The sequence below is a fragment of the Ruditapes philippinarum genome, unplaced genomic scaffold (assembly GCF_026571515.1).
Source record: "Ruditapes philippinarum isolate M1 unplaced genomic scaffold, ASM2657151v2 ctg1607_1_1_1_1, whole genome shotgun sequence".
In the NCBI taxonomy this organism is placed as follows: domain Eukaryota; kingdom Metazoa; phylum Mollusca; class Bivalvia; order Venerida; family Veneridae; genus Ruditapes; species Ruditapes philippinarum.
The window spans coordinates 72616-144704 of NW_026854908.1; the positions used below are offsets into that span (position 1 = coordinate 72616).

At 33.4% G+C, this 72089-nt stretch overlaps 1 protein-coding gene across 1 annotated transcript; it reads right to left on the bottom strand.

The window, feature by feature from the left end:
* Positions 1-43652: 43652 nt before the first annotated feature.
* LOC132741498 (serine/threonine/tyrosine-interacting protein B-like) lies at positions 43653-56415 on the bottom strand. The gene is made up of 9 exons (XM_060729685.1): positions 56242-56415; positions 55545-55598; positions 54838-54937; positions 53827-53873; positions 53272-53348; positions 48010-48060; positions 47389-47461; positions 46555-46615; positions 43653-46147 (listed from the first exon to the last, which is right to left on the bottom strand). Exons 1-9 carry the CDS (start codon positions 56257-56259, stop codon positions 46074-46076), a joined length of 555 nt encoding a protein of 184 aa, XP_060585668.1. The 5' UTR covers positions 56260-56415; the 3' UTR covers positions 43653-46073.
* Between the last annotated feature and the right edge of the window lie 15674 nt (positions 56416-72089).

Below are 72089 nucleotides of genomic sequence, written 5' to 3' on the forward strand. Positions count from 1 at the left end.
TTTAAACTCGTGTGACAATCTTGTGACAATATCATTAGATATCAGCTATCACATTACTCTCAACAGGAAGATATAATATATAATTATCATGATCACGGCAAATAACGTTCTATCATAATAAGATACAACTACAACAAATAGATTTTTTTATGTCATCATTATCATCATTATTTAATCGAATATCGTGTTGTTGTTGGTCTTCCTGGCTGTATTTTTCCTTGTGTTGTTTTTCTTTATCTACATCTTCTTCTACTTCTTGCTCTTTTTGTTGTTCTATTTTTTGTTCAAAGTTATCTAAATCTAAGATATCACCATCCCCGTATTCTACAAGCTTTTTTGGTGGTTGTAGTTCTAGTTCTTCAAATACATCCAAATCTTTCAATGCATCATGGTTATAATCAAATAAGACAAAGATATCACCATCCTCGTATTTTACATGCTTTTTTGGTGGTTGTAGTTCTAGTTCTTCAAATACATCAAAATCTTTCAATGCATCATGGTTATAATCAAATAAGTCAAAGATATCACCATCCTCGTATTCTACATGCTCTTTTAGTCGTTGTTCTTCTTGTTCTTCAAATACATCCAAATCATTCAATGTATCATTGTTATAATCAAATAAGTCAAAGATAGCACCATCCTCGTATTCTACATGCTCTTTTAGTCGTTGTTCTTCTTGTTCTTTAAATACATCCAAATCATTCAATGTATCATTGTTATAATCAACTAAGTTATGTCCATGAAGTGATCCTATACTTGATGCTCGACTTTCTCTATTAGATTGAATGAAACCGGAAAGTGCAACTGAGTATGCATCTGAGAAGTCGGTATAAGGAATTTTGTTTATGTCGTAGTAAAATGTATTAGAATCACTGTCCCTCGGTGCCTTTAAAAGCAAATGCGCTGTATCGTCTGAGAACCTGTTTTTGTATTTTTGAATTTTATTTTGTAACCAGGTACAAATTGTTAAACAATCTTCCTGGGCGATATCGAATGGAGATCCATTAAGTTTGCATAATATATTGTCATCAAAGTTTCTGGAGACATATAGTAAAAGATAATCTAAAATCTGTAATAAACATTCTGATTCTTTGCAGTATCCAGAACAAGAAAAATGATGTTTTATTGTAGCAACTTTAACCATATACGTTGAAATTCCAGCTGATGGAATATTTTTTCTTAGTTCTTCGCCGTCGCCATCTCCATTTATCATATATTTAAGTACTCTGTATACGCACCGATGTCCATCTGACAGAATATATTTCATACAATGCAATTCGGTCTCAGTAAAAGAGATCTCATTCGTAATTAAATAGGCATTGACACGCAGAACTTCATCTGCAAACTCATCAATATTACATACACATTTTATTTTAGATTCAAGATGTTCGTCAAATATTTTAAAAGCAGGTACGATATCAACTGAAATCGATGTACTGTCTGTATCATCATACTTGTTTACATAGGTAAAAAGCAGCTTGGATGCAGGCCCTTGTTTTTTCATGTAATAATTAAATTTGACACAGTGTTGATTTGATCTATGTTCTAACTTTCGGTTACTGAACTGTTCATAAAGTACTCTTTGAATGTCATCGTGGAGCTTATTGAGTGTGAAATAATGTTTTTTCCACTTTGAGTCTTCCACTGGTCCCTAAACATTGAATGCAGACAAAACATATATAAAATCAAATTCATCTGGAAAAATGATTTTCGTATCTTCATAAAAACTTCCAACCTTTAATATCTTCTCTCCGTGTACATCAGAACGTTGGTAGTTTGGATTTTGTGATGAAAATTCATTACACAGACTTTCTATTGAGTTTTTTAGTACACTGTCAAGTGTGTCAACTATATGTTTAACTAGCGTCTCTATTGCAAGTTGTATGTATACAGTCGATTCACTATTCAAATCCAACTTTTTATCTAATTTTGTATTATTGCTTATGTCTGAGAACGAGTCAAGATTCATTTTGTAACTGGCCCCAAACCATATCGGCCCCTGTGCAAAAATACGCCCCTAGACGTTTCGGCCCTTTTCCGCGAGACGTTTCGGCACATTTTTTATTACAGTTTTATTTAAGTATAAAAGGCACACAAACAATAATGACACTTTAATCCTTAATTGATAATCCATTATAGATCTATCGATCGCTTTAACTATTTAGATAAATGCTTTTTTTCTAGGTATTACAATAAATACACTTAAATAAAGACACTTAATCTTTAATTTATAAGACAGTTGACAAATTGCAAAACCTTTTTGATTTACAAAGTTGATTACAAATATATTTCAAAAATCATAATCTTTTGATCTTATGGCATGTTAAACGTTGCAATATTCAATAAATTAAATTTGATCTATATCCAATATTTATATTGTATAACTCTAATTTTATATGCTATACCATAATATTTATTCTGTCCTACTAAAAATATTTGTTCATCAAAAAAAATTTGTGTGCGTTAATTTTCTATATACATAGTATATGTTCTATATTTGAAAATATATATTGCATAATATATAAAATATTTATTAGATTCTGTACTGAAAAATATTTATTCAATAATTTGAATCATGGGATAGAACACTTGGCATACTAAGCCCGCTTATAAAGTAAGCATGGATTTCTGAAAAAAGCGTTATCATCCTGATAAACTATAGTGTAGCCGAAATGATCAGCATATAATAACAATAACATTGTGTCTATTGGTCTATAAAAAAGGAATTGCACGGTGTGCGTGTAATAAGTTGGAAAAGTACATATGTGAGCTCCAGTCTCACTAGGTGTTTCCGGTAAAACATTAAAACATAAAGTAAAATTCAGTCATAAACTAACTGACAGCAGCAAACCGCCATATTTTATCCACCGCTTCTGTGACAAACTGCTATGAACCAACCGCTTCTGCAAAAGCTATGGCCAGTGTGATAATAATTGCATTAATAGTTATCATTTTAAATTCCTTACTTAGAGTTGATTGCATAGTCCCGAAGCTACTGTCGAACATAGTTTATTATGCTCCCCGAAAAATTTCGGGGGAGCATATAGTCGGCGCCTTGTCCGTCTGTCCGTCCGTCCGTCTGTCCGTCTGTTTTTCTTGTCCGGAGCATAACTTGAAAACCCTTGGAGATAATTTGTTTAAACTTCATACAGTGGTAGAGGGCATTGAGGGGGAGTGCAGTGTCAAAGAACCATAACTCTTTTTTGCCCGGTTTTTGAATTATCTTCCCTTAAAGAAAAATCTTGTCCGGGGCATATTTCTAAAACTATAAGAGATATCAACATGAAACTTTGTAGGTGAATAGATCTCGATGGGTACATGTGCAGTGCATAAGAACAATAACTATTTTTGTCCTAATTTTGGAGTTATTGCCCTTTGTTAATTTCAACACTTTGAACTTTGTCCGGAACATAACTCTAAAACTATAAGAGATATCAAAATGAAACATTGTAGGTAGATAGATCTCATTGAGTAGAAGTGCAGTGCAAAAGAACCATAACTCTGTTAAGCCTCATTTTTGAATTATCTCCCCTTATAGAAAAATCTTGTCCGGGGCATAACTCTTAAACTATAAGAGATATCAACATGAAACTTTGTAGGTGAATAGATCTTAATGGGTAGATGTCAGTGCATAAGAACAATAACTCTTTTTGTCCTAATTTTGGAGTTATTGCCCTTTGTTAATTTTAACACTGAACTTTGTCCGGAACATAACTCTTAAATTATAAGAGATATCAAGATGAAACATTGTAGGTAGATAGATCTCATTGAGTAGAAGTGCAGTGCAAAAAAAAAACATAACTCTGTTAAGCCTCATTTTTGAATTATCTCCCCTTTTAGAAAAATCTTGTACTGGACATAGCTGTAAAACTATAAGAGATATCAACATGAAACTTTGTAGGTAGATGTATCTCAATGGGTAGATGTGCAGTGCATAAAAATCATAACTCTGCCTTGCCTAATTCTGGAGTTATTGCCATTTGTTTATTTTTACTTTTTGAAGTTGTCAGGAACATAACTCGGAAACCATAACAGATATCAACAAGAAACTTTGTAAGTTGATAGATAACAGTGATTAGAAGTGCAGTGGAAAGAACAGTAACTCTGCCTTTCCTAATTTTGGAATTATTGCACTTTGAACTTTTTCCAGGGACATAACTCTGAAACTACAAGAGGTGTACTTTCCTGTGTCCAAAACCTATTCGGGGAGCATCACCCGGCTCAAACCGGGCTCTTGTTATGTCCGCAGTCAATCGCCTGTCACTTTTCAACGTCTCTCTCGGCGATTGACGTTACCAACGTCCTTGAAAATTTCTTCTTTCTGCCTCTCCCTTATTTTTCTCTTTTCAATTTCTCAATCACCTTTTCTTTACTATTTATTTCAGTCAAAAACTGTGCTGTAGCTACCTTAACCATTTCTCTTTTTCCGTAATCCCTTTCTATGTTTTAGACAGTTTCTCAACTTACTTTTGACACAATTTCTTATTGATCGAATTTCGTGACGTTCCGACGGCATAATTGTAACGCAAGTTTTTCTTTTGCAAGTGACATAATTATGAATAGTGATTGCAAAGATAATTGTGGTTTAAATTAAGTCATTTTTTTCTGACAACGCCAATGGCTAATGACGTTTCGGCGTATATTGAACTCTAATTGTGTCATATTGCAAAATATACGCTTCATAAAGCGCCTACTCTCAACTCAAATTTATGCACTGCGCCGGGTGTGCGTTGCCATGTTTTTTTAATTTGCTGTTACGTACAAGCTATTTGTGTTATCAAATCAGATATGGTATAGCTTTCCGATTAATTGTGATAAATATAACAATAAGTGATAGCTTGAAAAGTCTTCAATTGACAGCCCCAGACCGGTTTATTTTTGATCATTCCTCGTATGTCCTGAAGACTTTAAAATCTATTTTCCATTTTTAGACATACCTATATATTTATAAGGAGAATTAAGCCTATGCACTATATACAAGTGGCATTTACAGTGACGCTGATCATTTTCACAGTCTGTGAAATTAGGGTTTTTGTTGTCATGCGGGCAACGAATTCAAGAAAATCTGGTTGTCCGAAGTAAAACTGGTTGTGAGAACATCTCAAAGCAATTATTAATCAAATCTGCGAACTTATCTTCAGTGAGAAAAAGTCATAAATGTAAGCAAACTAATTGTATTTCATATCTTGCATTTTATCACTATTCGTTGGCGTTTTCATGAATACTTTCTTCAAATTTTTACTTGTCCATCGGGCAAGTAAACTTTTAAAAATTGGTTGTCCGGACCAAAAAATGGTTGTTTCGGGCAATAGGACAACTGCTTATTTCGCACAATAAAGTCTATCAGTATGATAAGGCTTTATCAGAAATTCGTGCTTACTTTATATGCGGGGTTTAATATGCTAAGTGTTCTATCCCATGATTCAAATTATCGAATAAATATTTTTCAGTACTGTATCCAATAAATATTTTAAATTATACAATGTATATTTTCAATTATAGAACGTATATATAGAAAATTATCACAAACAAATATTTTTTGATGAACAAATATTTTTAGTAGGATAGAATAAATATTATGGTATAGCATATAAAATTAGAGTTATACAATATTAATATTGGATATAGAACAAAAGTTTAATTTATTGAATATTGCAACGTTTAACATGACATATGATCCCTATTAATCATTTAGCTTACATTTTAGATATATATGTTTTTGTGTGTTTTATTTTTCAAGGTGTAACAAATGAATTATTTATAGCGTATTGCTAATAAGCGGTTAGTAATATCAAAGATTTTCTTTAAAACCTATGATTTGATATTTGAACAATCTGTGAGGGAGTAAAAGGCAACCAACAAAAATCTTCAGTCGCAAATCGATGAATTCGAACACAAAACAATTATTTACAAAGTAAACATATAGACATGTATAATAAATGCCTCGACACACAATGCGATGTCCTGAAAAATAACCTTATTGTATTCGGTGTAAATGAGGCCTGTCGTGGATTTGACCAAGATCTAAATGCACCTAGAATTCAACCAGAAATCCCAGAAGTTACCATTAGAAAAATCCTGAAAGATAGTATACAAAATAATATTGATATGAACAAGGAGGCCCCAATTGACGTAAACTCCATCAAGTTCTCAACTGAAAAGGACAGTGGGTTTAGGCTTTGTAACTTGTAATTTAATGGTTCGACAAGTGATATTGATCAAAGTTGTCCTGGGTCCCTTCTACCCCGTCAACGAAGACTAAATTCTAGCGTATGGAGCATAACATAAATTTATTATGACAATTTAAAGCGGAGCCGAACTTCAACAGAGGCGAAGCAAATAAGGTAAGTGACACTGCATCAGTTGTCACCTCTCTCAACGGTTAAGTTTTAGAACGATCGACTATAGACTGGCTCATTGGCAGGTTATTCATTATGTAGATAAAATTAGAGAATGATAAAAAGAATATGATATTTAAACATGGTACTATCACTTCAGTTATACGTTTATTCTAATCCCTGAAAGCTCTGTGACATGTTGTACATCATAAAAGCTATTTTTATTAGAAAATTTAAAAACAGTGTGATTTTGTTAAAACAAAAAAAATACACAAAATCAAGTCTAAAATTTTCCCCATTCCTGTATAGACAAATGCATATCTTCTAGACGCCGCTTGCAAGCGGCGTCTAATAAACGCCAGTTTGATTTTGTGCTGCACTTTTTATTGTATGATTTTCAATATACATAATCAGTTTTTAAAAATGGCATATTATCACCCATTAGAATATAAATCAAAGGGTAACCCGTCTAAATATGAATGCCCCAACAATGTAAATATATAAGAAATGATAACTTGTTTCAAATTCTTATTCTTGTTTATTAATGCTATTCTAAATTCTATCATGGATTGTCGATTTCTCTTCTGTAACATTGTTTAAAAGCTCAGTATCAATTATTGACTGTCATTAAGTACATGTTTTATGTTATAAGCTATCTAAAAAAAAGTGTTGCGCATTTTACCGGACATATGCGTTGTAACTTTTCATTTACACTACGTTATCAGATTCTGTCATGTATTTTTGGAACTATCACATGGATTAAAATTAGATTGGTTGTAATTCCATCTTTATATCACCACCATATACTGTTTAGAATTGTTGAATCCAATTTTTTACAACATTTTGTATATTATATGGGTGTGACTTTCTGATCAAAGATAGAATTATATTCTTGCTTTGAATTCCTGACACACTTTCTTAAAATAATGTAAGAACAGTGCCATTTGGGAAAGAAGAATTAGATTTTTTGCTAATAATGGCTCTAACTGCCACACAACATGTGTTTGTAAATATGCAAATGTAAACTTGAATCATAATCTATTGTGTATACCATATTTTCTGTAAGGGTGTATTTGAATGTATGTTTGCTAATTTATTCATCTGCATCAACATTTATATTATACTTTGTTAGAATTATTTGATTTTTACAATGTACTAGTATTCTTTTCTTCAAATATGTATCACTGTAGTATCAGTAATGTTTTTAAAGAAGCCCAACTAGGAGATTTCATAGATACCAATAAAAACAACGTAAACAACGTAAACAATAATAATAATAATAAAAATAATAATAATAATAACAAGAGCCATGTCAACATGGCTATCCCTCGCCGAATGTGTTTGCTCATTGGAAGAATAGATATGTTGTAGAGCAGAATAATTCAATTTTAAGGTCTTTTGGTAATGAAAACTGATGGCTGAAGTGATTGCAGATTTAAAACCTATGTGAAACTGATGGCTGAAAATAACAAAGGGCAATAACTGAAAAATTATGCAGGGTAGAGTTATCATTCTTGTGCACTACACTCCTCCTTAATATGATCTATCCACCTATGAAATTCTGGAAACAAAGTGATCCCTCGGAAGCATTAATCACAACAAAATAACATAAGAATTGCAGACTCGGTTTGATTGAGTCTGTTCATGAGGGATAATGAATATGTGCAACATCCCTCACGCCCCCTAGCACCGGCTTGAGCGGTACTCAACTCTCAACACTCTATAGTGTTGGCATCCCGAAGGACCAGAAAATATAACAACACTGAAGTGAAGTACGGGGCAACTGAAGTTTCAAGTTAATACCTCAAATACTTTTTGAGATATGCTCCGGACAAAAATATCGGACGAAGGACGGACGGAAACCATTTCTATATCCCCCGCCCCATGTTGACATCTCAAAGACTTTTTAGTTATGATCCACTCACATGAAAAATTAAGTATGAAAAATAACAAAGGGCAATAACTCAAAAATTATGAAGGTTAGAGTTATCATTCTTGAGCACTGCACATCTCCTGAGTGAGATATATCCACCTGTGAAGTTTCATGTTGATATCTCATAAGCTTTTTGAGTTATGCTCTGGACAAAAATTAAATTTGAAAAATAACAAAGGGCAATAACTGAAAAATTATGCAGGGTAGAGTTATCATTCTTGTGCACTGCAATCCTCCTCAATATGATCTATCCACATATGAAGTTTCAAGCTGATACCTCAAATACTTGTTGACATATCCTCCGGATGAAAAGTATGAAAAATAACAAAGGGCAATGACTCAAAAACTTTAATGGGAAGACTTATCATTCTTAAGCACAGCATACTTTCTAATAAGATCCATCCACCTATTAGGTTTCATGTTGACATCTCAAAGACTTTTTGAGTTATGCTCCACTCACATGAAAAATAAAGTATGAAAAATAACAAAGTGCAATAACTCAAAAAATATGAAGGGTAGAGTTATCATTCTTGTGCACTGTACACCTTCTGAGTGAGATCTATCCACCTGAAGTTTCATGTTGATATCTCAAAAGCTTTTTGAGTAATGCTCTGGAAAAAAATTTAGTTTCAAAAATAACAAAGGGCAATAACTGAAAAATTATGCAGGGTATGGTTATCATTCTTGTGCACTGCACTCCTCCTTTATATGATCTATCCACCTATGAGGTTTCAAGTTGATACCTCAAATACTTTTTGACATATGCTTCCGGACAAACAGTATGAAAATAACAAAGGGCATTCACTCAAAAATTATAATGGAAAGAGTTATCATTCTATACACAGCATACTTCCTCAATAAGATCTATAGATATGCTCCGGACAAAAATATGGGACGGAATGACGGATGGTCGGAAGGACGGACGGACAGACGGGGACTATTTCTATATCCCCCGCCGCCTTTCGGCGAGGGATAATAATTGTAGTAATAATAATGAAAATAATAATTGTAATAATAATAATAATAATTAAAGAAATATCTACAATGATAATCATAACAGCAATGAAGTTTGTGGAATAATCATAATAATAATAATAATGTTTTTAAAGAAGATACTACTTTAAAATACTATAGGTTGATCATTTCTTTATAAAACATAGATAATTATTTATGGAAAAGTTTATGAAATAACATTGACATTTTCTACAAAAGAAAACATTAATAACAAAGTTTAACAAAGTAGTATAAGTATTATTCATAATAAGAGCTTATAACGGAGACTAAGAAAAAAGTCGATACGTTGCTATATTTTGTTGATGATGCAGTTTGCCACTTTCCTGCCATTTAAACAAATATTCCACAGTTGCGAAATGACTTCTAGCATACTCCTTTTGAAAGAAGCAAACTTGTTTGGTATCAACGCGTTTTAAGAGAGACACAAAATATTCAAATGAGTCCTTCATAAGGCCTTAAGCCATCGGAATCATTCGTGCCGGCGTCTTTGTTAATTTAGCTTCGTTGTTTTAATTGCATGTACGAGTATGTTATATTAAAGGGAAAGACAAGGTTAGAATAAAAACATGATTTCAGAAAAAGAATATTATAAATAATAAGTCTGCAAATTTTCTGCCGCTAAATAATAATATTAAACGAATGATAACAAAATTTAAATCGCTAAATCACCGATTTCTACAAATCGGTAAGCGCGGCCATGTTTGTGTATTGGCCGTATAAAAACAGGTGCGCGTGATGTCATTTCCCCACATCTTTAGATTCATGATAAATCTAGTTGAATCGTAAGGAAATATTAATATAATAAAGTATTGATCAGACAATTTAATTTTCACAGGAGGTGTAGAGGAGATTTTTTATGGTTCAAAATACGTAACGATATCAAAAAAAAAAAAAAATAATTAAAGATAAAGAAACGTACGGCTAGCCAAAAGTTCTAGCCGTACGTGAGTCACGAACGACTAGCCGTACGGCAATTTTCAAAATTATATGGAAGTCGAACGTTATAAAATTGTTGATTTTCATGCTTATCATTTGTTGTTTTATTTGTATGAATTATTAAATCATTTTTGTTAATTTTAAGCACATGGATCGAATAAAAAATGTTCGGAGTGGAATAAATAAATAAAAAGAACTGAATGACCTTGGGGGGAATTCGGTTCCACACCTATCAAATTATACTGTAGTAAATTACAGCACGTCATAAAATAGCAACACATTTTTTTTCAGTTACCAATAATCATTTTAAATATTAAGTAGATTTATGATTTTTTGTTTTATTGGATTAAATTTACGGTTAGTAAGTAGAAATGCGTATCTGTCGGGGAAAGGAATTTGGTAAGTAGATAACGTGGAAAAAGACTTTAGGGAACTGGATAAACCCGAGAATATGCGTAATTATAGGGGAATGGATAACCTGTTGCTGTTGGTACCAGTTTTGACTGGGTGCCTTACTTTACGGACAGTTTTGTTTTCATACGATATAAGTCTGGCTGCCGATTTTCCTGCGCCTTTCTCATTTTTGGCGTCAATGGCGGAAAATCCCGTAAAAGTAAATTGATGGTTTATCTTTGAAAATTAAGCAGTCATTGCTTAAATCATATGGTAGGATCATCAGCAAGCTTGAATATCGAACAAATGATAATTCGCAATAAAATTAATAAGTTCTTCATCAAGATATATTTCAGTTGTACCAGCGTGTACACCTATACCGGAAGTGGGTATAACACGTCACAATCTCGGTCTCGTCTGTCTCGCGAGAATGACAGAACGCCAAAATGGCGGCGCCCATGAACTTATATCTCAAGTAAAAAATAGTGTCTTTAAACACGAATTTCTCTCTTATAGGGTTGATGTCAATAGGAAAACTGTCATGGTTCCTCTTTTTGAATGATGAATATTTATATTAGATAGACATCAATCCATCCATTCTTATTCCTTTAAGTGATATAGACATATGTAGTAGATTTTATCATGTTTTTATCAACCTAAACAAATTATTAAAGGTAATTCATGCGAAACATTACTGTAAAAATGGATTTAAATCAATACAGGATTGGAGAAATACCTGTAGACGCTTGCAGAAATCATGATCATAATTCAGACAAATATCGTTTTTTCGCCGAATTTTACATTTTTCATTCATTATCTGACATAAATCGGTGTGAAAAGATGAATTAGACGTTTTAAAGTTCATTCCGTTGGGTGAAAAAGCAAGATTTTAGCATTTTATAGTTCAAGCGCCTTTTCCGGTATATACCGGAATACGGTATTTAGTGTGGTGCTCCAATCCTTTTTTCAGTCACACTCGTAGAAAATAACACGAGCGGTTAGCCAAACTATTGCATTTAGACTAAAAACGTGAAGGCCGTCCTCAGCCGCTCCTATAAAGTTTAACTGACATCAGGCGTGTTATTCATCTTATTTATCTGTCGTTCGTTCCATCGTAGTATCTTCAGAGGTACATAATAAGATTACAAAGATGGAAAAGGTATCTAAGAAGAATAACCTGTCTTCAATAGTAAACAGTTTTTAGCTACCTATGCCCTTAAGAACTGCATTCAAATGGCATGACTGGCCAGAAATGCATGAATACGTGAAGACAACGATCAAAAAGGGACAGCGCCGTAGACCAGCCCTCAAAAGACTTTCAGCAAGCCAAGCCAATCGAACAGAAACCGGAAAAACACGGGAATGCACAAGGACGGAATTGGGAACAACAAAACAATAATAGAATGACACGCAGCGGAGTTAATGTTGGAGACGGATTAAAGGGGACAGGGAAAGCAGAGAAGGAAAGGGGAAATTGGAAGTCGATCCAATGATTAAAGAGATGATGAATTTTCTGAATCGGCGAATCAAGTCAATACTTACAAATTTTGACAAACCTTGTCTAAGTTAGACAAAATTTAGACGCTAAAATTGCACGCTACCGCATGTTTTTTTATCTCAAATAGATGAGTCTGTTTAAACTTTAAATATATTAATATTGTCTTTATCACAGAGCTCCAAGGTTTGTCAGAAACGGTATCATATGCACAATATTATTCTATCAAAAGAATTGAGCGTCCACCTTGTCCTTTTTAAGTATTACAATACATAAGATTGCGTTTTTGTATTCATGTAATGACTTTATCTTACTGGTTTGGTAGTTTTTGTTTTGTTTTATGTTTTTAAACTCTTGTGACAATCTTGTGACAATCAGCTATCACATAACTCTCAACAGGAAGATATTACATAATTATCATGATCACGGCAAATAACGTTTCATCATAATATTTTTTTTTCATTTATTATGTTCTTTCATATATGAATTACAAAAACATTCCAGTTAACATACTGTTGTTACATGTATTCAACATAATATATTCCATTATAATAATTATTCAATTCTAACAGTAATGTAAAACATACACACAAAACAATCTCACACAGATACATACACAAATACAAATACTCACACATATGCACACACGCATATACACATACATACACACGCACTCACACACGCTCTCTCATGCACAAAAAAACTTTTTGTCCCTTTTTATATAGTGATTTATACAAATCTTATTAGTTTTCTTTATAGATATGGTTTTTGCATTGTTTTACAATGAATTCAATCCACAATTCTTAAATTACAGAGGATATTCCATTTTGTCTTATGCGCTTCCAATTTATCTTTAGATAAAGCAATTTGTTCTTCTATTTGTATTCTACTGTATAACATTTTTCAAGATTATTTTTTAATATATTTGTGTTATCTGTTGAAAAAGTAACTCCTAATGTTTTTGCTGATTCTGATGACCATTTAAAATTGTATTTTTTACAATAAATTGTATTTGTATTACGAAGTGATCCAATTCTTAACATTGTTGATTTTCTAGTATTCAGATTAAGACCTGATATAAGACTAAAATTCTTTAAGACATAGACAAGCCGTTCAAAAGACATTTGTGTACCATCATTTATAAAAGATGCATCATCAGCAAAAAAAGTTTGTTTAATTTGTTTTCCTTCAATATATATTCCCTTGATATCGCGATCATTTTCTATGTAATTTGACAATATTTCAAGACATATAATAAACAAGGACGATGATAATGGACATCCTTGTCTCGCACCTCTCTCTATATTAAAAGTTTCTGAAAAATGGCCGTTATTGATTATTATACTAGTAATATTCGTGTAAAAGAGTTTCACCCACTGAATTAAATCATTTCCAAAATTAAATTTTCTCAATGCAGATATAATAAAATTGTGACTAATACTATCAAATGCCTTTTCAAAATAAGCAAAAAATAACAAACCTGGTTTATTTCTTTCTTTTAATAGTTCAATAACTTCAAAAATAAGTCTAACGTTTTCCCCAATGTATCTGTTTTTCATCAATCCAGATTGATTAAAACTTATGATCGAAGGTAAAATTTTTTTTAATCGGTTAGAAATTGTTTTTGTGGCAATTTTATAGTCAACATTTAATAAACTTATTGGTCTCCAGTTGGATAAATTTGTGAGATCCTTGTCTGGTTTTGGTATAAGTGATATAATTCCTTGTCTTTGAAGTGTAGTTAAGTTACCTATTACAAAAGAATGATTAAAAGATTTTATGAAATATTCTTTTAAGTCGTCCCAAATATTTTATAAAACTCTACTGTCAAGCCATCAGAGCCTGGGCTTTTATCGTTTTGCATTTCTTTTAAAGCTATATTTATTTCATGTGCATTTAAAACTCCTTCACAACTGTCTTTTTCTTCTTCAGTTAAAGTTTTTATATATATATTTAAAAAATCTATTTCTGGAGCTTCAGAATATTTTATTTTGTACAAATCTTCATAGAATAGTCTTTCTTCACTAAGAATTTCATCTCTGTCAGTTATTTCTTTTGTTTCTTTAATAAGTTTATGTAAAATTTTCTTTTCAGCATGTTTTTTCTCGAGATTTGCGAAGTATTTACTGTTTTTTCCATTTTGTTCAATATGAATAGCTTTTGCCCTAAATATTTGACCATTTATTTTTTTATCATACAAATTAATGTTTCTAAGTCCAACTTTTTTGATTTTAGTTCTTCATTGACTCTATCATCTGTTTGAACTGACAGTTTGTTTTCGAGTTTTTGAATGTCGTTAATTAGATTATGTTCTTCGTTTTTTTTCTTTTTTCTTTTTATTGATTGCATACTTTATTGTTTCATTACGTATTCCGCCTTTTATTATTTCCCATGTGTTAGGGTTGCTGTTTTTATTAATTTCTACCAACATTTTAATTGTATTTTTCACAACAGTCTGATATTCTTTATCTGTCAATATTGAATTATTCAGTTTAAAATAGCCTGGTTCCTTTTCCATCACTTTATTATCAATGAAAAGTTTTACTAATGAATGGTCGGTTTTATATCCCGGAGTAATTATTGATTTTGTAATTATATTAGTGAGGTTTTCTGATATAAGAAAGTAGTCTAGTCGACAGAATATGCATGGTTTACCATTTGAACGCTACGTATATTGCCTTTTATCGGGATGGTGTATTCGCCAAATATCGACTAATTTACATGAGACTATTAATGATTTTATATTTTCTCTACATTTTTTATGAGTATCATATCGTCCATTTTTTTTATCTACTTTTGTATCTATTACTGTATTAAAATCGCCACCGGCGATTATGTTTTTGTCATTATTCTGTAACAGAAAAGTTTCTAATGTTGCAAATAAACTGATATTATCATCATTAGGACCATGTATATTTAATAAAGTAAATTCTCTTTCGTTTATAGTTATGTCAATTGATATTAATCTACCAATGATTAACTCTTTTGTATTTACTATTTTTATGTTACTATCTTTTTTTATAAGAATTGCTACTCCTTCCTTATTTGTTTTATTTCCACTAAAATATGATTCACCTTTCCATTCTTTTTTCCAGATTTCGGAATAATAATCATTAGAATGTGTTTCTTGCAACACATATATAGAACATGGTTGAGCGTCTAACCATTCAAAAAGTTGTTGTCTTTTTTGTTTATTTCCTAATCCTCTAACATTTAATGACGAAATTACCGTTTCCATTGAAATTGTAGATATGAATATCTTCCAAAATGCGTTTTTAAACCATACCATAAAATATTGATACTAATGTCACTTGTCATTAAGATGACAAAAATAAAAAAAGTCGAAATTAAAAGGTACAAAAAAAGTAAAGGATTTTTCAAAAAAGATGAGCATAATCAATATTTTATGAATAGTTGATAGGTATCAATGCTTTCACATTCATTCACGCTACTTACACAATTCACTTCTCTACAAAATGAATAAAATTTACATGTTTAACTTTGACGATTATACATAACAAGAGCTCAGACACTCTCTGATGACCAATCTTAACACTATAGAATATGTATTTATGAAGTCAATCTTATACGATTAAAACTCCCAATTTATACTATTTGATAAGTATATACATTTAAATACTTTCACATATACATACTTATCAATCATCATGTATAGTAACAATAGTAACATCGGTTTCAATTATCAATCAGGTTATACTGTGCTGTATACTAGATGGTCTACATGTTGCCTGTATATACAATCATGTCGATCACACAAAAACTCAGATAATCTTGTATTACCAATCTTAATATATTTCTGTAAAACATGTATTTATAAGATCAATACTATGTGACAGGTAAAAAACATAAACATTCAAATACTTATACCAATACATGTTTATCAATCACAATGTATATTAATTATAGGAATATCGGTTTCAATTTATCAATCAGTTAATACAAAAACAAAAAAACAAAACACTATACTGTATACTATGTGGGTAGCATATTGCTTGTGTATACAAATATGTCGATCATAATCGTTATCTATTTTATTTGTTAATCGCTTTGCGATACACAAACTACTATATCGATCTATACATGTTTACTTTAATATGTACACTGTAGAAGTATAGTCTACCTATCTCACGCGGTATATGCTTATTATTATCATGTTTATATCGTGTAAGAATTTTAAAAAAGTATAATGTCATTAAATGTGAAAAACAAATTTTACATAGTAGAATTAGATTAAAAAGTTACATAGATCTCAGTTAAGTCAAATCTCATTCATGATTATTGTAGAAAGCGTCATGTAAAACATTAGTAACGTCATGTAGGCATATACTCATTATTATTCAAAAATATACTGTAAAAAAGTTGCATATAACTGCACGATATTCACGCAAAAAATGACCATGCGCAATATTAAATCGCATTTCGATACAGTTCACTTCAAAAACTGTTTCGAACCAAATTTTTAATTATTTTTTTTTTTTTGGTCTCAATAATCTATGTTTGGTTTTGGCCAAGACATGTCTAGCCACATGTCGAAGTCGCTATTATGAACTCTATGCACGTTTCCTACTTTATTTTTGTAAAATATATCTCCGTTTGCCGTCCAACATTTATCTATTTCGTCCGGCTGCTTCAATTTAACACTCAGAAAAACTTGGTGAGTTAATTTAGTCAAATCTTCTGTTAAGAATAACGGTTTGGGAAGATTTTTTTTTCAATCGGAACACCTTGTTTCGTACAAGTCTGTAAGTGAACTTAATGATAGCTTGTCTTGGTTTTCCTCCATTATTTGGTTTTCCTAAGCGATGACACATATCTAATCATAATAATATACAACTATAGCAAATAGATTTTTTATGTCATCATCATCATCATTATTTATAGAGAATAACATGCTACTGTCTTTTGATATTAATTTTATCAGGCGAAGCTGATATGGGCTAGAAAGGGCGAGGCTTGCCGAGCCCTTTCTGCCCATATCAGCCGAGCCTGATAAAATTGATATCAAAAGACAGTAGCATGTTTTTCTATTTATCATGTAACACATAATAACTGTCAAAATAACAAAACAATCTACTTTTAAATAGCGAATTTAGTTAAAAAGTGGAATTTTTGTTCAAAGAAATAATTCTTGAAAACAAATTCCTCCGCCCCTGACACTTAGAATTTGTAATTGGCGGCCATTTTTTCTTTCGACTCGGATAAAATATACAACAGAATGTAGGCCTAATACGATAACATTCTTACCTTTAATTTAAACATCGATCCAAAAATCCGCTTAGAATCACATAAACTAAACTTTACTGCAATTTTTGTCTTGAATTGTCAAATTCAAAAGTTCACGATAATTTCAATCAAAGAAAAGTCAAATCGGCAATCAAACACAAGCTACAAAAACATGCGTCTTATTTTTAAACGAAACAATTTGTTCACTTATTAAATAATAATCCGGCGAAATAAAGTAAACATTTACAAGTTCTCAAAGAAAATCGTCTAGCTTGTTTGTTATGATTACATGTATAGTATGACGTGAACATCGATGATGTCATTTGCAATATAAATTATGACGTCACTTCATTTAGTTGGTGCTAAAACTATTCGCTATCTAATTTATTCGTAATTGAAATAATAAATAAATAAATTTCAGATATTGATTCAAGACTTGTAAGGGTATGAGATTACATTGTAGAATTCACATGCTGATGAAAATGCTCGAATATAAGCAATTGAAAAAAGTCCGTTAAAATGGGCGGGGCTAATTTTTGATATCAGGTTACTGACGTGATATCAAAAATAATTTTAGGCAAGTGTTATCGGGCAGTTACCATAGCAGTTGCATGATAAAATTGAATATCATGTTGTTGTTGCTCTTCCTGGCTGTATTTTTCCTTGTGTTGTTCTTCTTTATCTACATCTTTTCTTCTTTTTCTTGCTCTTTTTGTTGTTCTATTTTTTTTTCAAAGTTATCCACATCTACGATATCACTATCCTCGTATTTAACATGCCTTTTTTGGTGGTTGTAGTTCTAGTTCTTCAAATACATCCAAATCATTCAATGTATAATTGTTATAATCAAATAAGTCAAAGATATCACCATCCTTGTATTCTACATGCTTTTTTAGTCGTTGTTCTTCTTGTTCTTTAAATACATCCAAATAATTCAATGTATCATTGTTATAATCAACTAAGTTATGTCCATGAAGTGATGCTATACTTGATGCTCGACTTTCTCAATTAGATTGAATGAAACCGGAAAGTGCAACTGAGTTTGCATCTGAGAAGTCGGTATAAGGAATTTTGTTTATGTCGCAGTAAAATGTATTAAAATTACTGTCCCTCGGGGCCTTTAAAAGCAAATGCGCTGTATCGTCTGAGAACCTGCTTTTGCATTTTTGAATTTTATTTTGTAAATAGGTACATATTGTTAAACAATCTTCCTGAGCGATATCGAATGGCGATCCATTAAGTTTGCATAGTATTTTATCATCAAAGTATCTGGAGACATAAATTAAAAGATAATTTTAAATGTCTAATCAGCATTCTGATTTTTACGGTATCCAGAACAAGAAAATGATGTTTTAATGTAGCAACTTTAATCATATTACGTTGAAATTCCAGCTGATGGAATATTTTTTTCTTAGTTCCTCGCCGTCGCCATCTCCATTTATTATATATTTAAGTTACTCTGCTAACGCACCGATGTCCATCTGACATATTCTTCTGGTCCTTCGGATCATGGAAGCCAGCACTATTAAGTGTTGAGAATTGAGTACCGCTCAAGTCGGTGCTAAGGGGCGTGAGGGGGATGTTGCACATATTCATTATCCCTAATGTACAGACTCAATCAAATCGAGTCTGCAGTTCTCTTTGTAATATTATGTTGTGATTAATGCTTTCCGAGGGATCACTTTGTTTCCAGATTTTAACACAAACTCTGTCTATTTTCAGTAGCTTATGTCAATTTTTCTCAAAACATTGTTATTAATGTCTTCTTCTATATAATCAATCAACAAAAGTTACCTTTACTTTCATCTTGCGTAGTTTTTAAAGTATCTAAATAGGTGCTTTAAACTGGTTTTGGCAATGGTTCTTTTTACGGAATATTCTTCCAAGTCTAATGTCATTGATATTGTCTTTTTGTTTAGGTTTTACCATTACCCTATCAACGTCGATGAGATATTTTCATCTACTTTAGTTATGCACTTATGAGTGTGTTCAGTCGAATCACTATCTCTGGATCGTTCATCCCAAAACTATGGTTAGGAGTCTTGCGGTCTGTGTCTTGGCCTGGACTTTGAGACGACACTCTCTTTTGAACAGCTTGTTTCTGATTTCTCACTTAATTATGTTTGTCTGTTTTTTTCTGATTGTTTTACTTAGATAAGCAAACCTTTTTGAGCTAGTATACCCACTCGTTTCAACAGGGAGACTCTAGTCTCTTACAATTCATAATGTGATCCAAGAATTTAGATGGTGCTATCACATATTTACAGTAGGGACAAACATATTTTGTCTCTTTCTACTTTTTCTGCGAAGGTTCAGCCATGCTGAAAATAGAAAGGCAATAGCCATTTAAATATGACGTTTTCGTATTTCCCTTCCAAATCTACTCCTCGTCTGAATAACGTCTTCTTCATTGTCTGCATCTGAAAAATCTTCGCTATAATTTATCTGATTATCTTGATCAACTCTTACCTCAGTCTCCATACCTTCAGGTGATCCCTGACTTCATTTAGATTATCTATCATCTGGCTTTTTACTTTTCTCATCCTGTTATTATGTACTGTCTGATTTTATGCCATCCTACCACAAATAACTTTATATAAAACATCAGATACCTTTTCAGTTACTTCAAATGGTCATTCCCAAAAGTATGTGAACTTTCCTTGTCGATCTTGTTTATCATATTTGAAGAACAACCTACCTTTTTAACAGGAAAGAAAACAAGAACATTATCACCTGGTATAAAACTATCGTATGAAGTTTTCCTATCATGATATAATTTCTTTCTCTTAATTGATTTGCCAGTATATTGTCTTACCGTGTTATGAGCAGTCTCAATCCTTTCTTGTAGTTCCCATGCCCATTGATATGTAGGAATAGATTTCATATTCGATGGCAAATTTCAAAATGCTAAAATATGATAAACAAGATCAACAAGTAAAGGCGGCGTTCAAAGTCTAATGGTGTCGACGTTTCTCTACCTAACATTAAGAAATTAGGCTACATACCAGTTGTTTCATTATCAGTTGCTCTATAAGCCATTATTACATATTGTAAATGCTCATCCCAGTCACGGTGATTTTCCTTTACAAACATGCTTAACATAGTAGCTAACGTTTTATTGAATACTTCTACCATTCCATCAGACTGCGGGTGATTAGCCGTCGCCCGTGACTTTTCAATATTTGGGATTCCGAATCTCGAGAAAACTTCTTCAACCATTATTTGCCAACCGTTTGTTGCTTCCATATTCGTTATTTTGCATAGGAAATGCTTCCGTCCATTTTGTAAAATAATCAACTATTATAAAAGTATTTGTTTCTTTTTATGTTTGTGGCAATTCCCAAGATATCTACAGCTATCCTTACCATCGGATATCCAGATTTACTTTTGCATGAGCTTTTCTCATTTGGAATATGCTATTTCTTTTGACGTAATTTCACAACGGAAACATATGTTCTAAAATCTTATGCATCCAGGCCAAATAGTAACCCCCCCCCTTGTCTTCCCTTACTCAATGTTTTTTTATTCCTAGATAACCTGAGCTTTTATATCAATGAGAATAATTTTAAAACTTTTTAAACCTGCAGGATTAATGGAATACTGCTTGCAACTTTTATAACTTTAGATCAAAGTCCTCCCCATTTTATGCCTAATTATCATCACTTTTTCTAAACCTATCTAGCTGTTGACCACAGTGACTTTAAAAAAACATCCCTACTATTCCTTGTATGTATCTGTCTGCTTTTTTATTCATTGAAAAGATGAAGTTTTTAGTCTTTTGACTGACCTCTTTCAGGGAAGCTTTATCATATAAAGATTTTAAAGTTTTTTTAATGAAAAAATTTAGGGGCAAATTTTCACGTTCGGGGTTTTATTTTCCAATGCCAAGTATTTTGCTTAAAGTCAATTTCTATTAATTTTCCTGGCGGTTTTTCGTTTTTTTCTTCATTAGAAAAAGAACCCATTTTCCCTTTTTAAATTGCATAACCAAGCAAAGACCATGTTTTTCTTCCCTAACTGTTACCATATAAGTAAGCGAAGTATTAAAAATTACAGTGCCAAAAGTTCCTTTCTATTTAACAAATTTTGTTCAGTTTTTTGTGATGTTCGTTTGATTGAATGACTTTTAATCCCCGTTATATGTTTGAAAAAAACTTAAGGAAAAATTATTGCACCCGTCCCCAATAGAAGGTTTTTAAAAATTGTCAGAATTTTGGTTTTTAAATTTTTTCAGTGAGCCCACTAAAGGTTTAACATCTAAGCCGGTGTTTGGGGGGTGAGGATGGAAGACATTACCCTATGTCAGATCAATAAAACCGAGTCTCCCCAATTTTCTTGTAATTTTTTTGGGGTTTTAATGTTTCGGGGGGATCATTTTTTTCCGGTTTTTTTATACTTCAAACAGGTGCATGTGTGTGGGGTTCAGGGCTTTTTTTTTTCGGCCTTTCGGATATTGACCCGCACTTTTAAGTTGAAATTAGTACTGCTAAAGGTGTAGGGGCGTGAGGATGTTTAAAACGATTATTACCCCCATACAGACCCAATAACGAGTCGATTCCTTTAAATTTTTGTTTCAGAAATTTTTCCAGGAACTTTTTTTCCAGTTTTTTATTCCAGTTTTTTTTTTGAGTTTTTCTCATAAGTTTTTTTGGTTTAGCAAAATAAAATTTTAAGTACATTTTTAAAAGTGATAACATTTCAGTATCGGCCCAATTTTTAATACACCGTCTTTTTTGGATCAGTTTTTTTATCCCAGAAATGCTTAATGACCCCAAATTTTAAACCCCCTTGAAAAAATTCCTTTTTTTTAATTTTAATCCTGCACCTTTAAATTAAAAATTTTTTAAAATTTTTAAAACATAAATGCTTTCGGGAAATAAAATCATCAAGGGATATTAGAAAACGAGGTTCCGCTAAGACGTTTCCATCAACCCTTGGAAAAAAGCCGGGCATAAAAAGTCCAAGGGCATTACTTGAAAAATTAAATACCCTTTTCTTGTAAGAAAGCGTTTTATCTCTATTTTTGGTTCAAATCTATTGTCAATAAGGAACACAAATCAAGGCGAAAACCTTTTACCCCGCAAAGGGTCTTAACTATCTTTTAGGAATAATATCATTTTAGTGGGTTCGGTATTTTCGTCTGTATTAACAAAAAACGAGAGTCCATCCTATTTTTACAAAAAAAATCCACTTTAAAGGCCTGATGAGCTTCAGACACCTTTATCTAAATGTCTTTTTCCTGTTTTCATTCCCTCTTCATACATTTGGTTTGTTTTTTAATGTTTTAATGGACAAAATTTCCCAGTTTTTTTGATTCTGATAATTGTTCGACCTAAATTTATCAGATTAGGGAAAAAAAATTTGAGTATTTTGATTAAATTCTAATAATTTTTCTAATTTAAAATTTTTCAAACCCTCTGTGTAATATTTCAGATTTTAAAAATGAGTGGGAATATTTTTAAAAATTTTTCTTTTCCCCTAACTACATGGCTTTTTGGCTCATTAGTGCAACAAATGTACCAGCAAAACTGAAAATGTTGCAGGCTCGTTTTGATTGAGCCTGTGCATTGATGGTTCTGTCAAATGCAAAAATAACGTCACGCCCCCCCCCCCCCCCCCCCCCTAGCATCGGCAAAGCAGAACTCAACATTTTAACGTGAACTGGTAAAATTTAGAATTTTGAAACATCCGCAGATGTGTTCATATTATGGCGGTTTTCATGGAACCTCCAATGTGACACGTTAGGTGCAGTTCCATGAAAAGCGGCATATTGTCCCAAATAAAAAAATACATTTGCCCTAAACGAGAAAACAATGGGTGGAACTAAATAAAATGGAATTTTTGAAAGGGATCTGGGGTTATGAAGCCTGTATATCACAGATATTGACGTCAAAAGACAAATTTAAAAAACAGGCAATATATCCTAGGGGTGCGTTTCAACAGTATTCAAGTTGGGAATACTGGAACCACCCAACAAGAAGATGCCGAATAGAAAGAAACTAAATAACACAAGCACAACAATTATGCCGTGATGAACGATCTTTAAGATAGGAAATATAACATCCCTGATTGAATGTACGGGGCGACTTTTTACGGCTCTCCACACGGCCACAAACAACGCTGATGTGGCAATGAAATAGAGAGCATTACTAAGCGCATTTTCATTCGAAAATAGGTCTACAATTAGGCTCAATAATATATGATTTATTTTTCCTGGTTTCGACTCAACAAATATTTTACCTGATGTACCAGCATTTCTGGTTTCCTGGAATTTTTTGTTTTCTTAGCAACAACTATTTTGTAACAACCTCTCTTCCCTGTACCAATTCAACTGGCATTTGGTTCCATCTGCAGTCATGATGCTACGTGATATATCTAATTTTGCATCCGTTAATTTCATGAAATCTAAACCTAGTATAATGTCTACATCAATGTCTGATACTACAACACCTAGAGTAACCCTTTTTCCTTCAATATCTAATGTAAGTTTAGTTCGTCCTTTTACATCAAGTGGTGTTCCGAAGCTTTTTGATATTTTCTTCATATCTTAAGATTTGAAGATGGACTTACGATATCTAGAAACTTGTGTAGTACTTAGGTACCAGTACCAGTACTTGCCAATGTTTGCCAGTACCATTACCAGTATCAGTACTAGATTTTTAGCTTGGTACTGCAGTACCCGTACCAGAACTTTTATATAGTCATCAAAGTTTGAATAAATACACAGTGTCATACAAAATAATTGCAAACATTATTCAGCAAAGAAATAAATTCATTTATTTAAAGTTAACATTACATTGTTACAACTCAATGATTGAACATACTTTTAACAGAAAATAATTACAACATACATTCATGTCGTATGTTATTGTTTAGTAACCAGTCAACTGTAATAAAATGCAATCACCTTACATTTTAAACACAACAGACTTTTTGTTGCCTTTCACACCTTCACACCTCTGTTCAATTTATACCAAAGTACATAACAACTTTTATGGTGCTAACAATATCACTTGAAATAGGATTATTTAGAATAGAATAGTGTTTATTTTGCTCTTTTCTACTAGTAAATACAAAGTAATAAAAGATTGTAATAAGGATATTTTAAGGTAAAGAGTTATTGAATCTGTTTATCTCAATTAAATTTTTACTTCAATTTTTTGGTGCTTCTTTTTATGATGAATACTATGTTAACATTTGAAGGAATATTGCAGCAAATTATTTATAGATTTGATGGTTTTTCACAAAAATAAAATAATACATGGAATTTACAGCTTTCCTTTATGACAAAAAATGATGACACTTTCATCAAATCCAAAAGTACTGCCTAGTAATGCAGTAGCGGTACCACTTTTTAAGACAGTAATGCAGTACCATTACCAGTAGTAGCAAAATTTTGTAAGTGTAATTCAGTATCAGTACCAGTACTTGCAAATCGCTGCAGTGCATACTGCAGTACCAGTACCAAAACCAGTAATGCAGCTCTAGTGTCTACTAATCATGATGCTATATAGTCCATTAACTTTTGCACTTCATGATTTCCTTAAATATGATACCGAATACACCTTGTGCTTGTCCACGCTACGATACAGCTAGATATAAACCTTTCTGGTCATCTGTTCATTTATTAATTTCTGCACATGCATTAAAGTGTGCTTTATAATCAGTTCAAGAGCCCGAGCCATCAAATGTAGCTGGTTTCATATAAACTGCATTTCTTTCAGACTTCAAAAAATATGATAAACAAGATCAACAAGGAAAGGCGGCGTTTAATGAACGCAACCCCCATTCAAACCATCATGACTTTCATTATGATTTCAAATTCTTGGCATTTTTGTTACAAATCTTTCCAATGTCTCGCTTCTTTCACGTACATTTGACATATCATTTTCCTCATTATTCGGGCTATGAATACCTGATGACAAATTATACGATACGTCCCTCTCATCATCAAATTAATTTGTCTCTGTTGACTGATCTTTCTTTATATGTGTACTTCTTTGTTGATCCTGTCTATTCATCTGATTTTTATTTCTTATCTGTAAACTATCATTATATCTCGTGGTCAATGACGTGTCAAAAGAAGCTGATGGCAATGTCACGAAGCTAAGTTGATTTTCGATTCTTTCCATCTCAAGTTGTAGCCTGAGACTCTCATTTTCCATCTTCAAAACTCTGTTTCGAATCTCCATGTCTTCATCATCTATCAATGAATGTTGATTTCCTTCGGCCATTTCCTATAGTATTTTTGTTTTGTTTTAAATAACAAATTATGCGTACCCTTTAAAATGTATCTCTTCAAATGTGGACAAACACTGGTGAGAGCGTCCATGAACAGGCTCAATCAAACCTAGCCTGCAACATTTTCAATTTTGCCGTGTTGGGCTGTCTTTAGGGATTCTGTATTTATCTATTTTATCTATAAATAACAATAGATATATCCCACCGTCGCTGCCACCAATTCTGAAGCATGTACCGAGCTTAAATATACGTATTTGTATTTAATATTAAATAAACAATACACAATATGGATATATTTGTTAACAATCCCAAATCATAGTCTCCATGCCAAGTATCTATGCTTTTCTAATATAACCCGTCTCGATGCCTATCTATGCTCGTATTTTCTATGCTTCTGTTTTAATATCTCGAAACAATTTCCAACAAATATCTTGCCGCCCGGTTTACTTTCTACTATATAAAATCCTGCAATCCTCCCTGATAGCGTTGCCCCTTAGAGAACACGGATTACAGACAATATATAGCAGGTATAACTTCAAAGCTCCAAGATTAGATGTTGACCAACAAAAACTAAACTCACCTTGAATATCTCTGCTTATATATGCTTTGCACAACAACGTCCTCTTACGGCTTTTTATGATTGGCTAATTAACTTACAATACAATTATACAGAAACGAGCACCTGATAATAATGTTATATAGATTATATAGTCTGCATTACAAATAATGTCAATTAAAACATTGTAGTAGAAACTATTTATACTTTACATTACAATGCTATCAAAGAAATGCGCATATCATTATTTACAACAGAATAATAGCAAACTAACCTTGTAAAATATAAAAGACTCTCTTTACAGTGTTAATCAAAAGTTTGTTTAAATGTTGAATTCTGCTTAAGCCGGTGCTAGGGGGCGTGGACGGTAACTTGCACTTTCCAGTACCGTCCATGAACAGGCTCAATCAAACCGAGCCTGCAACATTTTACAATTTTGCCGTGTTGGGCTTTCTTTAGGGATTCTGTTTATCACTATTTCAGAACGAAGTGTTTACGTTTGTAACGTGCAAATGGCGTTCTAAAATTAAAGGGCCGTAACTCATAATAATTATTACAATACAATGCAATACTGCCTCAGTAACTCATTCGTAATTAAATAGGCATTGATACGTAGAACTTCATCTGCAAACTCATCAATATTACATACACATTTTATTTTAGATTCAAGATGTTCGTCAAATATTTTAAAAGTAGGTACGATATCAACTGAAATCGATGTACTGTCTGTATCATCATACTTGTTTACATAGGTAAAAAGCAGCTTGGATGCAGGCCCTTGTTTTTAGCTCACCTGTCACAAAGTGACAGGGTGAGCTTTTGTGATCCCTTTTCGTCCGGCGTCCGTCGTCCGTCGTCCGTAAACTTTTACTTTAAATGACATCTCCTCATAAACCACAAGGCCAATTTCATCCAAACTTCACAGGAATGTTCCTTTGGTGGTCACCTTTAAAAATTGTTCAAAGAATTTAATTCCATGGAGAACTCTGGTTGCCATGGCAACCGAAAGAAAAAACTTTAAATATCTTCTTTTAAAAAACCATAAAAGCTAGAGCTTAGATATTTGGCATGAAACATCTTCTAGTGAGTGTCTACCAAGTTTGTTCAAATAAAAGCCCTGGGGTCAAAATTGGCCCCGCCCCGGGGGGTCATTGATTTTCCCTATATGCATATAGTAAAAACTTAAAAAATCTTCTTTTAAAGAACTCAAAGAGCTATGGCTAAGATATTGAGCATCAAACATGTTCTAATAGGTGTCTACCAAGTTTGTTCAAAGAAAAGCCCTGGGGTCAAAATTGGCCCCGCCCCAGGGGGTCATTGATTTTCCCTATATGCATATAGTAAAACTTAAAAAATCTTCTTTTAAAGAACCAAAAGAGTTAGAGCTAAGATATTTAGCATGAAACATGTTCTAATAAGTGTCTACCAAGTTTGTTCAAATAAAAGCCCTGGGGTCAAAATTGACACCGCCCCGGGGGTCATTGATTTTCCCTATATATGCATATAGTAAAAACTTAAAAAATCTTCTTTTAAAGAACTCAAAGAGCTATGGTTAAGATATTTAGCATCAAACATGTTCTAATAGGTGTCTACCAAGTTTGTTCAAATAAAAGCCCTGGGGTCAAAATTGGCCCCGCCCCGGGGGTCATTGATTTTCCTTATATGTGTATAGCAAAAACTTAAAAAATCTTTTTTGAAATAACCCAAATAGCTAGAGTCAAGATATTAAGCATGAAACATCTTTTAGTGAGTGTCTACAAAGTTTGTTCAAATAAAAGACCTTGGGTCAAAATTGGCCCCGCCCCGGGGTCATTGATTTTCCTTATATGTGTATAGCAAAAACTTAAAATCTTCTTTGAAAAAACCCAAATAGCTAGAGTTTAGATATTAGGCATGAAACATATTCTAGTAAGTGTCTACAAAGTTTGTTCAAATAAAAACCCTGGGGTCATAACTGGCCCGGCCCCAGGGGTGTCATTGTTTTTAACTATATGTGTATAGTAAAAACTTTAAAAAAATATCTTCTTTTAAATAGCCCAATGAGCTAGAGCTTAGATGTTTAGCATGAAACATTTTCTTATGGGTGTCTACCAAGTTTGTGCAAATAAAAGCCCTTTGGTTAAATTGGCCCTGCAACGTTTGGGGGGGTGGGGGTTGGGGGGCCTATATACAGGTGAGCGACCTCAGGGCCATCATGGCCCTCTTGTTTCATGTAATAATTAAATTTGACACAGTGTTGTTTTGATTCATGTTCTAACTTTCGGTTACTGAATTGTTCATAAAGTACTCTTTGAATGTCATCGTGGAGCTTATTGAGTGTGAAATAATTTTTTTCCCCACTTTGAGTCTTCCACTGGTCCCTTAACGTTGAATGCAGATAATATATATATAAAGTCAAATTCATCTGGAAATACGATTTTTGTATCTTCATAAAACTTCCAACTTTTAATATCTTCTTTCCGTGTATATCAGAACGTAGGTAGTTTGGATTTTGTGATGAAAATTCATCACATTTCTATTGAGTATATTCGTGTCAATTATCTTTTTAACTAGCGTCTCTATTGTACGTTGTATGTATTTGGTCAATTCGCAATCATAATCCAACCTTTTATCTAATTTTGTAGTCTTCCTTATGTCTCAGAGCAAGTCAAAATTCATTTTGTAACTGGAAAACAGGACAGCAGCCTGTTGTTGTCAAAATAGTACCAAATAATAAAACAAGCTTTAATCACACTTTGCCACTATAATTAACTATCTTGTCACGTGATACTTTATCAAATAGATATATCATGAACAGCAAATAATGATACAGAAAAGTGTAGCTTAATCCTATCTTTATCATTTTAACTGATTAGAAATATGGGTTAAATTTCATTTATGTGCTTTACAATGTCTCTAGCCCAACGGCCAAGGTCAATTACAGTAAAGAATTAAAATTCAGAGTATTTGTCATATAATTTAAATAACTATGTCATATAATTGAATTTTTCATCCGGTTCAATACTTTTTCATGCATAAAAGGGTTTAATTTTGAACTGGTACTTTTGATCTGATCAATATAAAGGTACGACCTGTCGCGCTGAAGACTCGGGCCAGGCACAAGTCTGCAACTTCAACGTCAATGTTTGGCTTTGAGGTCAAATATCAAATAGTGTTTATCAATGTGTATATATTCACCAGGGTCACTTAGTTGTGTCGCAACACCAAGGCTAAAATTGTATTTTGAGGAAAAGTCGTATTGCGCGGGCATCCGTGACCTTAAGACACATTTCTTGCAGAAAGAAACATATAATATTGAATACTTTCAGATATATCAATTACTTTTATTGATCAATCAAACCACAAGCAATCTGACCTTATATATATCTTATATTTCATTTTAAATTGTCAAAAGCCAGAAATATGAAAGAACGCGAAAACGGCAAAATTAAACATGTTTTATATAGTTTTATTGTGTCACATTATGAATATAGTAGGCGTAAATGATTCATTTGTAGCAACTGCTTTGTTCTTCGAAAAGATGAATCTGTACCTCGTAATATGTCTATATATATATCCTTAAGAGTTCTGACATATAAAAACCGTAAATAACGGACATTTGACTTGTTATCTTCAATACTGTTAGATGTCCTACCATGTCATATCCTATCATATCAAGTTTTGACACATTTTATCAATATTATCATTTCGTGACATGTCCTATTGTATCATATACTATCCCAAAGCAAAATAACCCTTCGATCATTAAAGCTGCATGCCTCCAGATGAGTCAAAATATTTCAATAAAAACAAACTTGAGAAATATGTACTACGATTTTAGGAAACGTAAAATTCAAGATTCAAGTAATATTTTACATGTTATGTGCGGTTAATGACTGTTTTTAGTATTTACAACTACATGTATATTTCTACTGCGTTACTAACGCAGTAATGGCTATTTATGCATATTTTGACCACTTTTTTGGTAATTTACATGGCTTGTAAGTGCCATTGATAATGTGTAAATTGCTTCCTTTTGGTTATATTACAATATTATACATTCAAATACATATTCAAAATTTTCATGCAAATTAGCATGAATCATGAGGCGTGCTGCTTTAAGATGTTTTATTTACTCTCTAGACTGGAATAAAACGATTACAAAAATCGTAAAGAAATGCAATTTTACAAATATTTTTCATGTTTCCAAATGAATGATAGTGTGTGGTGGACTGATATTTTATTATGTTAAAATATTTTTTAACAATAAATATTATGAATTTTCTGGTAGTTTTTCTTTATTTAAAAAAATTGAGGTATTGTTAGAGTCATGTCAGCGTTGCCGTTGCTGTCCCCAAACTTGACTTGATCATAACTTTTTAAGTTCTTGGTGTATTGTCTTCATACTTGCTCACCACAATCCTTGCTTGGCACGTGACCCTTTATTAGACCAAGCTAACCTTGACCTTCATTTGTTAATGACCTTGACTTTCAATGTCAAATGTAAAAATCTTGGCTTTTTTTTTGCTATAAGTGACTGTAACTTTCTTATTTATGAATGGATTGTCTGCAAACCTGGACATTTTCATTTTTGCTGTAACTGGCTATAACTTTGTTATAATTGAATGGCTGGACTTCATGTTATAACGGAATATTCTTTACGATACGATTTTCATGTATGTTTAACACAAATTGACCTTGGTTTTTTTACCTTGACCTTAAAAGTAAAATTATTAAATTTTCACTGATTTTGCATTGACTTTAACTTGGTAATTGATAAGTGATTTATCTTCAAACTTATCTTCTTACTTTGACAAAACAACGTTTTGGACAAGACCTTCTAAAAGATTGAACTGACCTTGATCTTGTGCTTTAAATGACATTGACCGTCAAAATAATTGAATTTTAATTATATTTCCTATCCTTTTTTTCATCTATTTATGGAAATGATTCATACTTGGACAAAACAATTGCAAAGTCAAAAGTGTACTTAGATCGATGAAAGTACATGTATATGACCCGAAAATTCAAACTCCTTAGCAAACATTCCTTTGCTTTTAATTTTAATCCTGCACCTTTAAGTCTATCAAATACCTTTTCTAAATTATTATACATATCCATAAATGTCTTACCGGTAACAATAATATCATCCAGGTATATTAAGCATATACTCCAATGTAATCCAGCTAAGACTGTTTCCATTAACCGTTGGAAAGTTGCCGGGGCATTACAAAGTCCGAAGGGCATAACTTGAAAATTAAATAACCCTTGTCTTGTCATAAATGCTGTTTTATCTCTATCTTTTGGTTCAACCTCTACTTGCCAATAACCGGAACATAAATCAAGGCAAGAAAACCATTTTGACCCTGCAAGCTGCTCCAAAGACTCATCTATTCTAGGAATAGGATATGCATCTTTAGTGGTTACAGTATTTAATCGTCTGTAATCTACACAGAAACGACGAGATCCATCCTTCTTTTGGACAAGAACAACTCCACTTGACCAAGGGCTTGATGACGGTTCGATGACTCCTTTATCTAACATGTCTTTAACCTGTTTTCTCACTTCCTCATTCATACATTCTGGTAGTCTTCTTAATGGTTGTTTTATGGGACGAGAATCCCCAGTTGGTATTTGATGTCTGATAATACCTGTTCGACCTAAATCTGTATCAGACTTAGAAAATATATTGGAGTATTTTGTAAGCAATTCTGATATTTTACTACATTGAATATTACTCAAACCCTCTGTAGTACGATCATACAGTTCTTTAAGATGGGCTGGCAATATTGAAATATCCCCTTTATCATTACCATAACTAACATGTGCTATCGGGCTCATTAGTGCAACAAATGTACCAGCAAAACTGAAAATGTTGCAGGCTCGTTTTGATTGAGCCTGTGCATTGATGGTACTGTCAAATGCAAACTAACGTCCACGCCCCCCCCCCCCTAGCATCGGCAAAAGCAGAACTCAACATTTAACGTGAACTGGTAAAATTTAGAATTTTGAAACATCCGCAGATGTGTTCATATTATGGCGGTTTTCATGGAACCTCCAATGTGACACGTTAGTGCAGTTCCATGAAAAGCGGCATATTGTCCCCAAATAAAAAAATACATTTGCCCTAAACGAGAAAACAATGGGTGGAACTAAATAAAATGGAATTTTGAAAGGGGATCTGGGGTTATGAAGCCTGTATATCACAGATATGACGTCAAAAGACAAATTTAAAAAACAGGCAATATATCCTAGGGGTGGTTCAACAGTATTCAAGTTGGGAATACTGGAACCACCCAACAAGAAAGATGCCGAATAGAAAGAACTAAAATAACACAAGCACAACAATTATGCCGTGATGAACGATCTTTAAGGATAGGAAATATAACATCCCTGATTGAATGTACGGGGCGACTTTTTACGGTCTCCACACGGCTCAAACAACGCTGATGTGGCAATGAAATAGAGAGCATTACTAAGCGCATTTTCATTCGAAATAGGTCTACAATTAGGCTCAATAATATATGATTTATTTCCTGGTTTCGACTCAACAAATATTTTACCTTGTACCAGCATTTCTGAGTTTCCTGGAATTTTTGTTTTCTTAGCAACAACTATTTTGTAACAACATCTCTTCCCTGTACAATTCAACTGGCATTTGGTTCCATCTGCAGTCATGATACTACGTGATATATCTAATTTTGCATCCGTTAATTTCATGAAATCTAAACCTAGTATAATGTCTACATCAATGTCTGATACTACAACACCTAGAGTAACCCTTTTTCCTTCAATATCTAATGTAAGTTTAGTTCGTCCTTTTACATCAAGTGGTGTTCCCGAAGCTGTTGTGATATTTTCTTCATATCTTAAGATTTGAAGATGGACTTACGATATCTAGAAACTTGTGTAGTACTTAGGTACCAGTACCAGTACTTGCCAATTTTTGCAGTACCATTACCAGTATCAGTACTAGATTTTAGCTTGGTACTGCAGTACCCGTACCAGTACTTTTATATAGTCATCAAAGTTTGAATAAATACACAGTGTCATACAAAATAATTGCAAACATTATTCAGCAAAGAAATAAAATCATTTATTTAAAGTTAACATTACATTGTTACAACTCAATGATTGAACATACTTTTAACAGAAAATAATTACAACATACATTCATGTCGTATGTTATTGTTTAGTAACCCAGTCAACTGTAATAAAATGCAATCACCTTACATTTTTAAAACACAACAGACTTTTTGTTGCCTTTCACACCTTCACACCTCTGTTCAATTTATACCAAAGTACATAACAACTTTTATGGTGCTAACAATATCACTTGAAATAGGATTATTTAGAAATAGAATAGTGTTTATTTTGCTCTTTTCTACTAGTAAATACAAAGTAATAAAAGATTGTAATAAGGATATTTTAAGGTAAAGAGTTATTGAGTCTGTTTATCTCAATTAAATTTTTTACTTCAATTTTTTGGTGCTTCTTTTTATGATGAATACTATGTTAACATTTGAAGGAATATTTGCAGCAAATTATTTATAGATTTGATGGTTTTTCACAAAAATAAAATAATACATGGAATTTACAGCTTTCCTTTACTGACAAAAATGATGACACTTTCATCAAATCCAAAAGTACTGCTAGTAATGCAGTAGCGGTACCACTTTTTAAGACAAGTAATGCAGTACCATTACCAGTAGTAGCAAAATTTTGTAAGTGTAATTCAGTATCAGTACCAGTACTTGCAAATCGCTGCAGTGCATACTGCAGTACCAGTACCAATACCAGTAATGCAGCTCTAGTGTCTACTAATCATGATGCTATATAGTCCATTAACTTTTGCACTTTCATGATTTCCTTAAATATGATACCGAATACACCTTGTGCTTGTCCACGCTACGATACAGCTAGATATAAACCTTTCTGGTCATCTGTTCATTTATTAATTTCTGCACATGCATTAAAGTGTGCTTTTATAATCAGTTCAAGAGCCCGAGCCATCAAATGTAGCTGGTTTCATATAAACTGCATTTCTTTCAGACTTCAAAAAATATGATAAACAAGATCAACAAGGAAGGCGGCGTTTAATGAACGCAACCCCCATTCAAACCATCATGACTTTCATTATGATTTCAAATTCTTGCATTTTTGTTACAAATCTTTCCAATGTCTCGCTTCTTTTCACGTACATTTTGACATATCATTTTCCTCATTATTCGGGCTATGAATACCTGATGACAAATTATACGATACGTCCCTCTCATCATCCAAATTAATTTTGTCTCTGTTGACTGATCTTTCTTTATATGTGTACTTCTTTGTTGATCCTGTCTATTCATCTGATTTTTATTTCTTATCTGTAAACTATCATTATATCTCGTGGTCAATGACGTGTCAAAAGAAGCTGATGGCAATGTCACGAAGCTAAGTTGATTTTCGATTCTTTCCATCTCAAGTTGTAGCCTGAGACTCTCATTTTCCATCTTCAAAACTCTGTTTCGAATCTCCATGTCTTCATCATCTATCAATGAATGTTGATTTCCTTCGGCCATTTCTATAGTATTTTTTGTTTTGTTTTTAAATAACAAATTATGCGTACCCTTTAAAATGTATCTCTTCAAAATGTGGACAAACACTGGTGAGAGCGTCCATGAACAGGCTCAATCAAACCTAGCCTGCAACATTTTTCAATTTTAGCCGTGTTGGGCTGTCTTTAGGGATTCTGTATTTATCTATTTTATCTATAAATAACAATAGATATATCCCACCGTCGCTGCCACCAATTCTGAAGCATGTACCGAGCTTAAATATACGTATTGTATTTAATATTAAATAAACAATACACAAATATGGAATATATTTGTTAACAATCCCAAATCATAGTCTCCATGCCAAGTATCTATGCTTTCCTAATATAACCCGTCTCGATGCCTATCTATGCTCGTATTTTCTATGCTTCTGTTTTAATATCTCGAAACAATTTCCAACAAATATCTTGCCGCCCGGTTTACTTTCTACTATATAAAATCCTGCAATCCTCCCTGATAGCGTTGCCCCTTAGAGAACACGGATTACAGACAATATATAGCAGGTATAACTTCAAAGCTCCAAGATTAGATGTTGACCAACAAAAACTAAACTCACCTTGAATATCTCTGCTTATATATGCTTTGCACAACAACGTCCTCTTACGGCTTTTTATGATTGGCTAATTAACTTACAATACAATTATACAGAAACGAGCACCTGATAATAATGTTATATAGATTATATAGTCTGCATTACAAATAATGTCAATTAAAACATTGTAGTAGAAACTATTTATACTTTACATTACAATGCTATCAAAGAAATGCGCATATCATTATTTACAACAGAATAATAGCAAACTAACCTTGTAAAATATAAAAGACTCTCTTTACAGTGTTAATCAAAAGTTTGTTTAAATGTTGAATTCTGCTTAAGCCGGTGCTAGGGGGCGTGGACGGTAACTTGCACTTTCCAGTACCGTCCATGAACAGGCTCAATCAAACCGAGCCTGCAACATTTTACAATTTTGCCGTGTTGGGCTTTCTTTAGGGATTCTGTTTACCACTATTTCAGAACGAAGTGTTTACGTTTGTAACGTGCAAATGGCGTTCTAATATTAAAGGGCCGTAACTCATAATAATTATTACAATACAATGCAATACTGCCTCAGTAACTCATTCGTAATTAAATAGGCATTGACACGTAGAACTTCATCTGCAAACTCATCAATATTACATACACATTTTATTTTAGATTCAAGATGTTCGTCAAATATTTTAAAAGCAGGTACGATCATCATACTTGTTTACATAGGTAAAAAGCAGCTTGGATGCAGGCCCTTGTTTTTAGCTCACCTGTCATAAAGTGACAGGGTGAGCTTTTGTGACCCCTTTTCGTCCGTCGTCCGTCGTCCGTAAACTTTTACTTTAAATGACATCTCCTCATAAAACACAAGGCCAATTTCATCCAAACTTCACAGGAATGTTCCTTTGGTGGTCACCTTTAAAAATTGTTCAAAGAATTTAATTCCATGCAGAACTCTGGTTGCCATGGCAACCGAAAGAAAAAACTTTAAATATCTTCTTTTAAAAAACCATAAGAGCTAGAGCTTAGATATTTGGCATGAAACATCTTCTAGTGAGTGTCTACCAAGTTTGTTCAAATAAAAGCCCTGGGGTCAAAATTGGCCTCGCCCCGGGGGGTCATTGATTTTCCCTATATGCATATAGTAAAAACTTAAAAAATCTTCTTTTAAAGAACTCAAAGAGCTATGGCTAAGATATTGAGCATCAAACATGTTCTAATAGGTGTTCTACCAAGTTTGTTCAAAGAAAAGCCCTGGGTCAAAATTGGCCCCGCCCCAGGGGGGTAATTGATTTTCCCTATATGCATATAGTAAAACTTAAAAAATCTTCTTTTAAAGAACCAAAAGAGTTAGAGCTAAGATATTTAGCATGAAACATGTTCTAATAAGTGTCTACCAAGTTTGTTCAAATAAAAGCCCTGGGTCAAAATTGACCCCGCCCCGGGGGTCATTGATTTTCCCTATATATGCATATAGTAAAAACTTAAAAAATCTTCTTTTAAAGAACTCAAAGAGCTATGGTTAAGATATTTAGCATCAAACATGTTCTAATAGGTGTCTACCAAGTTGTTCAAATAAAAGCCCTGGGGTCAAAATTGGCCCCGCCCCGGGGGGTCATTGATTTTCCTTATATGTGTATAGCAAAAACTTAAAAAATCTTTTTTGAAATAACCCAAATAGCTAGAGTCAAGATATTAAGCATGAAACATCTTTTAGTGAGTGTCTACAAAGTTTGTTCAAATAAAAGACCTTGGGTCAAAATTGGCCCCGCCCCGGGGTCATTGATTTTCCTTATATGTGTGTATAGCAAAAACTTAAAATCTTCTTTGAAAAAACCCAAATAGCTAGAGTTTACATATTAGGCATGAAAACATATTCTAGTAAGTGTCTACAAAGTTTGTTCAAATAAAAACCCTGGGGTCATAACTGGCCCGGCCCCAGGGGTGTCATTGTTTTTAACTATATGTGTATAGTAAAAACTTTAAAAAAAGTCTTCTTTTAAATAGCCCAATGAGCTAGAGCTTAGATGTTTAGCATGAAACATTTTCTTATGGGTGTCTACCAAGTTTGTGCAAATAAAAGCCCTTTGGTTAAATTGACCCTGCAACGTTTGGGGGGGTGGGGGTTGGGGGGGCCTATATACAGGTGAGCGACCTCAGGGCCATCATGGCCCTCTTGTTTCATGTAATAATTAAATTTGACACAGTGTTGTTTTGATTCATGTTCACACTTTCGGTTACTGAATTGTTCATAAAAGTACTCTTTGAATGTCATCGTGGAGCTTATTGAGTGTGAAATAATTTTTTTCCCACTTTGAGTCTTCCACTGGTCCCTTAACGTTGAATGCAGATAATATATATATAAAGTCAAATTCATCTGGAAATACGATTTTTGTATCTTCATAAAACTTCCAACTTTTAATATCTTCTTTCCGTGTATATCAGAACATAGGTAGTTTGGATTTTGTGATGAAAATTCATCACATTTCTATTGAGTATATTCGTGTCAATTATCTTTTTAACTAGCGTCTCTATTGTACGTTGTATGTATTTGGTCAATTCGCAATCATAATCCAACCTTTTATCTAATTTTGTAGTCTTCCTTATGTCTCAGAGCAAGTCAAAATTCATTTTGTAACTGGAAAACAGGACAGCAGCCTGTTGTTGTCAAAATAGTACCAAATAATAAAAACAAGCTTTAATCACACTTTGCCACTATAATTAACTATCTTGTCACGTGATACTTTATCAAATAGATATATCATGAACAGCAAATAATGATACAGAAAAGTGTAGCTTAATCCTATCTTTATCATTTTAACTGATTAGAAATATGGGTTAAATTTCATTTATGTGCTTTACAATGTCTCTAGCCCAACGGCCAAGGTCAATTACAGTAAAGAATTAAAATTCAGAGTATTTGTCATATAATTTAAATAACTATGTCATATAGTTGATTTTTTTATCCGGTGCATAACTTTTTCATGCAAAATAGGATTTCATGTTGAACTGGTACTTTTGATCTGATCAATATAAAGGTACGACCTGACGCGCGACAGACTCGGGCCAGGCACAAGTCTGCAACTTCAAGGTCAATGTTTGGCTTTGAGGTCAAATATCAAATAGTGTTTACCCAGTTTATTGAAATATTCACCAGGGTCACTTAGTTGTGTCGCAACACCAAGGCTAAAATTGTATTTTGAGGAAAAGTCGTATTGCGCGGGCATCCGTGACCTTAAGACACATTTCTTGCAGAACGAAACATATACTTTGAATATTTTCAGATATATCAATTACTTTTATTGTTCAATCAAACCACAAGCAAGCTGACCTTATATTTATTTTATATTTCATATTAAATTGTCAAAAGCCAGAAACATGAAAGAACGCGAAAACGGCAAAATTAAACATGTTTTAGAAATTGTTTAATTGTGTCACATTATGAATATAGTAGGCGTAAATGATTTTCATGTGTGTTTAACACAAATTGACCTTGGTTTTTTTACCTTGACCTTAAACGTAAAATTATTAAATTTTCACTGATTTCTGCATTGACTTTTACTTGGTAATTGTTCATACTTTTCTTCTTACTTTGACAAAACAACATTTTGGACAAAACCTTCTAAAAGATTGAACTGGCCTTGATCTTACGCTTTAAATGACATTGACCGTCAAAATTATTGAATTTTAATTATATTTTCCTTTCCTTTTTCATTTATTTATGGAAATGATTAATATTTGGATAAAACAAGTGTACTTAGATCGATGAAGCATCAGCATCTCGTCCAGATGTGTTTCCCTTCATTTTATGACAGTTTTTTTGTTGTTGATAACGTTAATTATAACACTGTATTCCAAGTGTCAGGCTATCAGTTTCAAACGTAGGTTGTAGGTTCGAATCATGGTGAAAGATATTGTGGACTTAAATCGTCTGAAACGCTCGACTTATAAACAGGAAAGAACTGAATATATGTATGAATTTCATTGGTCATTGTAAAATTTCAAACTGAAAATCAGTGAACCTCATTGGCCAAAATAAACTTAGTAAAATACCGGTAATATAAAGCATCTTATCGAAACGTAAATTCCTAAATAATGTAAAGGAGTTTCGGTAACAAACTTTCTTGTTAAAATTCGTAGATATTTGAAATCTGCGAATCCCGTTTTCTCCTGTTAAACATTTGACATTTTCTGCTCCTAAAATGTCATTAAATCTTTAGTGAAAAGCTTGTTCAACAATACATGCAATAGAATTACGAGTTATGAATAATATACACCATGCATGAGAAAAAATACTCGAACTTTTCTGATTCACTCAGAAGAGTATGTTAGGAGTTCGTGATATTAAAGTGACATTATGCCCATACAAGGGTACATAGTATGTGAACGGGAGAAGATCAAAATAAGTTTTCATTTTGCCATAATTCCATTTAATTCAATAATAAAGTTTGCATAAACAATAAATAACGCACAGATCCAAACGAAATTTCTGTAAATATCAATTAAAATTTACCTACAGCGCTTAGTTTATAAAAAAGAGTGGGGCAGTCTTTTTAAATTTTAGGCAGATTTATTATTTTATCCTAAACATGTTCCAATATCAACTATTGGTCACCATTTTGACAGCCAATCTTTTGAAATATAAAGTCCATTCAGCTCAACTTGACTATGAAAATATGAGCATAATGTCACTTTAAGCCATGACTTTAAACATTGAACTCAGTTTTGGATACGCATGTCGCTTTGTTATTTCCATGATCACTGCCGAATGAACACATCTGCGGATGTGTCTAAATTCAAAATTTTACCAACACATGTTTAAATGTTGAATACTGCTTAAGCCGGTGCTAGCGGGCGTTTACAGTAGGTTGCACTTTCCAGTGCCGTTCATGAACAGGCTCAATAAAACCCGAGCCTGTTACATTTTCAGTTTTGCCATAGGGATTCTATTTCTCTCTATTTGATAGTCCTCTAAGTGGACTGCTTATTATCAGTTACATGTATATAAATATCTTATATAGTCTTTTGTACAGAATTTTTTTTTTATTTGAAAATTCTTAAAATAAACTAAAAATTATTAAAATTGAACAGATAAAATGTTGTAAAAACTACTCACAGAATACAAACATATGTCCAAGTATAGTTTACATAACTGTTAACATTGCTACCATAACATTATTTTAGCTATAGACCTTTTTACAGTACGATCTTTCCATAGTAATAATATGTCATATTTTGCGGTTCGGACCCGAGGTGACCCGCCCATTGGGTGGTAACGAGGCTTGCCGAGTTACCGTCCATGGGCGGGTGACCGAGGGACGGATATTCCGATCCGAACCGCAAACATATGTCAGATATTTTTTCTTGCATATATTACAATATTCCATGTTTAATTCTTTATCTTTAACTTCAATGGAAATTTATATCATTACAACCGTTACTACTTTCTAACAACAGTGTATGAATTACAACTTCATTCATAACGGTAAAATGACGTCATCCTAAGCGTGCCATTGTATAGCACGCGACTAACGGAAACGCCAGTCTGATATGCAAGAATAACTGTTCTTGCATAGCAGACTGGCGTTTCCGTGTGTTTTATCCATGCCGGAAATTTCATCTGGCATTGGGGGTGCCAGATGAGTCGCGTGCTGTACAATGGCACGCTTTAGAATGACGTCATTTTACCGTTATGAATGAAGTTGCAATTTCATACGCTGTTGTAAGAAAATAGTTACCGCTATAATGATATAAATATCCATTGAAAATAAAGATAAATAATTTAAAATATTATGGAATATTGTAGAATATGCAAGAAAAAATATCTGACATGTTTGCGGTTCGGATCGGAATATCCGTCCCTCGGTAACCCGTCCATGGGCGGTAACTCGGCAAGCCTCGTTACCGCCCAATGGGCGGGTCACCTCAGTACGGATATTCCGGTCCGAACCGCAACATATGACAGATATGTTTAATCTAGCTTTTCGCGCATGCGCATTCTGCACAATTAACAAGAGCTGTCAGTAGGACAGCACGCTCGACTATTCTAAGTGCTTGATAGTTAAAGAGCCTTGATAATGTTAAATTTTCTCAGTTCACAAAAGGGCTATTTTTTTTTATAAATTCATGTTATAGCCCTTAGAGAGAGTCTAATTATACAGTATTGGCTTGACTATTTGGAAGGTAATGTCACAAGGGTGTTTTATTGAGTATAATAATACTAATTACCTATGAATACATAAAATTGACAGAAAAGGTATTAAGATGTTTTCTCAAGTAAATCACTGCTTTATTATTATGGATGCATAAAATTGTCCCAAAAAAGGCACAAACCCTTCAGTAGTTATGGAGATAACAGCTTACAAGCAAAACTTTACCATGAATTTCTAAGTTGAAAAAGGGAAGAAAAATCAGCCTAAATGCAAGATAGAATTATGGATCTTTGTCAGTGACCTACAATTCTGACATTAATTGCATATGTGAAGTTTAAAATAAATATCTTTAATAGTTATTGAGATATGTAAAACTTACATGTAAACATTAACCAAGAGACTTTTTAAAGTAGAAAAGGGGATATGAATCAGCCTTAATGCAAGATAGAGTTATGGAAATTGGTCAGTGACATACAATTATGACCCTCAAATTATGACCCTAAGTGCATGTGTAAAGTATCAAGTAAATATCTTTGAAGACCTTTAACCTTTAACCAAAATTTCTAAGTTTCAAAGGGGCAAATAATTCTGCAAATATTGCAGACAGAGTTATGCAATTTTGCAAAATGATGTACATTGTTACTATAAAAAAGTATTGTAAATTTCAATTGAATATCTCAAGCAATAATTGAGATATTTGACTTTACAAAAAAACTTTTTAACCAAAATTTCTAAGTTTCAAAGGGGCATAATTCTGTCAATATTGTAGGCAGTGTTATCAAACTTGTCAATCTGATGTACCTTGTTACTATAAATAAGTATTGTAAGTTTCTATTGAATATCTCAAGCAATAATTGAGATATTTGACTTTACAAAAAACTTTAACCAAAATTTCTAAGTTAAAAGGGGCATAATTCTGTCAATATTGTAGGCAGTGTTATCAAACTTGTCAATCTGATGTACCTTGTTACTATAAATAAGTATTGTAAGTTTCAATTGAATATCTCAAGCAATAATTGAGATATTTGACTTTACAAAAAACTTTAACCAAAATTTCTAAGTTAAAATGGGGCATAATTCTGTCAATATTGTAGGTAGAGTTATCCAACTTGTCAATCTGATGTACCTTGTTACTATAAATAAGTATTGTAAGTTTCAATTGAATATCTCAAACAATAATTGAGATATTTGACTTTACAAAAAACTTAAACCAAAATTTCTAAGTTAAAAAGGGGCATAATTCTGTCAATATTGTAGGTAGAGTTATCCAACTTGTCAATCTGATGTACCTTGTTTCTATAAATAAGTATTGTAAGTTTCAATTGAATATCTCAAGCAATAATTGAGATATTTGACTTTACAAAAAACTTTAACCAAAATTTCTAAGTTAAAAGGGGCATAATTCTGTCAATATTGTAGGCAGTGTTATCAAACTTGTCAATCTGATGTACCTTGTTACTATAAATAAGTATTGTAAGTTTCAATTGAATATCTCAAGCAATAATTGAGATATTTGACTTTACAAAAAACTTTAACCAAAATTTCTAAGTTAAAATGGGGCATAATTCTGTCAATATTGTAGGTAGAGTTATCCAACTTGTCAATCTGATGTACCTTGTTACTATAAATAAGTATTGTAAGTTTCAATTGAATATCTCAAACAATAATTGAGATATTTGACTTTACAAAAAACTTTAACCAAAATTTCTAAGTTAAAAAGGGGCATAATTCTGTCAATATTGTAGGTAGAGTTATCCAACTTGTCAATCTGATGTACCTTGTTTCTATAAATAAGTATTGTAAGTTTCAATTGAATATCTCAAGCAATAATTGAGATATTGATGACTTTACAAAAAACTTTAACCAACGCAGACGCGGACGGCCGACGCCGGGGCGACTACAATAGCTCTCATATTCTTCGAATAGTCGAGCTAAAAACGCAATAGGGATGTCAACAATTTATAATATTCAAGGCTTTAATAAACGTGATTTCAGGTTATGCCACCAAGAAAACAGTAATTTTGAGATGCATTAAAGCAGTCAGTACTTAAACCGTGAATTGATATCTGAAAATATTCAACGATAAAAAAGCCCTTACAAAAGTCATCTGTTTAAGGTATCAATAGACAACCTTTTCATTAGTTATTTAAAATGAAACGGCAGGGTATCAATGATGCAATTTTATTACCAATGTATAACATAATATTGCACATTTCGGGAGTGAAAAATACAACAAAGTTCAGAATGCAAAATTAAATAATTTTAATGTGAAGACAGTTAAGTCAATAATATAAAATAATCTTACATTTATAATTTCATGTTGCATAGTTTAAGACATCTGGCGTAACAATGACAAAACTGACAAACAAAGCAAATATTTACACTATCAACAACAGATTTTGACACATTCCAAAGCTAATTCATTTCACAAAAATTAACCATGATGAAAAATTCAGACTTCAGCTTCAAAATGAATGTTTTAATAAGTTGTAGCTGTAAAGTCACAATAACAATAAACTATGTCAAACAATAAAAGCCTTAATGGTGAACTACAAACCATAGGAAATATACATTTGCTTTTATATATATTTTGGCTCAGTGCAACAGTACTCTCAATGCCATAGTCACGAGACAGTCACAACATTAGCAGCGTTCATTATAACATACCTAAAATTTGACAATAATGTTATACCTAAATATTTGACAATCATGTCATACCTAAATATTTGACAATCATGTCATACCTAAAATTTGACAATCATGTCATACCTAAAATTTGACAATCATGTCATACCTAAATATTTGACAATCATGTCATACCTAAATATTTGACAATCATGTCATACCTAAATATTTGACAATCATGTCATACCTAAATATTTGACAATCATGTCATACCTAAATATTTGACAATCATGTCATACCTAAATATTTAACAATCATGTCATACCTAAATATTTGACAATCATGTCATACCTAAATATTTGACAATCATGTCATACCTAAATAGTTGACAATCATGTCATACCTAAAACTTAACAATCATGTCATACCTAAAATTTAACTATCACATGATACCTTAATATTTGACAATCATGTCACACCTTAATACATATATTTGACAATAACCCTTCAATAAATGTTGACCAGTGTGGTTTCCTTATATCTATTCTTATGTGTATTTGTTATTTTTATCAACATTTGACTTTTCACACGAGTGTAAAAAATTATGAAAGAAATCCACATAACATGATGATAGTCACTACTTATTTTAACAAGAAAATGATTCACACATTGATTGAATTTGTATCAGTTTTGATTTATAATCAGTGAATTAAGTTTGGTTACATAAAATTCTGCAGTTTAATAGGATCAAAACCAGATGAACCAGGACTACTTAACTTGGGTCTAACATAATTTGCAGTGAGTACACTTGTAAACAAGTGGTTGATTAAATAAACATTTTTAATCAGCTAATATAATCAGTGATCTCCCCTGAATTTTTCGGCCTTAGTGTTACATATAAAGGGAAGTAACCGCTTCAAAAAAGCGGACTACTTTCGGCATTTGCAATTAACAGCATTAGAGTCTGAAATTTCGCTACCATTATTTGTTTGGTCTGACAACCCAAATAAATAAAAAAACTATAATTTGACAAGTGTTTTCATATCTCAACTAACTCAATTTCATTGGTTGAAAATTCCAGCTAAATTTGCCATTAGTTTAAATCACAGCGTTCTCAAAATTATCAATTTGTTCAGGGTCTTTCAAACAGAATGGTCTGGAAACATGCTATGTAAACCCTTCTCACTACAATTCTAAATGTCTTGTAACTCAGTATAGTTTGCTATACACAAATCACGTAAGTGATCAAGAAAAGGACGAAAATTAAATACAATTTAACAAAACATTATCTACCGATTTGATTTTTAAATGGTGATGTATTATGACAGATCATGGTCGGTAGATAACCTTATCACATGACTCAACCGAGACATCTTTTTTCGTAAAACTGGTTCGACTCCAGACCATTCTATTTTTAAAGACCCTAGTTACCGATAATTTTTTACCTTTCATATGACACCTAGAGAGTATCACTGGTAATCTTTATGATATAATACACAAGCAAAGCATATAGTAATTAAAGTTCTTCTAACATCCATAATATGCCAAATGTCCCTGTTTTTAACAATATGATCAGCAGTTATATTATCTTATACAGTCAAACTTGTATTAAGCGACCGCGCAAGGCAAACAGCCAAAACGGTCGCTAAATGAAACGGTCTCTTCAGACAAAGCATGATAAAAAGCATAAGACAAAAGTTGCTTAATACACGTGGTGGCATGGACAAGTTAGACTGTATATATAATCTCAATTGTATATATCTCATTCTATGTAACAATCGATCTCAACATATCTCAATATCTCATCACCGGTATAACAAAACTAATCATAATTTAACACAGTCTGTTATATTGATATTTTAATCTCTTGTTTCAAAATAATTCTCTATTTTATCTTTCACCAGTATCTAACTTTTCTCTATTATAAGCTCCTTGTACATCTGTATAAACAAGTTAGAACATGGAGGTAACATAAACTGAATGACTTCAGGTAGTAATACTATAATATATCACAGGGAGATAACGGGTAAGTTTACATTATTCAGGTAATCATTGATGATGATTCTGAATGTAAAGTTTCATCTGAGTCTACTTGGTATTTTCTCTTTAAAGAACCTGAAATATAAATTGCATGAAAATCATAACTGCAAAATGTAAATCTGTATAATATAAGGAAAAGATCAGAAAAACTACAATAAAAACCTTAAAACTTCAAGTCAACTTAAATTTTATTATATTATAACATTTCTTTAGTGATTAAGAATATCACTACTATTAGAATACAATCTTAAAAATAAGATCAGTGACATCAAATTCAATTTATTGCTTAAAATGTTTGTTATCATATTGTAACAACATGCCAAGTTTAAATTTATATTGAACAGTTTTAATTCTGCCTATATGTCTATATGAATACTCCCAAAAAAGATCTTCAATATATCTAGTGTATTGTTTATAATCAAAGCTAGAAACACATTAGAACCACATAAGTCAGCTTCCAATATCCTCTATATAATAAATACCTGTAGATGTATTATCTGTAAATTCTACACACTGTCTTGCTCTATATATTGGTTCATACTCCTGATAGAATATAAAACACAATTCTTTTATAATACTGCATGTTTGTAATGTCTCCTTTCATTAGAAAATGGTGACATTTCTATAGTATTATAAACATTGCTGCTGTCAATTTATGAAGAAATCACATAATTTTCCTCTAAAAAATTTGCTTCATTATAAATTCGTTATAAAGATTCCTGGCAAGTTAATAGCCATATATAAATGGTATATATAAATGTTTTTTTGCAATATATATACAAATAACCATTTATATACAGCCATTTAATCTGTCAAATATCTTTATAACTTTATGAATATAGACAATACAAAGAGGAACACAAAGCAGAATCACCATTCTCTTCAAAGATATGTTTATTTACTGCTGCAAATACCTTAATATGTTGTAAGCATTAATTATTGTAAAGTTTGACTTCATTATACAACTACTGACATTTGGAACCATTTGTTTTCCCATTATTATTTTTTTCATTAATCATCAAACTCATTCCATCTTGTCCAAAAATTTTCATAGAGCATTTAATGTTAAGCATATACATGATATATCTATAATTCAAGTCAATATTTATTCATTATGATACCGATAAACTCACATAAGATATGTAAAGCTTCTGACCGACAATGACTACTGCTAGCTTAATATTAAACATGTCAAGTTACATAGACAGAATGTGACAGTTTTTGAAATATCATAACTTTACATAGAAAGTTTATAAATTCTTTAGCTTACTTGAAATGTCTGAGTTTTAATACAAAGATTAAAGAAACAAGTGTACCATCAGCTGTTGTGAGAAACCTTCATTAGGGTTGATACAAAATCTTCTCTGTTGTACATACACATAGGCATTCCTGAAATAATATCACAAGTTCATGAAATTTTTCTTTATTATTTATTTTTTTTATACTCACATCTATACCTTTATAAGAATATGACCTAACTCGTAACAAACTGTAGCAGAAGGTTAAAACAAAAACCAGAAACCTATCCTGTTACTGAAGAACATTAAGGACTCTTTTATGATGAATCACATACCTCATAGCTCTTAGCATCCTGACTCTGTGTAATCAAACCTGCTTTGAGTTCCAACAGTTCGTTTGAAGTTTAAAGGTACATTATGCCTCATAAACAAATAAATTTATTCAAAGCAGAGCAAATCAATTACACATAATATAAAAAGCTGGCAAAGGATTAACTACATGACAGTAGTAATAGAGAATATGCCTCTTCCATCAATACATTGTACAATCCTACCAGACTCTGTACTCTTGACTTCTTTATTTGGAACATTTATATCATAGAACATCCCATAATCAAAGTCCAGATAATCTTGGCATGGTTGATTATACAAATAAAGGAGGGTAAGACATAAGTGAAAAATATAAAATATATCACTCACTTGTATGTCAGTCCATATTTCTCCATGATATATCCTATAACAAGTGCAGCACTGGAATAAACCAACTTTGCTATATTATACAAAATTTAACTAAACTTGAAACTTCATTCATAATTAAATGAGCCACGTCACGACAAAAACAACATAGTGCGTTTGCGACCAGCATGGATCCAGACCAGCCTACGCATCTGCACAATCTGATCAGGATTCATGCTGTAAGCTGTCAGTTTCTCTACTTGTAATTAGAGTTGGGTACCGCCTAGAAAAAAATACCGCGGTATACCATGGTTTTTTACTGAAAACCACGGTTTAAACCACGGTATACCACCAAATATCTATGTTGAAAATCTAACAATGCTTTATACTTTACAAGCCATCATCAATAAACATAAAAGTAACAATACTGGAACTTAATAAAACTTTAATTATATAAACTATTTATATTACTTTAATAAAGGTTTATTTTATGACTAGAAACAGTTTTATGAAAGTAAACAACAACAATTCATTGACTAGTATTAAATGAAAACAACCCATCACTTGCACAAAATTGTCACAAATGTACTTTATAATAAAGAGGGTTTCAATACCCAATTCTCTCTGTCAATCACATAGTTGTCACATATTTTTAACATGTCCAAAATTGTCCATCACATAGCAACTAATACATAAATTTTGTAAATGAAGGGGTAGCTATGAAGGGGATTATCAGTTAGACTGCAACACTTTTACTTAATTACATAGTTCCAAGTTTTGAAATCCATTTCCAACACTTAGTTGTAAACAAAACAGTAAAACAGAAAAACTGGTCACTTAAATGTTCAATATGCTCCAACATTAACAAAACAGTAAAACAGAAAAACTGGTCACTTAAATGTTCAATATCATATGCTCTAACATTAACATTTTATAACTGTTTTAATTCAAGTCCAGTTTTTCTTTAGAAATATCAACTGATCCACATGTTTGGCCTTCAAGTTAGCTCTTTGAGCAGTAACGATATCACCTGCTGTTGAAAAAACCCTTTCCGAGGGAACACTTGTGGCAGGTATACATAACAAGCATTTAGCTAATTTTGATAATATGGGATACCTTATTTCCCGTTGCTTCCACCACTGTAATGGATTTTCCCCAAGACTAATTGGTGCTTCAACTTTATACTGATTAACTTCCATTTCCGCCAAATCTTGCACAGACTTGGCTGGTTCAATATGTGTAACAAAAACATCACCAAGGATTTCGTTTAAACCTGACTTCACTGGAGTAGAGACTGTAGTTACTGTACTGTCAGTTTTCTCATGTTCTGATGTACAGATCAAAGTGTCAGGTGAACCCTCTAAACAAGGCAGACTAGGTAATGGTGGTTCTGCTGCTGCTGCCGCTTCTCTGTAACTCATGACAGGGGACACATTCTCTGTCTTTACCTTGATACCGGGAGCTACTGTAGAGATGTGGATGGCTTCTTTTGTAAAATTAGAATACACAGAAACCCTTTTTTCAACTGACAAATAAGGTAACGTTTTTTTTCCTTTTATCAAATTTCAGATCATTTAAAATCACTCTTTTCGGAATTCTTTTTTAATAATCTCCCTGTATTCTTTATTTTACAATAGTATAATCCCCCCCTTTAAAAAAAATCTGATTTTAACTGTAATGAAGGATATAACGAAACTGTAAAAATCCCCCTTTCTAATTTTTTCATTTTAATTTCTAGACACATCCTGCGCAAAAATAAATTTTTCGTTATCATGCTGGGGCCCGCCCTTCTTTTATGTGCCCCCACTTTTTTTGTAACATTGCTACTATTGCCCTTTGGAGCTTCCCAAAAAAACTAGTTATCATATCAAAACGCAGAATTTCCCTCTTGTGCAAACTCTATTTTCAGTTTTTAATTTGGTAACCCTAACAATTCAGCCCTTTGATTTTTAGAACTGCAGTGCTCAGCACTACGAATTAAAAAATTTTCATATTCGATTTGAGCAAGCAAATGTTTAAACACTTTTCACTTTTAGAGACCGAACAGCAAGATATAGTGTGCGCAAACAACCAATGTGAACAGTTTCACTATTATTTTTTCCTGCTTTAAACATATTTGCGGGATTATTGACACAATTTTATTTCCCTCCCATGACTGGTATTTTTCCCTTCAGGGTACGGCCCCCTGAATAAATCTGCTATGTGGTCCCCTAAAAAAAAATACAAAAAAATTTTAAATTACAATGATTGTGATATAAGATAGAGATATTTTTTCGCAAATTTCCAAAAATATTTTTTTTAAAAATAAAATTAAACTTACTTTTTTTTTTTAATACATATTTTACTGAAAAATCTGTGATAGAGAGGTATTTGTGAATTTGAATTGTAAATGACCCTGCAATTTCGCAATGAAAATATCTGTGATAAATACTTACAATAATGGTTTATTTATTTTTATAATCAAGTTATTTACTAGAAAAAGATCGTGATAAGTCCAGGGTTTGTTTATTTGTGAAATTTTACTAATGCCATTAAATTTAAATATCTATTATTGATTGTAAATTAAACTTTTGCAAACATTAAGAAAAAATAATTAATCTTAGTTAATTATTTTAAATTAAATCATATTCTATATTTATTTTATTAAATTACCTGTATGACTCTCGGGTAATGGTCGTGTTTGGAGAACTAAATTTACCAACTCCCAGTTGACATCAATAAATGTTGCTGTTATTGTAATATACGACTCGGTAGACCTTGATGTCCAGCCGTCACTTGTCAAAGCAACCTGTAATAATTTTTTTACATTTATTTTACCTTCTGTTTTGCAAATTTTAAAATATTTCTTTATTGTAGTTTTTGAATGACATTTTGATTAGGTTAGATTATTAATGAATTAACTTGTATTTTATTTATAGTTAGTTTAAGTTAAGCTTTGCAACTATTCACAAGTTTTTTATTAATTTTTTTTTTATCTGTTTAACCCACCAGACGGTATATTATTCAGGCTTGGAAATATTCAAATTCTTAGATTAAGTGAAACATTTTTTATACACATATTAATTTTCAACTTTATATTTCATAGTAATTTCTATTATTTCAATTCTAAATATGGCATGATTAACTTGATTGTGGATGAAAATTGATTTGAAATATGTTAAGCACCTTGCTTGATGAAAGACTGTAACTGGATGTGACTACCATGTTATAACATCATTTGTACAATTTCGGATATATGATAACCGCCTGAAAACTTTGTTTCCTAACGGTCCGAACCTAATACCTGGGGTCCAACCCCTTTAAAACAAGGCCCTTTTTAAATTTTTTCCCCCTCAATTTTTCCCTATAGGGCGAAAAATTTTTTAAACAAAAAATTTTGAAATTTTTTTTCAGTGTTTTAAATTTTTTTTTGGGAAAGAGCCCCGGGTCTATATAGATTTTTTTTACTAAACATGGTGTGTTATTTGTCTCCCTGTTAAAGGGCCCAAGAAGCTGATGGGGGTAAAGGGCACTAAATGTTTTCCCCTTGCCCTTATTAAACTGTTTTCAAAAAAGCTGTTTTTTACAACATTAGTTTTTTCCCAGAAAATTGCGAACACAACTTTTTTTTGTTGTTGTTGGCTTTTTGGAATAAATTCGACAAAATGTGAGCAAGTCATTTTTGGGATGTTCCCCCCCGGTTTTGCACTTAACTTGACCGTACTAAGGGGCAAAATTGGCAACGTTTTTTTCTTCCCAATAACCCCATCATTTTTAAATTTTTTTAAAAGAAAAAATCCCCCCCCCAAAAAAACATGGGGACTTTTGCTTTCCCCCTTTTTTTAAAACAAGCATAAAACGCCCCCATGTTGTTTCCATGGAACTTAAGACGGGGCCGCACTTAAATTCCCCACTGTTTTTCGTTTTTTTGACCGATCGGGCAATTTTTTTAAAATTTCCCTCGTCCCGAAAATTTTTTAAAAAAAATTTTTTATAAAAAAAAATTTTAAAATTTTTTTTATACCTTGTTTTCCTTTAAACTTCGCTTTAAACTTTTTATGTTTTTGACTTATTTTTATTACGAACAAAAATATTTTTGGTGTAAAAACTAAATTTTAAATTATACAGCCCACGGATAAAAAGGGGGTGACCCCCAGAAAAAAGATTCAAGGCGACCCCGGGGGCAATTTTTAAACAATTTACGCCTTTTTTTTTAAGCCCCGGCGCAGACATATTTTTCCCGCAAAAATTTTCTTTTTGAGGTCCAAATCACGCGGTTTGGATTTTTGTTTTTTTTTCCCTTTTTGGATAATTTTATTTTTAAAAAATCTTTATTTTAGCTCCCTTAACGTAAATTTCTTTAAAAAAAAAAACCCTTTTTTAGTTTAAAACCCCTGGGCACATTTTTTACATTTGATCTTTTTAGTTTTTAAAGAAATTTTTCTTTTTTTTTTTGGTGCACTTTTTAAATTTTCCCTTTAAAATTTGCCTTTTTAGCCCCTTAAAAGTACCGGTTTTTTTTTTTCCAGGTTTTAAAACCGGGGTACGTACAACCCAAATGGTTTGGGGCCCCGGGGTTTAAACCGGTTTTTTAACCGGGTTTTAAAACCCGCGCACCTCTATTTTTGTAAGAGGTTTGGAAAGGGGCAGGTGGTTTTCGGGACCCTTCCCTTTTTTTTCCGAAAAACCACACTATGTTGTTTTTTGTCTTGACGGGGCAAAAATTTTTCTAAAAAAAACAAAACCTTTAAACATTATTTTAATTTTTTTTGATTTTAAAAAGGTCTTTTTTTAGAAAATTAAAAATATCGTATGTCGATTATGAAAACACTTATGAAAATTTAATTGTGTAAGCCAAAAAGCTAACATATTAACAAAAAATTTAAGACATATTATTTAAAAGACAATTAAGTAAGATTTAATTTTGAAAGGTATATATAGTTTTTTTTTTAAAAACATATCTTTTTTTTAAAAACATACTGTAAAAACCCCATTTCATATTAAATTTAATTTTAACATATATCGTGAAAACAGTGAAAAATTATATCTTTGTATGACATTTTCTTTTTATGTTAACTCTTAAATTTGAAATTTTTAATTTTACAGAAATTTTTGTGGGGAAATGTGTCCTATGAGTTTAATTCTTATGTGAAGTTAAACATTATCATGTATTGAACAATTTTGTAAAAAGCATTATATATCAGTAAAAACACTTTGTGTAGGACTTATCATATAAGACATATCATGTAAGACATTTTGTGTTTGACATATCATGTAAGCCACATAATGTATAAGAGATAAACTAACCTTCTAGATATACCAGCGTTACCATGGACTAACACTTTACCTCCACATTCATAGCAACCATCAATAAAATCTCGCATCTGTTATTATATATACATGTATAAATTAATTACATTATAATTATAAACTCTTACTTTATAGACAAGAGCAATAGTTATTATATTAGAAGAAATGAGCTGAAATACTTGTTTTTCTTTACACATGGTCATAGTTATACATATTGGCATTGACTTTATGTCATTTACCAATAAAAATTTCAAATGGCCAAAATGCTGGTTTATCTAGGTTTTTGCTGTCAGTTGAAATTTTTTTCAACTGTAACGTTTTTCACTTATTCCTGATTAAAATTTTAGAAAAAAAAGTAGGTTCCCAAAACACAACGGCCCATTTTTAATTTTAATTTAAAAACCCAAAAAAAATGCTTTTTCTTTAACTCCCGGTTCAATAAACTCCATTTGAAAAAAAAAGGGCCCGGAGGTTTAATTTTTTTTTTTAAAACATGTGCCTTTCCCTTTTTTCAAAATCAAACACATTTATTTTATTATCCAGATGTCTGACCCGAAATCCAGATGGCCCCGGTTTTGGTTTTTTCCCAAAAAAAATCCCTTTTAAAAAAATACCATAAAAAATTAATTAGAGGGAACCCGCTCTCCATATTTCTTTTTATCTAGGGGCTAAAAAGTAAGCCCAAAAAATTCGCTAAAACAAAAACAAAGTAAATTTAAATACAAACATAATTTATATTGATTTTATCTTTTAAAACATTCCCTATATTTTTTGATTTGGGGAGGGGGAAATTTTTGGAAGTTTTTTACCTTTTTGGTATTTTCTTTTATTAATTTTTGTTGATAAATCTCCCCAAATTTTTTTAACCCCCAAAATAAACTGAAAATAAAAATTTTTAAAAAACATATTAGCTGTACAATATGACTTTTACTTTTAATTTGGGGGTCTTTTGGGGCCCCATCAACTTTAAAAAGGGGCATCAACAAAAGGGTTTAAAGTTTCCAAACCTTTTTAAAGGGCCAAAATTTTATATTTTAATTAATTTCAAGGTTTTCAGTCGCCCAGAAACCCTAACCTGAGAATGGGGTGGGCAGGGTTAACAATCAAAATTTTTTCTTATTTTGAAGAATTTTTTTAAAAATTCAATTTTTCATTGCTTTTTAAGAAAAAGTTGTATTTTTTTGTTTTTTCCCTTTTACCCTTTAAATTTGACCTGGAAAAATTTCGTGTGGCCAAGAAACTTTTCCCAAGGGAAAAAAACCAAAATATAAACTTTTTAAAAATTGTTTTTTTATTAAAAGAATTAATGGGGCCATTTAAACCTAAACTTTAATTTATTTTTAAATTTTTCTTCCATTTCTTTTTTTCAATTGGCTTAAATTAAAGGGGGGGTCATTGACAATAGCTCTTTGACTTTTTCTTTGAAAAGTTTGTTTGGCATAAATATTGTCTTAAAAGTGAAAATATAACCAGTTGTGGTATTGAAACTTTGGGTCATAGTATTATAATTACCCATTATGCATTTTATCTACTTATACATTTGTATATATATCATCAATATACCTATGAATAAATCAGGAAAATTTGGTCTGATAAAGTTAGCCTCTATAGCCTGTCGTATACACACTATGTGAGTGATATTATGGTCCTGTAAACTCATTTTCTGAAAAGTAAAAATCAACAATAAACATGTATTTATAATTTAAAAGCTCTTCTGATAGCAAAAAAAATATAACATATACTTAGTCTTACTATAATGATAATTATTATTATACTCCTATATAACTAAACCTTGCATTATTCTGATGAAACTAAATAATCTAAAGGCGTATGCAAGGGTTACATATAAATACATGTATATAGAAGAAAGATAACTACACAAATGAATCTATATAAACTTTGCATGATCTTAGAATATGGTAACAGAAACATTTTAAGCTGTAAAAAAAAATGGAGTCACCTACATGTTTCTTGTTTTCAAGTTATCTGTCTTCTCTCAAATTTCTGTAACTTTAGCCAATTACTTTTCAAGTTCAGAGAGGGTCATTATTCAGTCAGAATGCATACCTGAGTTTTGGATAGCGATTCCAATTATGAAGACATCTGAGAAGTTACATGCAAATATCTAAGTAGTTAATGAAAAATGAAGGTGTGTTGAACAAATGCCAGCGTTAGTAATATTTTCCCACTATTGTTTGAAAAAAATACATTATACCATGTAACTTTTTGGAAAATATAACTATAATTCATAACAAACATTAAAAAATTACCTTTGACTTCATTGCTGCAGCATATGGTCCTAAATATAACCCTGGTATAATTTCCTACAATGGTAAGATATGAGCTATTCATTTAATGTGGGTACTGGGTAGATGTTTGGTTTAATCAAGATTTGTATTAGCTACATACTGGTACATGTGCAAGTAAAATTTTAAACTTTATGTAATGGATAAATCATGCTTTAAATTTGCAACTATTATTTTGATGACACTTGTATTATTCATTAATGGTCTTTCAGTATTAAATACTGAAACTCAGTAAGCTAACATTATAGTCAGGTAATTTTTAAAGCTCAGAAACTGGCTTCCTGTATTAACTAGTAATAGCAGGGTCTTTTCCAGCTATTTTGGGAAAAGGCCCTGGCATACATTAGGAAAAATTATTCAACATCCTCTGAAATTTGAGAAATTTTAAAAAGTTGGAAATCTACCTTATACCAGTCTGTAAATTACTTTTTAGTTTTTAGATATTACTATGGTCCTATATAGCCTGTCACTCCTTTTAAGAAACAAGTCAACAGTTCAGTTTTTCTTAAGAGCTGAAACAGTTTGATTTTTTGGGTTGCTTTATGGAATTTTATTTTTTAAAGGCTATTGTGGATTGGGAATGGAGCCTTTGATAATAGGGTGAAAATGTCCTGAATAGTGTCATATCATTCATTGGTATATATATATATAAAAAACTTACCTGCATGTCACGTCTCATCACATAGTTCCAGTCCTAGAAAATACAACATAATTTATGTATACAATGCATGTAAACTTAAAAAGAGAAGAGAAAAAAAGTATTATAACATGAAATATCAAGAAATAAAGCAACAAAATTTTCTAATTTGATTGATATAATAATTTAAGATAATTATTAACATTTCTTTAATATGTTTTGATTGACATTAATTTTGGATCAAATCAAGACATAAACATGCATGTCTATCTTCGGTTATTGACAAACCCCTCAGAGGGACGTAGACATGTCTGCGGGTCAAAAATCGTAAAAAGTTAAAAAAAGGTGTTTACAAAGAGGTTTAAAGAATATTAACAAGAGGGCCATGATGACCCTGAAGTCGCTCACTGTATATAGGCCCCCGGAGCGGGGCAAGTTTAAACCCCAGGGCTTTTATTTGAACAAACTTGGTAGACACCCATTAGAAGATGTTTCATGCTAAACATCTAAGGTCTAGCTCGTTGGCTTTTTTCAAAGAAGATTTTTTCAAGTTTTTTCTTTACACATATAGTTAAAAACTATGACACACCTGGGGCAGGGCCCGTTTTGACCCCAGGGCATTTATTTGAACAATCTTTTTAGACACTTACTAGAAAATGTTTCATGCTTAATATCTAAACTCTAGCTATTCGGGTTTTTTCAAAGAAGATTTTTAAGTTTTTGCTATACACATTTAAGGAAAATCAATGTCTCCCGGGGCGGGGCCAATTTTGACCCCAGGGCTCGTATTTGAACAAACTTGGTAGACATCCATTAGAACATGTTTCATGCTTAATACATGTATCTTAGCTCTAGCTCTTGCATATAGGGAAAATCAATGACCCCCTGGGGCGGGCCAATTTTGACCCAAGGGCTTTTATTTGAACAAACTTGGTAGACACTCACTAGAAGATGTTTCATGCCAAATATCTAAACTCTAGCTCTTTTGGTTTTTTAGAAGAAGATAAAAAAAAAATTCTTTTGGTTGCCATGGCAACCAGAGTTCTGCATGAAATGAAAGCTATGGCTGCACTGAACTGCTCTGAAGGGCAACTGCAGGGGATAGCCTGTTTTGTGGTAACAGGTTCCAGTAGTATACTGTCCTAGGAAAGAAAGAGAATTATTTATTAATGGTCTAAAGTTGCTGTGAATAACCTATAACATAAGGGATGGCCATGGAGTGATGTTCCATAGAGGGGTGCCAAATATTTTTCAATCTGGATTTAGGTTGGATATAGTTATTAAGAACTGAACGATACAATACGATATCATAACATATGAAAAGATACAATATTTTAACAATACCGATACTCGATACTTTACAGTTGTTTCAGCAGCATTATTCATTATGTACTCATTATTTCTATAGAAATCTTATTTTAATTTGTTTAATTATCAGTCTAGAACCCACCATGATGTTGACATCATCAACAACATGTTTATTATAAATTTCAAATAGTTAAATGCTAATTGCAGAAATGTTTAAAGAAAAACATGCAAAAAAAAGTTTTTAAGAATAATACATCAAAAAGTGATTAACAAATGCCGTAACAAGTATTTGAATTTTTGCAGCATGTTATTCCTTAAGGTTTTTGTAAATACGAAGATCGCCGCTACCGCGAGCAATCGGTAGTGATCTCCCTTGACTTCAATTATGAACATTTCTGACCACGACCAAAATATCGGTACTTTTTGAAACGGTATTTAACCGTAAATTATGAAACGAGGTTGGCAGAGGTCGGTTAATGGTCTAAGTACTGATTATCAGACTCAGTATCCAACCCTAATTGGGACAGCAACCAGACCATGGTGAATCTTATAGAAAAGGGATAACCAAGCATCTATACATCTGAGTTCCAGTTTTCAAAGCTTAAGGGAGTGAAGCATGTCCGTGACCCTAGAGGTCTGACCATAATCTGGCTTGATCCATCGGTCTGCTCCTCTTTAGACATTTTCAATTTGATCAATTTATATTTTGGTGTGGGGAGACCTTACTTCCGAACCATATACAAGCTGGGGTCTGACTAACGTCTGGTAAGCAATGGACTTAATGGATTGAGATTTAACCATAATATTTCTGCTTAGGAATCCTAGGGTTTGGTTAGCTTTCTGGGATGTCCTGTTTATGTGGGAATCCCATGAAAGGTTTTCTGATATGTCCACGTCTAGGTTTTTAGCTGAGGTAACTGATTCTAACTGGACTCCATGAAGGTAATATTGTGACGGCTTGGACGTTTCCTTTTTGTGACAAGGATAACTCGACATTTGGAGGCGTTAAATTCCATATACTACTCCAACTCCCACTTTTCTAACACATTAAGGTCATTTTGATGGGTGAGTGATTGATAGGTTGTTTAATTACCTATATATAGGTTATTTTGCTCTTGCTCGCCATTCTGTTACTTATTTTTTAGTCGAAATCACGTTTCTAGTCTTTTTTGCCCACCCACCCTAGCCCATTTGGTTTAGCAATTTAAGATTTTATTGCATTTAGTTATATTAGTACTGCGTTTTGGTAAATATTTATAATGATTAGTAATTCTTTGTGGATTGATTAATATATCATTCTGTAGTTTATTAGTATTGACCAATTTTGCAGTTATCTAGTGATAATTTGTGATCATTTATCACGGATTTATATTACAGGGATCGGACACTCCCAGTTAACCCTATAAAAATGCTTAAATATCTTGTCGTGCGCCCGATAAAGGTACATCAATCGATAATTTACCGGCCAGGGCCAAAACACCATTTTTGGGGAAGGGGCCTCAGCCTTTTTCTTGGGGAAAATATGCATGATTTTGGCATACTTTGGAAAAGGGGGTCTCAAATTTAACACAAACTTTTAACAAGTTCTTCAAAAATAGGTTAAAGCAAAGCACTGGAAAATATAAATAGGCAGTAAAAATCCTTAATTCAACAACATCATTTAATTTTGTTCTAAAATTCTATGGGAATTTTCAAAAGACTGGGGAATTTTGAGGACCAAACTGGGGAAAAAAAGAGGCTAGTTTGGTTGGGGAAGTAGCCTATATTCGGCCTCTACAAAGAAGGGTTTTTTGGCCCTGCCGGCGCTAAGCGTAAATGCCCGTTTGCAACGGATACCTACTTTACAAAATACCATATAGCTTTTTCATTTATTATCCGATTTTGGAAATTTAAAGTTTATTTTGAAGAAAAATACTTGTTTAATTCAAATATCTAATTTATTTTTAAAAGGTACATTTTATCTGTCCGGCAACGACGATTAAAAAAATTAACTTGACGAAATCCGCAGGTAAATTTAAATTTTTTATATAAAAAAAGCAGGTATTACTACGGGTACCATAATAATTTCAGTTTCCAAAATAAAAAAGAAGCGATGTAAGTTATTCACAGATGATCAAAGATAGCATATTTAAGATTTATTGGGTATGTAGTCAAATTTATTAACGCACAATTGTTTTACGGGTAATTGTATTGCGGCCTTTACAATTCGCTCAACTCGTGAAGAAAATTTATTCACTTTTTTTTAGTACAAAATATTGCCGACATTGTCAAATATTGCCTATATTCAATAGAATATTTAAATTTCGATTCATCATTTATATAATTATTATTTTTTGTAAATCTGTTTTTTCAAATGTCGGTGCCAGTGAAGTAGACAATCATCTTAACAGTAAAGTTCTGCTCGTGTGCTGTCTGGATTCCGGCCTTTTTAATGTCACTCGTATATTTTAATCCGTATATTTAATATTCTTTTTATTTGAATGCCTGTTAGAAAGATATTTATGATACTTTAATTGTAACGTCTAGAAAAAAACAAAAAAAATCTTTACAGTTGTGATTAAGTATTTTGCGAAAATAAAAGTAGCTTTTGATTATTTTTTTTACAATCGCTTTAAATTCTTTCAGAGATTTAATTACTTTTGAATGGGGGTAAGTGATAATTAAAAAAAACTTTATTTTCAAACTTTCTACTACCAGGTTACAGGTGATAATTGCACACTCAATCTTCAAAGAACAAATAGAATTTGAATGGTATATTTTGTATGTGCGCGGTCTTTAACTACAGTCTATGGCATGTGTGTGGTAAGAAAATGATTCTGAAGAGGCATATAATAAATACCAATCTAAATCTATTTTCTTTATTTAACATTTATTAAATGAAAATTGAAAAATATACAACTAGGAAATTTGTATAGTCCTTTTTTTGAAAAATAATGAAAATAAAACATGTGATAAATAATCATTTGACGTGGAATTGTGAAGGATAACTATGAAAAAAATCTGTTGTCAAAAATAAAAAATAATTTATAAAACAGCCGTTCTTTATGCCAATAAAAGTTTCTCTCCTTGCCAATCTAATGAATTCATCTATATGTGAATGTTTGTCTAGAATGATCTGAAAATATATTTAATTCACTAATTGAGTTAGAATATTTACCATATTTATACTAATATACAGGTAATCAATAAAAAATGTACAAATCAAAATTTGCGAAATAAATTCACCAGAAATAAAGACACATTTCAAACATGAATTCTTTAAAAGTTTTTTTAGGCAATCAAGAAACATTTTTTTCAATGCCACCATTAAAATCCTTTTAAAAAAATAATTATCTTATTCTGAATCGCGCGTAATAATTCGTGCCTGAAGTAAAAGCGGCGCCAAAGTGTAGAGAGTTTGCCTAAACAATAGGCGAATATTTTTTTAAATTAGGTATTTTTTAACCAAGCGTTTGCATCGTTCTATGCATATTTTCATATATTAATACTTTAGCCCGACACAAAAATAACTGTATCAATACATTCATATGTGTATAATTTTTACAAAGCTGCAATAACACCACATACTCTTGTGAAAATCTGTCATATTTCGCACTCCCGCGCGTTCCACCATCTCATTCTGTCCACCTTTATCTGATTCCGCGCATGCGCGCGACGGGACTTTAAGCTAAACGAAAGTGTCCGATCCTTGTAATATAAATCCGTGCATTTATTAACCTAATTAAATATTATTATTGATATTTCTGTCTTGGTTTTTCTCTTTAAATATTAAATGAACAATAATTAAAAAAATTGGATGAGGGGTGAAGTGTCTTCCAGATTTTGGGGGGTAAAGTGTCTTGAAGGGTGAAGTGTCTTCAAAATTTGAGGAGAGAAGTGTCGGGGGGTGAAGTATCTTGCTACTGTGGGGAGATATGAGAGTCTGACCTTATCCGGGTAATTCCGATACCGGATAGACGAGATTTAGTCCGTGCATGAGGAGCAAGATCGAAGCCGCCATCTTGATAGGAACTATAGGAAAGACAACAAGACGAAATCCGAAGTAACTTAGAACTATATACAGTCATCCATACAGGGAAAGTGTTTCAAGGTAAGCAAAACACTTTAATGGTGGCAGCTACTATTCGAATTCACGTCAACTTCGTAGGAATTCTACGCAATCCGGAGGTAAATCAGCGACTTTCCCGACCGTAAAAATTTCGTATTTCGAACATTGAAATTATAGTATTTCCTTTATTTTCGAGAGGGGGAAAGGGATTGTTGGTTTGGATTGAACAAATACTGTATGTTTAGATGACTTATAGTGGAAATTTGTCAAAATTGAGTATTTAGAGTACTCTTTTGGCGAGTTTGGAAACTTCGGAAAGTTGGACTCACAGCGCATGCGCAAGCGGAAAAGCTAAGCATTTTCCACTTCCGCCCAGGAGTAAAAATCAAATAAATCGTAGCATTGCACGAGAAACCTTCGTTGCTACACCAGTTCAGCAAAGATATTTCTTTAATATTTTTGATAAAAGAATATAAGATAAGTTTTATTTAATAATTAAACATTGTTTAAATATTTAAATAATAATTTAATTGTAAAGCATTTATAATTGTAAATTGTAATTGAAATTATTTTCTTGTTTTAGTTACAAGGATTTCAAGGTCAATTCTAAATAGAAGAAACCTGTGTCTGATTTTTGTTTGTGTTTATACCTGAAGCTAACGCACAGCTATAAATACATTCTGTTAACTAGAGGCTAAGCTCCTCGTTGCAGATAATACTACAAAATCCAGGTTTGTTTATTTTCTTTATTTTTGACTTTATATTTTTGTAAAAAGTAAATAATTTATTTATACTTTAAAAATTTCAGTTAAATTTTTGCTAATAATTTAATTGCTTGTTATTCATTTTGTCTAAGACTGTGAATAAATATACAAGTATTTTTTAAATAAAAGTATTGAAAGTCCTCTGTCTAACGACTGACTGACTTGACAAACTTTTGCTGAACAAAAACTACTCCGAGGCACGAATTATAACTAATTCCTGCATAAATCGCTGTAATATCTTTCGGCTACAATTTGCAAAACAACATGTCGAGTGAACAAGCATGCAGCAGCAAGAAGATCATGGTGAACTTCGCATCAGAAAGAGAGCTGTTGGACATTCTAGGTGTTGCTAGCCGAACAGCAGAGGTGATTGTTTCTGTTAGAAATAATAAGGGAAGTCTAACACTTGATTTGCTTCAGTCAATACTCAGAAAGACGTTTGACGAGGATGAAGTTGCCTTGCTGGATTTCACACCAAATGATAAGTTGCCGCTAATGTGGGAAAATTTGCCCGATGTGCCATTTACATCACAAAGAAGTTATCCAGATGCGGATAAAGAGGGCAAGTTTGCACATGCTCTTGACAGTCTGCTCGAAAGTATAAATCGGGACAATAAAAAAGAATCTAATATGGAGGAGACAGATGATGAAGCTCCATCCAAACATGATTGGAAGGAAGTCCAAAAGGTTTTGCAAGTAGCGAAAGATATCATTCACGCACAGGCTGCAACTAGAACGGTTGACCCCCCACCCTCACATGCTAAGCACGTGACTGGCGGGGCGCGTCCCAAACAGTACACAGCACCTCAAGTGGACGACGATTCCTCAAGCGATGAATCTTTGGTTAATCATCCACAAGCATCCACGAGCGGTAGTGCGAAGAAGAAGTCCAACACTGCTTCATTTATTCGGGGTCTCCCGAAATCGTTGCAGTTTGATGGTAAAGGGAACTGGCTGGCATTCAATCAGAAGTTTAGACGCTATGCTAAAGCATGTGATTGGACTGCTGATGAGTGCTTAGATGGTTTGTGCTGGTGTCTCACAGGGAAAGCAGCAGATTACCATGCTATCATCATGGAAAGAGATGGGAACATTTCGTATCGCAGTCTGCTAGCAAAACTGGAGCTGAGGTTTGGGTCAAGAGAACTTCCAGTCAGCTCAGGTAAGATTTCAACAATCTTCACAGCAACCTGGGGAAACATTGGATGATTGGGCAGATAGGGTCATGACCCTGGCAATTAATGCGTTTAGGGACCTGCCAGAATATTATTCCAATCGACAGGCTGTTGGCAAATTCTGTGAGGGCCTGGCGGACAAAGATGCTGGTTTAGCAGTAGCCATGGATAAACCTGTAACCTTAGAGGAAGCCAAGGCTAATATCAGGTATTACCAGTATCTCCATCAGTCAGTTTATGGACGTTCCAAAAAGAGGGCTGGCAAAGAAGTGGCAGAAGATGGCGCTAAAGTTTATGCAGTCCAGAGTAAACAACCACAGGTGGCACAAGCTAACGCTGTCCCATCTCAATTAAGTACTCTGGAGGGAGCCATTGAGAAACTTCAAAAGAGTTTTGACAGTATGGTCAGTAAACTTGAAGAGAAGGCTAAAGCAAAAAAACGAATTCTCAAGGAAGACGAAGAAAACACATGGGGCCTTGCTATAAATGTGGGAAAAGAGGGCACATAAAACCTGATTGTCCTTTGTTGCAACAAAACCCTAAGTCGGATTTAAACAGCAAAGGGCCGAGGCAGTAGGTCGACCCTCGTCCCTTCCAGGAAAGGACCTTAAAGGTGTACTTCCGGTATGCGCCAGAGAGCCACAGACAGTCGCCCCATGCCAAGCATGGCGCGAAACAGAACCAAGTATGGAAAGAGCCATGGACCAAAGTCCATGCTTGAGTACTACTTCACCTCAACAGGTAGATGAAAGCAGCACAACAACAACAACAACAGAAAGCAAGGTTGGTACAACACAGCCAGAGGTTCAACCTGAAATGACGGTAAGGGAGCCGGATACTGTAACAGTATGCCAGTTGCAGTCTTTATCCCAATTCAGTATGGATATACAAGTGGGTGACCAGATTGTAGAGGCTATTGTGGATACAGCGGCTCAAGTGACTATCATTTCGGACAGGTTGTATAGTCGGCTAAAGAAGAAACCAAAGAAATTGCGTGACGTTACACTACTTACAGCAGGGCGTCAATTATCAATGAGAGGTTTTGTTGTTGGTCCTGTAAAGCTGAAAATTGGTGACAAATGGTATGAAGAAGAACTATGTGTGGCGCCAATTGAACAGGAAATGTTGTTGGGATTTGACATTTTATTGAACAGAGGAGAATCCATATTAAACATGAGTGAAGGCACCTTGGTATTTGATGGTCAAGTCATTCAGCTTAATATGGGAACACAGACCAGTAATCCATCTGTTTCCAGAGTGACAGTGGAGCGACGACAAATCATCCCTCCAAACTCGTTGAAAAGGGTCAGGGGCGGCGAAATCAATTGTCCGTATTGCCCAGGTTGTCCCACAGCCTTTACGGACAAGTGAAAATTTTCTAAAATTTACTATATAAGTATTATACGGACAAGTAAGGAAATGCTTCAAGTAAAAACGGACAAGTTAGTCAAAATCAGATTTTGCCGGCCCTGAGGGTTAAATGTAAATGCCCGAGCACTATGATGTCAGATTACTGCATAGAACCTGTTAATAATTCAAAAATGCTAATCCCAAGGGTGGTTCGTGCTGCAGGAACATTTCCAGTGATGTGTGTGATAAATACCACTGACAGTTATCGCCTGTTGAGGAAAGGGGAAAAAATCGGTATGGCATTCAAGGTAGACAAATATCTGGGCTCTAACAACTTATCCCAGACCACAGTGAAAGTACAATCAGTACAGGAGGGAGCAGTTACCATTCCAGAACAAATTCCAAGTCATCTACGAGAAATGTTTGAACGTTCAAGTGAGCACCTGACCAAAGACCAAAGTCTTTCGTTGGCTAAGTTGCTTATTGAATTTCAAGATGTTTTTGCAAGAAATGAATTTGACCTAGGGAACTTCACTGCAATGGAGCATGGCATTGACACTGGTGATTCCAAGCCTGTAAAGCAACGCATGAGGAAAACACCTGCTTGCTTTGTGGGGGAGGAGGAGGCTCATCTGAAGAAAATGCTTGAAGCAGGTGTTCTTCAGGAATCTATTTCTGAATGGGCTTCAGCTCCGGTCCTTATTCGAAAGCGTGATGGTTCAGTTCGATGGTGTATTGATTACAGAGCCTTGAACAACGTGACGGTCAAAGATGTATTTCCATTACCACTCGTAGATGATTGCTTGGATACTCTTGCTGGTAGTGTTTGGTTCTCCAAGCTTGTTGCAAATTCCGCTTATTGGCAAATCAAGATCAAGGAAGAAGATAGAAAGAAGACAGCTTTCATTACTAAGTATGGGCTGTTTGAACACATAAAGATGGGGTTTGGTTTATGCAATGCACCTGCAACCTTTGCCCGTGTAATGAACTTGGTACTGAGGGGTCTCAACTGGCAGACTGTACTAGCCTTTTTAGATGACATCTTGGTTCTTGGCAAAAGCTTTGAGGATCATTTGGATAATTTGGCTAATACATTGTCGAGGATGAGGAAGTACGAACTGAAACTGAAACCCAAGAAGTGCATATTCTTCCAACAAGAAGTGGAATTTCTAGGCAGAATAGTTAGTAGCAACTCACTATCTATGTCAAAGGAGAACATTAAAGTGATACATGAATGGCCAACGCCTTCATGTTCCAAAGACGTTGAAAGATGGTTAGGTCTGCTAATTACCATAGAGTATTTGTCAAAGACTTCTCTAAATTAGCTGAGCCACTATACACTGTGATTGGCAAGAATAAATTCAAATGGGAAGAAGAACAAGAGAGGGCATTCTCAACACTGAAGAAAGCACTTACTTCACCTCCTGTACTTGCACTTCCAAATCACACAGATGAATATGTTCTTGATGTCGATGCGAGTGATTTCGGAATTGGGAGCAGAATTACTTCAAATTCAACAAGGAGAAGAAAAAAGTTATTGCATATGGCAGTTTCTCGCTGTCTAAAGAGCAGCGCAGATATTGTACAACTCGCAAAGAGCTTCTAGCGGTCGTACGGTTTACCAGATTATACAGACATTATCTGCTGGGTCGACCATTTACAGTGAGAACCGACCATTCTAGTCTAACATGGTTATTGCGGTTTAAAGAGCCACAGGGACAGTTAGCCAGGTGGATGGAAGAGTTGTCTCAATACAACATGGTCCTGAAATATCGAGCTGGCCAGAAACATACAAATGCTGATGCATTGTCTCGAAATCCGGAATCAAGACAGTGTGATGAGTATGTTGCTGGGGTAGAGTTAAATCAACTGCCTTGTGGGGGATGTGATTACTGCGCAAGGGCTGACCGAAATTGGGCCTCATTTACGAGGGACGTCGATGATGTAACTTCCTTGGCATCGCAAGGTGTGCAGAAGATCAAGTTTGACACTGAAACCGTCATAAGGGATCATTGCAATAAGGACGATCGCCTGGCGTTGTGATGAATGGTATCATGGGTCATGTGTTAACATTACAGCGTCAGACGCCTTGGACATTGACAAGTACAAGTGCATGACTTGCAAAGGACGTTAATTTCTTGTTTTGTTAATGTGAAGTGGTCTGTTTGTGTTTTTCAGTATGGCTCACAGTTCCAGACCCAAAGATTACTTAGGGGAAGTGGAGGAGAATACAATCCTAAGGATTCTATGTTCTCCAAAGGAAATTGTATACAACCTGATGATGTGTAGACGTGGGACCCCAGAAGAGAAATTAAACGCTCTTCTCGGACAGGTCTGGACGACTGGATTTCAGACAATATCCATGTCCTGCCAAAGAAGAAGAGGACGATAGCTAGTACCGTCCTACCCACAGCCTCGGTCGATTACCGGAAGAAGACTGATCCAACGATCACGTCTGTAGTAGAAGATCAGGGTAGATTGGCCTTGGAGGCTAGGAGTGATAAGAGGCAGGAAGAGGAAAAGGCGTCGTCAATATCATCGGGCACCGAAGATAATCTTCTGAGTGTAGTTGATATTGTGGGCAGTCCGGAAGCTGTTGAGGTCGTGCTAAGCACATCTCCGGCAACCGAGGTCGCCATGGAAGTGGACAGTTCCAATGAAACGGTCCCTTCTATGGAACAATCATTGGCTGTTCCGGCTACTTCACCGGAACATCAGGGGACGATATCACCAGTTAGGTATCCTTCTCCTGTAAAGAAACGTGTTCCGTCAGAGAAAGACGTTGATGTCTCTTCAAGAAGGCGAAGACGACCAAGAAGACGTCATCGTCACAGGAGTGACAAGGAGGGAATGCTGCCTTGCGGACGTGGCATGACTGTTGACTTGCCTGGCAAATTGAGCTATGTAAGCTCCAGGGATGACAAACCTGAATCCCGAGATGTCAGCAGTGGTGGTGCTGTCCCAAAGAAACCGAAGGTGAGCCATTCTGACCGGGGACAAACGTCCTCCGTTGAGTGCGTCACAAGAGGAAGTTCTTCCCTGGGACGTGGCTCCCACCAAAGGACAATTCCTAAGGTGGTTGGTAGTCACCCTAAGGAAAGATCACGTGCAGCAGCGTCCAGTAAAGACGGAACAAGGCGGTCTACCACCGAGGAAAAGGGGAAAATACAGATAACTGTACCTAACCCAGAAAGGTGTAGACCATCAGTTCAGCAGCAAAGGTCATCTCGGAAGTCTGAGACTGATATGGGACGTAGAACGGAACGTAGACAACCATGTTTGATTCCGGAGTGCGACATTCCAAATGCGTATCCGAAGAGTCATGCGTTCCAGCAACACATCCCCAATCTTTTCAAGGAGGGGAGGGAATTGGAGGAAGTAACACGAAAACGTGTAGCAGCCCTCAAGCTGATGACTGGTTGGTTGCTGGGTAATCGAGCTAAGCTCGAGGACCTGGTAAAGTACATCAACAGCACAGAGCAAGTTCCTCGTGAAAGTAACCGGGAGGTGTCAAACAGGTTAAAGGAGGAGATGGAGGATATGTCTCGGGAATTATTCCAAGAACTCCCTGAGCGATTCATCATCTCACCAATGAATTCTTTGGCAGCTCTCATCCATTGGCGCGTCTTGATTGTCATCATAGCTAAGCTTGAACCGAGACATCGCCAGAGTCTGATGGAACAGTTCCACGACTCCGAGGAGCCCTCAGAGCCTACAGAAGCCCCAACCGATTTACCAGAGGGATTTGATAGTCATTTCCACTTGGATAGATTGCAGGGAATGATGCGTATGCGTGGAGCCAGTTTAGCCGAAATAAATCAGGCGACTGGTGACCCCTACCATCGAGTGAACCTTGTGGGAGCTGTGGCTAACTTCTGTGACCCAGCTACTTACCCCTCCGAAGATTTGGTAAGGAAACTTCACCAAGAAGGAGTGTCCGTAACTATTGGTCTGCATCCTAAGGATGTCGGCGAAGTTACAGATGACATTTTGAAGAGGATGGAATCCCTTTTACAGATGCCAGAAGTTGTCGGTCTTGGAGAGGTTGGCATTGACCACTCAGTGTCACCAGAGTTCTGGGGGAGCCAACTAAGGATCCTTAACAGTGATTTGAGCTATCTTCAGGACAGACATGTTTTGGTTATCCATTGTAGAAGCATGGCGCATACAGGCGATACCAGTGAAGCCTACATGACTTTACTGTTTCATCTTCAGCCCAGGGTTCGAAGGGAACAAAACATCCATCTTCACTGTTTTACTGGCTCGGAGAGTATGGTCAAAGAGTGGACGTCGGTCTTCCCGAACACCTACTTTGGTTTTACCAGATTAGTTGACCGGTTCGATGAGACTCAGCTAAGGGGATTAAGAGCTGTACAAGATAGCCGAATCCTTCTTGAGACAGATGCTCCATACTTCCAGTTCTCCGGGGGTAACAGTAAACCGAAGTTTCGACATGGAACCAGATATTCCGCTCCCATATTAATTGGCATGACTGCTGCTGTAGTTGCTGAGGAGCGACCTGAAGACCAGGTGGTATTACTCCGTAAGACTGTGGCAAACGCCAGGGCTTTGTATGGAGGTAAGTAATACACTTGGGGTTCTAAGTTCTAAGAGCTTAGGAGCTGGATGCTGGCCGCTGTTAAATGGTGCCCAGGAAGATGATCCAGTGGAGAACCTTCTATTAATAACTTGATGGATGGTTAATAACAGTATGGTAATCTGTCTTGCTAACGCCTGACATTGATAATCTACTGTATTTACAGGCCAACGCCTGTAAAGGCGGTCAAGTGGGTACTGGTTTGAAAACCAGGAGGGACTAAGAGTCTCGGGGTGTACACTTCCAGGGAGAAGACTTCGTCTTTAAAGTCGGGGGTAGTGTGGTGAGATATGAGAGTCTGACCATATCCGGATGATTCCGATACCGGATAGACGAGATTTAGTCCGTACATGACGAGCAAGATCGAAGCCGCCATCTTGATAGGAACTATAGAAAAGACAACAAGACGAAATCCGAAGTAACTTAGAACTATATACAGTCATCCATACAGGGAAAGTGTTTCAAGGTAAGCAGAACACTTTAATATTTCACTTATTTCACAAGTATATTCCTCTATGCTTTAGGTAGTTCTGTTACCCTTTTAATGATAATGTCTTGTCCATGACAAAACATTAAGGTCACGAAAACCTCAAAAGTATAGTTTAAGGTCAGGACAGCCTAAAAATACGTATATACAGTGTGGGCCCATTAGGACATCTTGCTGATCCACACAGTTTAAAGTCAGAACCGCCTAGAATAATCCGTACGGTTAAAGGTAATGACAATCTGAAAATATTAACAGTTTCAGGTCAGGTCAGCATTCAAAGCCGCACAGGTATAGGTCACACCATCCTGCAAATTTGTACAGTTTAAGGTCATGACAACCTGCATATCTGTAGTTTAGGGTTAGGACAGCTTCCGAATTTGAACAGTTTGAGACTATTTAAGGAGCCTTTGAATCAATTTTAGGTCAGGACAGCCTGCAAATCCGTACTGTTTTAGGTAAAAACAACTTGCAACTTCGTACAATATGAACAGACTGTTTATGATGGGAAGCAAATGTCACCTTGTGGATTTAGTATAGACAAAATAAAGACTGCTCCTCATTTAAAACAGAAAAAGCCATTGTACAAATTTAGAGGTGTAATGTTTACAATTTGCGTATTCAACAAGCTTTATTGAACATTTATTTCTTGTTGTTAAAAAGGTGATTCTGGAAGAATGAGAAGTGTTGTGCTCAATACACAAGTTTTATTTACCTTCATTGGTAGATTTTGCAGTTCTAAGATAATTTCCCCCTCCATAATTCTTTTGTTTCATATTGTCAGCAATATATTTCCTACAAAATATATTAAATTACCGTAAAGGTGCAAACATCTTTGGAATTATATTGGATAAATACATATTTTGATAAGATATTGTCATTAAGAACACAAAACTTATGACCAAATTGTTGGCGAAATAAGTAAAAAACACAGGGGAGCATATATGATTTTTCTTTACTACATAATTATATAATCATCATTTTGATTTCTTGTTCGTTTACAGTCGTAAATGAAAGATATATACTTAGAAAACGATCAAATTGTAACATGTAAATAAACAATGTATTGCAAATGACGAATTACAAAATAAATGTTTAACTTTTTCAGTAATTGCAGAAAATAACAACTGTTTCAGCACATCATGTGTTTTATATCATTTTTTGTATTTTTGCAAAAGTTTGTTGTTTATCATTTTTAAGAAGCTAATTTAAACCTTTGTTTTCCATCCTTTTTCTGCTTTTGTTTCCGTTTCCGAAGACAAATGATAACAATTATCGCCCCGATAATTAGCATCAGTCCACCCAATGTTGAAATAATAACAATGATAATATGAAATAGTCCGTCTGAAAGTAAAGCAACAAACTAACACTGCAAAATCATGAAAATATGAAACGTAAATCATATGTCACACAGAGTAAAATCAGAGTAAAAAAATATATATATTTAACAGCTGCTTAATAAAAGACAGGTATAAAGACAGGTATAAAGCATTGTACTAAAACAAAACCAAAGTAATGTCTAAATTATCTTGTTTTAAGGAAATTATTTCCAGATGATTTTATATTTTAAAAATATCGGACCCCCATTTTGAAAACTTATGGTTTAAAATGTTGGGGACGTTTGACCGGAAAAATTAAAATAATTTTTTTCCCAACTATTTTTTTGGGAACTGGCCCCAATGCTTATTTTAAAACCCTTTGTGTAAATTTTAAATTATTTTTCCCCTTATACAAAAAAACGAATTTTTTTTTTTGTACCTTAATATATGAAAAATAAAAACACCCTTATTTTTATTTTTTCCTTGCCCTTTCCCTTTATAACTATTTAATTCAAAATTTAAAGGGAAAAAATTCAAAATGTTTTTAATTTTTCCCCCATTAAACAAATTTTAAAACCACCACTTTTTGTTAATTTTGAAAACCCCCCAATTTTAAAAATTAAAAAAAATTTACAGTTCCCTTTTTTAAAAATTAAATTGTAAAAAAAACAAAAATTATTTTTGCGTTTTTTTTAGGGAATTTCATATATGTTTTTAGTTCCCGGGGGATAGAAAAAAAATTTTAAAGGGAAATGGGGAAAAAAAACTCAATCTTTTCAATATGGAAAAATTTTTAAGAAGGGTTAAACTCTCAAAAACCGGGCATA

What these genes read in the sequence shown, in the direction of transcription:
- LOC132741498 (XM_060729685.1), bottom strand. An exon ending in AAATATGGACTGACATACAA is followed by an intron (nt 47,462 to 48,009) that starts GTGAGTGATATA and finishes ATATTATTTCAG; the next exon opens with GAATGCCTATGTGTATGTAC. An exon ending in GTTTCTCACAACAGCTGATG is followed by an intron (nt 46,616 to 47,388) that starts GTACACTTGTTT and finishes ATATTCTATCAG; the next exon opens with GAGTATGAACCAATATATAG.